General features: G+C 42.1%; 2 protein-coding genes across 4 annotated transcripts; one reads left to right on the top strand and one right to left on the bottom strand.

Moving 5' to 3' along the window:
- The first annotated feature begins 9946 nt into the window (after positions 1–9946).
- LOC311113677 (ERO1-like protein beta) lies at positions 9947–39795 on the top strand. Of its 3 annotated transcripts, none has more exons than XM_084156963.1 (16): positions 9947–10453; positions 12977–13096; positions 14850–14933; positions 15263–15304; positions 28413–28495; positions 28644–28717; positions 29453–29573; positions 32994–33040; positions 33612–33626; positions 33736–33762; positions 34633–34725; positions 35148–35394; positions 35705–35774; positions 36313–36399; positions 37233–37366; positions 37769–39795. In XM_084156963.1, exons 1-16 carry the CDS (start codon positions 10283–10285, stop codon positions 37827–37829), a joined length of 1476 nt encoding a protein of 491 aa, XP_084013089.1. In that variant the 5' UTR covers positions 9947–10282; the 3' UTR covers positions 37830–39795. The 3 variants fall into 3 exon arrangements, with proteins under 3 accessions (XP_084013089.1, XP_084013091.1, XP_084013090.1); XM_084156965.1 differs by having other exon boundaries at positions 35148–35222; positions 35707–35774; XM_084156964.1 differs by lacking the exon at positions 9947–10453 and adding an exon at positions 11390–11692.
- Positions 39796–40202: 407 nt separating this feature from the next.
- On the bottom strand, positions 40203–47385 carry LOC311113682 (G protein-coupled receptor 137Ba-like; the record flags this gene model as incomplete). The annotated part of the gene is made up of 7 exons (XM_084156980.1): positions 40203–41252; positions 42182–42303; positions 42833–42961; positions 43239–43388; positions 43765–43987; positions 44154–44203; positions 46924–47385. 7 exons carry the CDS (start codon positions 47383–47385, stop codon positions 41141–41143), a joined length of 1248 nt encoding a protein of 415 aa, XP_084013106.1. The 3' UTR covers positions 40203–41140.
- Between the last annotated feature and the right edge of the window lie 24704 nt (positions 47386–72089).

Below are 72089 nucleotides of genomic sequence, written 5' to 3' on the forward strand. Positions count from 1 at the left end.
TTGTGTTTTTGCTGTTAATGTGTTGTGCTGCTTGCATCGTCCCTTGTCTCAGGAGGTCAGTGGTAGGAGTGGTGCAGGCGTCAGGTATGATGCTGTTGTTACCGGCCCAGGATGATGCAGGTGACTCTGCTACTGACTCTGAGACCAAGCTGGATGATCCATGTTTTGCCTAGTAAAATACATACACGCATTTATTTTCAGTTCTTGCTCATTTATTACCTTATGTTTTTACTAACCACTGTGATTGTTTATTCTTCCTGATGTGAAGGTAAAGGATTCCTGGGTGGCTGGTAGCCAACTCAGTACATGTTAGGTGTAGGGGAGGAATAGAGGGTTAAAATTAAAATTATTATTTTTATTTTTTATTAACATTAAATGTTGTGATTTAATTTCCATATCCTGTTATTCTTAAGGGTCATTATACTCTGTTTAGAGTGACACCATAAAATTGTTGGGTTTTATTTTTTGGATCTGTATGTGATGAATAGCTTGGAAGGAATGCATTAATGAGGAGCACTGTACTGATATGGATTGTTTCACATAACAGGCTGATAAGAACACTCTCTCTTTGTTGTCTGTGAAACTGTCCTTGAACATGGGTACATGGAGTACAGTTTTTGGGGGCTCGTCCTTTTGGGTGCTGACTGTTGTACTATTAATAAAAACGTCGATAGAATTAACTACATACATGAATGTTCAAAAATTAGGCAATTGGACACAACAAGGTTTTGAGGCGGTGCATGGCCAGTTGGCTGCAACCTCTCTCATGGCTTTCCAAAATCGTATTGCTGTCGACATGCTCCTGGCTGAAAAAGGAGGAGTATGTGCTATGTTTGGTGAACAATGTTGTACTTTTATTCCTAATAATACTGCTGCAGATGGAAGTTTGACAATTGCTCTAGAAGGTTTGAGAATTCTTAATGGCAAAATGAAGAGCCACTCAGGGGTGGATACTTCAATGTGGGACTCTTGGATGGATGCGTTTGGTAAATATAAAACGCTTGTTTCTTCTATACTTGTATCCATCTCTGTTTTTGCTGCAATTCTAGTGCTTTGTGGATGCTGTTGCATTCCATGCATACGGACGCTGACAACCAGGATTATAACCACCGCTATTGATCCACATCCTGCAGATAACGGTCAGATGTTTCCTTTGCTTGCTATTGACGATGCTGACCAAGGATATCTGGATGATGAATAGCATTTAAGCTTTTTGTCACGTCTCTTGTGAGACGTGAAGAGGGGGAATGTAAAACTTTATCTTCTGATAAAGTTTTCCCTATTTTGCCAATTGCAGCATTTAAGCTTTTTGTCACGTCTCTTGTGAGACGTGAAGAGGGGGAATGTAAAACTTTATCTTCTGATAAAGTTTTCCCTATTTTGCCAATTGCACTATTAAGCTTGTGTCACGTCTCTTGTGAGACGTGAAGAGGGGGAATTAAAACTTTATCTTCTGATAAAGTTTTCCCTATTTTGCCAAATTGCAGCATTTAAGCTTTATGTCACGTCTCTTGTGAGACGTGAAGAGGGGGAATCAAAACTTTATCTTCTGATAAAGTTTTCCCTATTTTGCCAATTACACTGTTAGCTTGTGTCACGTCTTAAGTTTTCCTTCTTTACTGTTACTTGGTCACGTCTCTGGGGAGACGTGAAGAGAGGGATTTGTCGTAGTAAATATATAATGTTATAGCTTGGTCTGACTAAAATCTTGTGCATGACCCATCTTGTGTTGGGCCTTTGTATTTAATACAATGCACAAAGACTTCTATCTTGTCGGCCTTATCAGCAGGTGGCTATGGACAACACCCACGCCATAGGTCTCTCAGTTCTCCCAACTCACGACTTCTTGCTCTGAGGACATACACACACACACCCCCACACACACACACATATACACACACACACACACACACACACATCATCATTGTTAAACATACACACACATACACACACACACACACACACACACACACACACACACACACACACATCATCATTGTTAAAAATACACACACATACACACACACACACACACACACACATACACATACGCACACACACACACACACACATCATCATTGTTAAGCACACACACACACAAAAAACCCCTTCTCTTAGGCTGAACATCTGAAGACAGAGAACCCGACTCAGAGCCAATGCAATGGAGGTGACCTCGACCAACTCATCAGGACCAATCAGAAGATCAGAACTACTAGAATCAACCTACTTTATTTTATTGTATAAAATGTCAGCACACAATGTTTAGGGGCTCGCTCTCAGATATCTCCCTACGAGGTTGACGAACGGGTCCGTGCACGCTATTTACAGATATCTTTACCTCTGAATAAACTGCCTTATATTATACAATTATCCACCTTGTCCGAAAGTCTCTACTTGGTCTCCGTTCTCCAGTAAACTTGTGATTATCAACAATATCTATTACAGACATGTTTGCGCAGTGGCGAACCTATAGGCCTTCAATGTGTGACAGATTCGAGATTCTGAAAGGACAGCAACCGTAATACCAGCGCACTTATGTAGGAGAGTGCACTTTTTGTAAAACACTAAGGGCCAGTGGTGTAGTGTAGGGTATGAAGAGGTATAAACCGTGTACCCACTTTTTTTTCTGTGGGCATTGCTTATACTCACTTCTTAATCCCTACTGATGCGTATCGAAGTAGTGTAGTGGAGGTATACGATTTATCAATTATGTAGTACAATAGAGATATCATGCACAAAGTAGCCTGCTTTACAATCGTAAAGCACCTGAAATATATTCACACGCGCGCTGCACACAGCCTAGTTTCAACGGAATATCATCTGCAGGCAGCAAGCGTGTGCAGCTCTCAACTGGTTTTGACATCCGGAGCCGGTAGGGTAAGTGTGCATCCTAAAATGCTGGGTTCTTTTACTGATGACTCCGAAGCGTACTTAAAACAACCAGAACTTATTTATTTCATGTTCACCTTAACACATTCCAATCAACTACTCTCCTTTACATCATTGAATTTTTTCTGCCCTTGCATCTCGTAATCCAATCACTTCAATGCAAGAACGGAAACCCCATTGTCATTTGTTAATTAAAATAACTCAACTTCTGCATACAAATCCCATTGGCTATTTGCAACCATTTTAAATCTAAACTCATTAACACATAATACATTTCTCAATACACCACAGTAAGAAATACGTTTCAATTTATGATATCTACCAGCAAATGCTAACTAAGGCAACAATGGGTATGCAAACCAGGTATTGAAAAAATGTAATCCGAAGTGTTGGTTAGTAGGCTATTTGTGATGCGCAATTGTCATCATGCACAGTTTGTATCAGGGGCGTAGACATGGATGGGCCTGGGTAGACAGAGGCCCACCTGCTGGGGAGCCAGGCCCTGACAGGCCCACCCAATCAGATTGATGTGGTTTAAGCATTGGTGTAGACTTAGACCATCAATGTTTTTTCTATTTAAAAAAAGTTTGATTTTGGGAGTGAAAATCAAAAAAATCTATTGGAGAACTCATAAAAAAACAGGAAAACATAGGACTTTTCACACAGGGGGCCTTTCCTTCGCTTGGCAGGCTTTTGGGAACTTTTTGACAATATTAGAGTATACCCACTTCTCCAGGCACAACTACGCCACCACATAGGGCCGATGGAAAGACAGCAGTCACACACAGCATGATTTTAAAGGATTTAAAAAAATCCATATACTCGGACATAATAAGCCAGTAGGTCCCAATCATAAGATTACAAAAACACAACCATTAAGCATTTCGAAATCGAAATGTACAACTATTACTTCCCATTGCAAAAAACATTTCACGTTTAGCACACAAAGTAACCAGTGACCTAAAGTTTAATGTGGAACTGACAGCGTTTTAACTACTTTACAGATATGAAACAAACAGACAATCATAATATCAGTCAAAAATATAAAATTCCCAGTTTATGCTACAAAAACAACTTTATAAGAGGTTTTCAAAATAGGTTCTATTTGACTCAACGTTCCATGACATACACTAAGGCATTGTTGGCTGAATAGATGGATGCAGTTCAATGCATGATTAATATAATTCACCAATACATTTCTTAGTAGTCCAAAAAATATTGCTATCAGGATGTAAATCACAGCCGGCCTGGTACATTGTTTGCTGCCACCATACGGGATACACTGTTTCAGTTTCAATTACTCTATATTCTGGACAGAAATGGACGAATGTAACTGAAGCTGGGAATGTCAATAAAATCTAACTAGTAAGTTCAATGATCACAAGTCAGTCATAACGTGGCTAATAGGCTAGCGTACCTATTTATGTAGCAAGCTAAAAACACAGAGCCTAACGTTAGCTAGTGTGGTGGCCGAACACAAACCTTTGCTGATAATGCTGTGATGATAAGAAGTCCGCCGACACTGTACTTTGTTTATAAAGGTTTATTATAACAAAGAGTTTCAGCGTCAGATTTACAGATACCTGCAGATATCTGAAGAACAGCAAGAGCCAATTCTGTAATTCGCTATTCCCCCCTCTCTCTGTTCAAGACATGGTATTTATATCATATATGACATAGTATGGCGTGATTTTAATATCCAATCCCTGGCCTTTTTCACATATCTCCCCATATCCTTTTTTTCCAGGAACTTTAGTAATGCTTTCCAGATGTTTCAGCAAAGTAGAGTAAAGTTAATCTGTTACACCATTTGCAAACATCAGCAAAATCCTAGACTCTAAGACACTACACTAGCTAGCTAGTTAGCTGCTAGGAGAATGTCATGTCATGTCATTGGATGAGTTGGTGAGTGACTGACTTTTCCCCCACAAATCGCTTTTCGGTGGCTATACACAGCTAGAGATGCAGGTGTCATTTGGTTAGCTAGCAAGAACTTGAACGACTGTTACACAGTTAGCATATCTCTTGCGTTCGCAAATTCACTCTGGCTATCTACTCTGATTTAGCACAGAACAACTGATGAATTTACGAACGCGCAACACCTGCTGTATATGACCGGTGTCAGTAAACATAGGCAAAAAAAGTAATAGTTAGTCAATAAAATGTTAACAGCCTAACCAACTCTGCTACGGTGAATAAAATGGTCAGAGTGAGGTGTTCTCTCATTTGTGTCTGGAAGTAGGTAGGTAGCTAGCTAGCAAGCTAGCCAACTTTTGCCAGTTAGCTTGGGTGCTTTGTTGGGACAAGCATGCATTGGCAGGAAAGCTGCAGAAGGACGAGGAGGCTACAATTCTCCATTGTTTATCAGTGCAATTGTGACGGCCAACTAGCTGAAAAAGTTTAATATTCCTTCGTTAGATTTTAGCTCATCTTGCATTAGTTGTTGGTATTGTTGTTGATGTGCATAACTGAGGGAGAGCCTACCCTTTCATGTTTTCTTTTAACCTTTATTTAACTAGGCAAGTCAGTTAAGAACAAATTCTTATTTACAATGACGGCCTACACCGGCCAAACCCGGACGACGCTGGGCCAATTGTGCACCGCCCTATGGGACTGCCAATCACGGCCGGTTGTGATACAGCCTGGAATCGAACCAGGGGGTCTGTGGTGACGCCTCAAGCACTGAGATGCAGTGCCTTAGACCGCTGCGCCACTCGGGAGCCCCTTGATCAATAGGACTGTAAAGTTCCCAAATGTAAGAGGACTACCGTGGTGTTTACATATTTGCAGAAATCCATTCAGGTGTATTTTGTGGCTTTTGGAGAATGCGTTCTAATGATCTAAAGTCGCACTGTTGCAACTGCCTGTAAACACACAGTCCAGTTCAAAGTGAAAATGGCTTGTTTGTATAAAGGTCTACTGATTGGCTATAGCGCACCATCTGTGTAGACTCCAGTCCTGGACAAGACAGATGTTTTTATTTGGTTTTATTTACTGCAGTGTCTATTAATTGTCCAAATGCACGGCCACTTTCCCACTCTATATTGCTATAGGATTTTCACAAATGCCTTATTATACTGATAAAGAAATGTGTGAGTAAGATATGACTAAAATGTCACACCCTCAGTTAAATTAATAATGTATGACTATTAGTAGACTAGAGCTTAGAGAGTTAATCAAATGTGTTTATATAAGATGCATATTTGCCCAGCAACAGAGTATTTGTGTCTTGTAATTAGGCAAGCAGAAGTGCAAAACGATTTAAACCAATAACAGGAGACTGGTTCCAAAAACACACAGGGAAGGGGAGTGAAAGGCTTGCAGGATATTGTGAGATAACTATGTATGGGAATAGACAAAAAATGCAGCCTGCCCGAGCAAGGAGTAGACTATGATAAGAATGTGTGTGTGTGTGTGTGTGTGTGTGTGTGTGTGTATGTATGTGTGACCTGATGGTCAGGAGAGCAGAGGATAATCACATGAGCTAAACCCAGGTGTGAGCTTACAAGATGTGTACAGTGGAAAAATACAGCCCGCCTAAAGCGAGGAGGGATTTTTCCTCTGACGTGTGTGTATAAAAATATTGTACGTCCATTTTGTGGCAGAGCGCTCTCTCATGAATAAGGGCTGACCATTGCAAAAAAGGGGTCTTTGTTTAATTTATTTAAACTATAGATTTACACCTCTGGGAATTATTCAAATATTTAAGAAGTGTTTGACTTCAACCATTGAGATAACAACATTCTCGTGACATATACGTAATTCCCAAACATTCTAAGAATTTATAAAAACGTGAAAATGACCATATCTAAGTGGTCGCTTGTCAGATTTCTTTTTTTTAAAGTGTCATATTCTTCCTGGGGGTGTATATGAACAGATTTTAATAAGATTTCATATTGCTAAAATGCTGTCAGTTCCACTTTAAATGCAACAATGTTTCACATAAGTTATTTTCAAAGAGATGGCTAACAACAGCAAGCGCCCTGCAATAAAAAAACACAGTTCCACTCACCAGATGATTTGGAAGTTATTCTTGAAAAGGGAGAAGCTAACAAATTAGCAACAACATCCTCTTTGATAACACCTGCTACAGCCGCTGCAAACTAGCCGGCAACAAAAGCTAGCTAGCTAGGCCTTGAGAAAACTACTGCTGGCTTTTGCCCAGTGACCTGTTGACCTTCAAGAAGGCAGAAATGTCCATAGGTTTTTGGAAAAACAGTCCCACTCATTGAGTCAAAATGTGATTGGTTGATTCCACTGTCACTCCAAAATGTTGCCCTAATACAGTTGAATGGCAGATGCCTTTATCTAGCTTATAATGGCCTAGCCAATGGCTGACTTAGCTAGCTAGATTTATCTCCCCAGAGACAGCAAAGAAAAGTTCTGATTGGATCTTTTTTTTTCAGCGCCAACCCTTTCCTTTCCAACAAAAACTGAAGAGATTAAATCAGAGCATCATTGAAAATAATAATATAATTATCATTATTATAATATTATCATAATCATTATTTTATAAATCCTTAGCTCTTCTCTGAAGGCGTAGAAGGTCCATTGTTCCCCTCTGTGCTTGGGTTAGTAATAATTTGTAGTGGCTCTATTTTCCCTCAGCATGCATTTTTTCACTATTCTGAATGTCTAAAGAATCCATATGTTGTTCTGAAATATGAACACAGAAATACTGGACATTTTGAACTCTTATTATGGTGGTGATTTGACAAAATTACTTGAATTGGACTCATATTTTTCTGGTCTCGGTCTTGACTCGGTCTCGGACCCCTTGTCCCCCTCCCGGTCTTGGTCTTGACTCGGACTCGATTTGCTTCGGTCTTGGTCTTGAATTGATCTCGCTTTAGGTGGTCTCGAACACAACACTTCCTCTACCCAGAGCTTCTGTGGCACAGTCCGTTAGGTGCGTGCCTCTGCATCGTAGGAGCCGCTGTCCGAGTTCCTGTGGCAGTCTCACTTTATCCCGCTACACTGGTGGCAGCAGTGATCCCTCCAGTGGTCTCACGTGGTATTGGGCAAGCATGATCTGTAGGTGTTTTGGGCTTGGTGTGCGAGGACACTTGGTGGAGAAGCCTGGAGTCCGAGGGTAGTAGCAACAATGTGATCAACGGGGTTTCAAACCTGTGTTTTGTGAGCTCACACCTCTGACCTCATCCGGAGTCTAATTTCTCCCCTTAAAGGGATACTTCAGGATTTTGGCAATGATGCCCTGTATCTCTTTCCCAAGAGTCAGATGAACTTGTGGATATCATTTGTATGTCTCTGTGTCCAGTATGAAGGAAGCTATAGGTAGTTTCCCGAGCCAATGCTAACTAACTAGCGTCAACGCAATGACTGGAAGTATATGGGTGTCTGAAGCTAGTTAGCAATTGAGTATGGAATTTAATATTTTTTGAATCTCTGCCTCCTTGGTTTTTCTTTTGTATGTTTTTTTGTGTTGGTTTTTCCTTTTTATGGTTTGTGTGTGATAAATACCTGCTGAACTCTATAACGTACCTACTGTATCTAGCTATATGTCTTATCTTAACTAATGTCAAAGGAACACGAGGTAATTCCAATTTCTTTCCTTTTATTATTAATATTAACAATTAATATTAACAAGGCCTCCTGTAGCTCAGTTGGTAGAGCATGGCGCTTGCAACGCCAGGGTTGTGGGGAGGAGAAGGTGGCAGAGCTTCCCAGGGTTAGAGGCAGATGCTTGGAATTTAGAGTGGTAGAAAGTGGCTTTAGCAGCAGAAACAGAGGAAGAAAATGTAGAGAGGAGGGAGTGAAAAGATGCCAGGTCCGAATGGGAGTCTAGTTTTCCTCCATTTCCGCTCGGCTGCCCGGAGCCCTGTTCCGTGAGCTCGCAATGAGTCGTCAAGCCACGGAGCAGGAGGGGAGGACCGAGTCGGCCGGGAGGATAGGGGACATAGAGAGTCAAAGGATGCAGAAAGGGAGGAGAGGAGGGTTGAGGAGGCAGAATCAGGAGATTGGAGGTAGAAGGATTGAGCAGAGGGAAGAGATGATAGGATGGAAGAGGAGAGAGTAGCGGGAGAGAGAGAGCGAAGGTTGCGATGGCGCATTACCATCTGAGTAGGGGCAGAGTGAGTAGTGTTGGAGGAGAGCGAGAGAGAAAAGGATACAAAGTAGTGGTCGGAGACATGGAGGGGAGTTGCAGTGAGATTAGTAGAAGAACAGCATCTAGTAAAGATGAGGTCAAGCGTATTGCCTGCCTTGTGAGTAGGGGGGGACGGTGAGAGGGTGAGGTCAAAAGAGGAGAGGAGTGGAAAGAAGGAGGCAGAGAGAAATGCGTCAAAGGTAGACGTAGGGAGGTTAAAGTCACCCAGAACTGTGAGGGGTGAGCCATCCTCAGGAAAGGAACTTATCAAGGCGTCAAGCTCATTGATGAACTCTCCAAGGGAACCTGGAGGGCGATAAATGATAAGGATGTTAAGCTTGAATGGGCTAGTTACTGTGACAGCATGGAATTCAAATGAGGAGATAGACAGATGGGTCAGGGGAAAAAGAGAGAATGTCCACTTGGGAGAGATGAGGATTCCTGTGCCACCACCCCGCTGACCAGATGCTCTCGGGGTATGCGAGAACACATGGTCAGACGAGGAGAGAGCAGTAGGAGTAGCAGTGTTTTCAGTGGTAATCCATGTTTCCGTCAGCGCCAAGAAGTCGAGGGACTGGAGGGTAGCATAGGCAAGGTATCAGCATCTTCCTCCTTTCACCAAACAGCCTTGCAGCCAATCAGCTTTTCCCCAAGAGGGTCTGATGCAGAGATCTCGAGATTGTCTCTTTGTCCAGCCTCCTCAAACTCAGTGCAAATCATCACTGACAATGTTTTAAAGCTTAGGGCCAAAGGAAAACCTAACTAGAGCCTAAATATGAATACATGTAAAAATAAAAGCATATGTAAACAATACATCCGCTAGGGCTTCTGAAATGACACTGCCACAAATTACAGTGTATTTTCATTAGGCTATTATAACAAGTCACGAGCACGCAGTAAAATCATTTTCATTTTTACTGTACGTCCTTCACCTGTACCTCTTTGCTCTCCGTAGCCGAGTTTTTTTTTTTAACCAATTGTCTCGGGTTGACAACTCTGTTTTATTAGATGGCTAAACTTGGTATTTTCGGCGTTGTGAATATTATTTATGACGACTACTGGTGATACTAAATATATTTTCACAAGTTACTTCTGAGGATACATTCGTACAGCTTTGGTTGGAAACTTTCATTTATCATTACGACAAGCGAATAAGCTTTTCGCCGCTGTTGTTGCTAGTGCGCACTAGCTAGCTAGCTAGTAGCACATCATTAGCTAGCCTGCCATCTACATTTCAAACCGGTTCTTTGTTTTTGTGTTTCGTGGCGCGTTGCATTTGCATCAGTGATGATAAAAAACACGATACAATCCGCAGGACTTCTGGTTTTGTTGTGGTTGGTATTTGGGGACTTTGTTCTGGGTTGGTTTCACAACAGAGTCAAAACCAAAACGTACAACAACCAATATTCTTCCAAAGAAGATGCTCCTGACAGTCAAGACCAGAGCTGTTTTTGTCACGTAAGTACATTCAACTTACAAGTTACAATATATTGCAATATCAATGTCCGTTTAGGAAGGCTAAATGAAAATTATTCTAGCATTTTCTACTGTCACGTTAATTTGACGTCATCATACCCAGATAGCTTTCTGGCGCCCTACTGTTGCATTATCCAACTTTATGGACAGCAGGGCATAACATGTATACATTAATCAAATTGTTTATTTTGCCTTTCGCATCGATACACACGGACTTATTAAAATAATTATTAAAATGGGTGGCTAAAGACACTTAGCCAGCTATTTCCTGAATTCAACATCAGTGTTTATTGTTATTGTTGTACAGTGTAATTTGACACAGACAATATCTCGTGCTTGTGCGCATCTCAACTCAAGACCCCAAGTCAAACTTGCCCTTATCATGCGAATATCCGATCTTAATTCACAAAATCTGCCACTTCCAGTCTCACAAATCCGTTTGTAGGCGTGTGTCGTGCAATGTTATATTTCTGTGTATTTTTTCTTGATGTTTCTCATTCATGCCAACTTTTGAAAGAAGTTAGCTACTGAGATGAGTGGTTGTGTATGTGATCGACGCCTGACTTGACCCAATCCGAATCAATAAGTGTCTGTTTTTTGTTCTACTATGGCACGTGCCTTTATTATTTTATTCTAACAAATTGCACTCACATTAGTAATATGAAAAGACCGAGACGTGGTGTCGTCTGATTGGCCATACTAAAGCTTCCTTCCAATGAGTTTGTGGGACATGTAGTCTTCTCTTCCGTTAGGAATACTTGCTTTAAAAGACCTTGAACCGATGTGAAGACTACAAATGTCAGGTATAGAGGCGGAACTAAGTTTGACAGCTGCTGACGTATCTTTGTTTGGAGGCGAGGCCTGGGCGGGAGAATTATGCACGAGGAAAATCAGTGGTCTGAAATGACAGCTCATCCCCAGGTTAGGTCAGAGTCGTCGCATCAACTCTGGCGAACTCTCACCTGTTTGTTGAAGTAGGCTACAGCAGTCCTTTTAGGGACATAAAACACAGAGAGATTATCATAAGGCTGGTCTTCGTTTTGTAATTTACTGCTGTTAAAGATAGCAGCTCCTCAGAGAAATAGGCAAATTAAACTGTATTTGTAATAAACAAGGAAACCACTCAATGGTTTTGAATTCACCATCATGCTCAGAGGACTTTATTACTTATGGACGGCTTCACTGCTTCCAATCACATTCTCTGGACAGCTACACTCAGAGGTCAGATATATGGTTATGTTTCCAGCTGTGGGCTATATGATGATGCTTGTGTCAATGTACAACTGTTTGCTACATTTCTGACATATTGTCACAATGACACAGAATAAACTGAAAGAGAAATGTCTTTCTGCTGTTTGTAGCCAGTTGGTGAAACTAGTTGTCAGTAACAGCTGGTCAGATAGGCTACTCCGTTTTCTCCTCATCATGACACACAGCCACTGATGTGAAAGTGACTGAATAGTCTACACAGTGCTAAGAGAATTCTTGCAACACACATACCTTTCATACGACTGTAGTGACAATATACTCCTGAAACGAGTTTAACAACTAAAACATTTTCTATAACACCATTTGCATTGATTGGGTCTAGACCTGAATACTCCATGACGAGAGCGAGTGGGAAGGCTTGGGTGTCTGCTGGACCAGACCAACGCAGTCTTTCTTTCACAAAGCAGCTGTCTATTTCATTATGCATGGGAGAATAAAGCCGGTTGTCCGCAGGTATCAGATGTATGAAAAGGGAAAGGTGGAGGGAGAATGGCAAATGTTTTGGTAACCAAATTTTGGTCAACAACCTCAACCGGCAGCTGGAACGAACGTCATCGTGTTGCTTAAGTGTTTTGTGTTGTTCGAGCGTCAGGAAGTGGTCTTTTATCTGGCTTCCAGCTCTCATATCTGAAATTGTTTGTGATTTGAATTAGTATGTTGCAGTTTAGGTATCAGGCTAAATGTATGTAAGAGGAAGTTAAGATTTGCAGGCCAGCTTTTGCCCTTGTTTCTCTCTCTCTCTCTCTCTCTCTCACTCTCTCACTCACTCACTCACTCACTCACTCACTCACTCACTCACTCACTCACTCACTCACTCACTCACTCACTCACTCACTCACTCACTCACTCACTCACTCACTCACTCACTCACTCACTCACACACTCACACACTCATCGCTTGCTCCCCAGCTGATGTATGCTCCTTCCCACTGCTGAACAGAACCGCGCTGCGCATCTGTACTCTTAATATTGATTGTGCTTATCACTGAAAAGCTTTCAATCTCTCCAAAAACTCTTGTCCAGTCCACTTAGTAGTCTGATTTTAGCCACAGAGATAATTGAGTCTCGTTTTAGTCAACTGAAATTAACAATCTTTTTCGTTTAGTTATAGTTTTTTCTGGGTCTATTTAGTCAATTGCCACTAAAACATAGGTGTTTGACAAATATTTTTGTTGACAAAATTAATGCTGGTGTACAACCATAATTCTTAAGGCATTCTCCGGTTGTTTCCCTCAGTTGACAGGCGTCTTGGACGACTGCTTCTGTGACATCGAGAGCATCGATGTCTTCAACAACTTCAAGATCTACCCCCGCATTCAGAAGCTGACCGAGAGAGACTACTTCAGGTACTACAGGGTAAGTACTGAATAGTAGGCCCCAACAGTGGAGGACGAGGAGCTTTAGAAATGTCCTTAAAATCATCAGACCGTAAGGTTTTGCGTTTGTCTTTGCAGTATAGCTTAAATGTGTCCTAAAGGTAATCCCTCAATAAACAATCCTACTACTGTGGATTTACACTAATTGACTACCTGTATTTTCAAATGGGTTTGTATTTGTTTTTAACAATACCTTTGTTTGAGCTTCTATGGCTCCTAACCCGTAGTACTAATGCTTTTAAAGGGACCCTCCCCAATTCATTTCCTTGCTAATCTAAAACAAATAGGCCAAGCAAATGTTTTCCAGCCTACCCCATATAGAGTTTGTGGTCGCTGCTCTGTTGTGTATTCACTGCAGAGAATGTCTCTGCCCGGGACTACTGTTGTAGTTGGAATAGGTCTGCTTCAGGGATGACTGTAAATTGACAGCGAATAGACAACATTCTTAAATAAATAAAAAACTCCTTCTGTTTACATTATAATGTCCAGGGTTGTATTCACTAGGAACCAAACGGAATGGGACGGGACTAACCTGAACTCGTCCCATAGGGTTGGTTGTTTAGCAACAAAACTGACACATGCGCAACTATGGCGCAAAACAGACAGGGTTAGCTTATGCACTAATGTATACACCCTGACCAGGAAAAACTTGCTTGGGCCCTAATTACAGCAAAAACTCATTGACCTTACGTTATAATTATGGTATGTGATACTTATCAGGCACACTAAGTGTGAAAATTTGATGCTCCTCATACTGGAACCTAGGTATTAGAAAGAGTGCATTAGGATGACATCAACGTGTGGATGTAACTGAATCTTGTAGGGAAATACAGTAGATCCAGTGCTGACCTTTAGTCATCCCTCTTTCCCAATCATCCTCTTTTGCATCCCTAGACAGTCTTACGAGTTGCCCATTTGTAGAACCTGATGCAAATATTATAAAATTCTCTCTGATAACAGCACTCTGTCCCCTGTTACATTTGTGTAACTGCTCAAACACTCTCCCAACACCTAGCATCCATAAAAAACATTGAGGCCCATTGAGTCACTTTAATCTTTTCACAAAGGCAGTAAAAAAAACACTTGGCGTGTGAGTCCAGCTGTTGCGTTCATACACCATTCATACACATTAAGCCAACTCATTCTAAAGGCAGTGTATTGCCCTTTTCCCACTGTGAACTTCCAATCAGGAACTCTGAAAAGGAAGAATAGACTCATAGGAACATCATTTAATATTTTCAGAATACTCATCTGGCCCCTAGTCTGATAATCCGATGAAGTTTATGTCTACCACTGCCACTGGTCAGTTAGCTGCTGCTCTCCTAGTCAACATCCCATTGGCTGAGCGACACTTTTGACCCCACAGACAGTGTGTCACCTTTATGATTATGAAGCATTCTCCTCATACGGTCGCCTTTGTATGAGGTTGATGTATCCAATGACGAGCACGACTGGAAAGATGTCACCAGCAGCGACGATGCCCCGCATTTTCGACGGTGCTCGTCTCTGAAAAGCGTCAACGGAAAGAGAATCTGAATCATTTCATGACATCATTATTTGAGACTCCTTCTGAGACACTTATAATCATGCGTATAATTCTAAATCGGGAAAAAAGTGAATTTAGCTTAGCTGTTCTGTCTTGCCTGTCTCCAATACATCACATCTCTGTGTGACGCAGTCACTTTCATAGCATATACCATGCCATCCCAACTCTTCCCTTTTCTTCTCCACAGGTCAACCTGAATAGGCCCTGTCCCTTCTGGGCTGACGATGGCCACTGCTCCATCAAGGACTGCCAAGTGGAGCCCTGCCCAGAGGTCAGTTCAACCTACCCACAATTATCTACGTTGGTCTCCAAATTGACTCCTAGTATTCATTACCCATAGACACGTAGGCTACAACAGGGTGGAGCTATTATTACTATATTGCTAATCACTGTGATTATTTTAGATGTAGGCCTACAAGAAGAGGCCCCTAACCCCTAGTGGGTTCATTTACTATTGTTAATATAGTCTTTCCCGAGTCTTCATATTCTAATCTGTGTTTTCCATTAATTATAGCTTAGCCTCTGTGACCTGCTTTCTGCGTTGTTGACAGTGATGTTCACCTGTCCCATCTGTTTTCTTTGTGTGTGTTTGTTTTACAGAGCAAGATTCCAGTGGGAATTAAGTCTGGAAACTACAATAGGGTAAGACGGTCTCTCTCCAGACAGACAGACAGACATCGTTCACTCAACAGTCATTCAACTGTAATGATTACAAACACACTCTACAAACACGTTAGAATGAAAGGAAAGAGATGTACCGTATGCACTCTTGATTTTCATGCAATATGGAAAAGAAACAGCAGTGTATTTACTATGTTGTAAAATAATTAGGGCAAAGGAGGAAGTTAAACAGATAATACTGTGTAAATTGATGGTTGGAAGGATGAATTATAGTTGGATACGTTCTATTTTATATCTGATTTAACTGAGGGTCTCTGGAGTGTCATGTACATATAGGCCAGGCTACCTCTAGAGAGCAGACAGAAAGCGTTTGTTTGCCTCGTCACAGTGTAGCCAGGTAAATAGTGTTTGTGCTTGTTCCAGCACTTTCTGACACTTCCAGGAGGACAGAGATTGATGGCCGATTTCAGCGGCCACTAAGTGCTGAATCAGCTGCCAAGACAGACAGACTGCTTCCCAAATGGCTCTCTATTCCCTATATAGTACTCTACATTTGACCAGAACCCTTTGGGCCCTAGTCAAACGAAGTGCACTATATAGGGAATAGGGTGCCATTTGGGAAGCAGTCTGTCTGTCTTGGCAGCTGATTCAGCACTTGGTGGCCGCTGAAATCGGCCATCACTCTCTGTCCTCCTGGATATCTCCTGTGGTAGTTTCCATTGATCCTGGACTGGAGGGGGTGGAGGGGTATGCGAGTGATATGTTTGTTGGCGAACGCTTGGGTCGTGTTCAGTAGGCACGAAAAGGAGTGAAACAAGTAGGTACTATCTGATTTTTGTCTATTTACAAATGCTTGTTTTTGTTCTCTTCTGCAAAGTGTTTTGATACAGTGTGCCCTAATGAACACGACCCTGGCGTAGTGCCTTCTGTTTGTCTTGTAATGACCCAATAGTGTTTGTTGGACATCTGGACTGATTGCCAGGCAAGGTCAAATCCTGCTGTATCTTTAGTTGGTAGGAAAAGTTTATGTTTGGACACATTGGTTGAGCTTTTCAATGGGCTCCTAGTTTGGTGTAATTAGTCCCATGGTTTTTCACACTTTCCACTCCAGCAGGGGCTATATACATTATAGGGGTAGTTACATGGCTATATGTACAGGGCAAGGTTTATTGTTTTTCACCTTTTAATAACTGTAGTTTATTACCACATCTGGCTTGATCTCCCGGGGTCTCTGGTTCCTTGTTGTGTGATGATTTTTGCCACATCACCCCTAGTGTTAGGTGTTAGCGCTAAGCGTCCTACTTGATACGTGTGAGTCAAAAAGCTAATTGAATTTGCAGTTAGCGCTGTGGTGGTGCTCTCCCACAGCTGAAGGGACAGAGGGGGCATGCAGGCAGTGCTGGCTAGAGACGCAATGTGGCTGGCGACGTGGCCATGCCGCATGAAAAAGCACAGCATGTGCTTGTGTGTGAGGTCATGACGAAACTTTAGCTGACTGCAAATTAGAGCTGTTTATTTAGCTTTTTATGCTTCGTGGCTTGTGGCGTTAGCTTAACCAATTTGTTTAGCCCCTCAGGTATTTTTTCTTGACTGACTTTCTATTTTAAAAGTGTAGTCCTATTGCAGACAGTGTGTGAAGAGCTCGATTTCAAGTATGCAGAGTAGGGAGCCTTAATGATGGATTTAGCCTAGCCTAATTGATAACAAAGATGGGTCGTTTCATTTGATTTCAATCACCTTTGGACTGCACCCCTTTTGATTTTAACAAAACTTTTAATACATATTTGTCCATGGTAGAAGTGGTCAGAAAGTAGCTTTTTGGTAGAGATGACCCATTTTGCATACCCCACCCTACCATGAGACATCCATGTCTTCATCACTGGAAAATATAAAAGGTTGAGTTTTATATAATTTAAAAGCTTATAAACAGGGTTGTCAAACTATTGTATAATTTCTTGACAATTACTTACTTTTTTTAACCTATATGTTGTGTCTTAGACCCGATTTTACATAATCTGAGGGGTTTGTGTTGTGCCCGCCACAGCATGCTCTTGAATACAGGTTGGGTGTCATGTTTTGGGTGATCAATTATCTAAAATGGGAAAACAATTGAAATGTCAACTTTCAAATAAATTGTAGCACAAGGATGTATGGAGGTCCACACATCAGAGACTTAAATAAGAATATCAGTTGTTTTAAATTATACTGTCAATCTTCCATAGGAAACCTATTGAAATCAAAAAATTATAGATAATAGAGTAGACATTCCCATTTAAATTGACATTTGATGGTGGGTGGACTGGTGGCCATCTTTGTGGTATTAATTGGAAGTAAACATTTACATTCAATTAACATTTAATATTAACAATTTGTACCAGCTAAATTGCAGGGATATGTCCTAGGGTTGTGCGGTATCCAGATTTCCATACCTTAACACCGTGCTTGTGCCATCCCGGGATATACGGTATTACCGGTAGTGCACACAAGCGGCACTATTATTATTGTTTTCAAACAGGAAAAAAGCCCCAAAAACGTCACTTACCAGAATGTTAACAAAATGCTAACAAGTACTAAGGAATTCTCATAGCAGATGCTAGGTAAATGGTAACGAGCACATGCACACATTTACTACTAGGACCGACAACCCAGCTCATAAAGTTATGCAAGTATCTCAAAATGCAGTTTGCAGCATGCACAAAACAAATATTAGCAGCAGGAGGGGATTGTCTCTGCTGCTGTTATCAAGAAGCTTGATCTTGCAAGCTAACGTTAGCAACATTAGCAAGTTAGCAAAACCCAGCTGGAGAAAATGTATTTGGCACATCTTAGATAGTTAATGTAATAGTTAGAGGATATATAGCTGGCAAACATTAGTAGTACATTTCATACAAGTGTAACTTCATCACCTCACTTAAGTTGCGCTGCAGGAGTGACTCACCTTACGAAGCTCCCATTTTGCTCGTTGTGCTTCTTTGTAAACAAACACACGTAACCGGCTCAAACCACTGTTTTGGGAAACTAGTACCGGTAAGCTTCATAATGAAAAATTATCTAACGGCTGAAATGATGAACACGATCTGCTTTATCTATTACCTAATTGACAAGTTGACTGCAGGTATTTATTTAAAAAGTACTAATATTCAAAGCCCAAAAAACGTCGCTTACCAGAATGCTAACAAAATGCTAACAAGTACTAAGGGATCCTCATAGAGAATGCCAACTAAATGCTAACGAGCGCATTGCGAACGTTTTGTACAGTTTCTGACCTAAACTATACAAGTAACTCAAAAACTCTACTCACAGTTTGTTGCATGCAGAGGCACCACTTTAGTTTTAGAAGTGGTGGGGGACATAACCTGGCGAATTTGTTTGGGGCATCTAAAGCTCATTTCCTGCATTTTTACACAATTTAATATGCCGTCTCTATTTAGAATGAAAAGTAAGCAAAAATGCACACAGTCATCAAGCTAGGTAAGAGAACATTATTAAAAATATGTTTAAGTGATGAATAAGACTGAACTAATTACAAAGGTAATTCAATAATAAATATTGTGTTGCACCTAACAAATGAAAAAAACAGACTTTTGATTTGTCTTTATTAAGACATCCTCTCTATCAAATTTCAGCCAGACCGACCAGCCAGCCGAGCCGCCTGCACGCCCAACCCCCACCAGTCTAGTCAATAACTCAACTCTCTCCCAACATAATTTCCTTCCCAGTTCACACCTTTCATTTTTTTTAATTCCCAGGGGAAAGTTTTGGAAACAAAAAAAACAAACAAAAAAACATACATACATACAGTGAGGGAAATAAGTATTTGATCCCTCTGCAAAACATGACTTAGTACTTGGTGGCAATCACAGAGGTCAGACGTTTCTTGTAGTTGGCCACCAGGTTTGCACACATCTCAGGAGGGATTTTGTCCCACTCCTCTTTGCAGATCTTCTCCAAGTCATTAAGGTTTCGAGGCTGACGTTTGGCAACTCGAACCTTCAGCTCCCTCCACAGATTTTCTATGGGATTAAGGTCTGGAGACTGGCTAGGCCACTCCAGGACCTTAATGTGCTTCTTCTTGAGCCACTCCTTTGTTGCCTTGGCCGTGTGTTTTGGGTCATTGTCATGCTGGAATACACATCCACGACCCATTTTCAATGCCCTGGCTGAGGGAAGGAGGTTCTCACCCAAGATTTGACGGTACATGGCCCCGTCCATCGTCCCTTTGATGCGGTGAAGTTGTCCTGTCCCCTTAGCAGAAAAACACCCCCAAAGCATAATGTTTCCACCTCCATGTTTGACGGTGGGGATGGTGTTCTTGGGGTCATAGGCAGCATTCCTCCTCCTCCAAACACGGCGAGTTGAGTTGATGCCAAAGAGCTCCGTTTTGGTCTCATCTGACCCAACACTTTCACCCAGTTCTCCTCTGAATCATTCAGATGTTCATTGGCAAACTTCAGACGGCCCTGTATATGTGCTTTCTTGAGCAGGGGGACCTTGCGGGCGCTGCAGGATTTCAGTCCTTGAGGGCGTAGTGTGTTACCAATTGTTTTCTTGGTGACTATGGTCCCAGCTGCCTTGAGCTCATTGACAAGATCCTCCCGTGTAGTTCTGGGCTGATTCCTCACCGTTCACATGATCATTGCAACTCCACAAGGTGAGATCTTGCATGGAGCCCCAGGCTGAGGTAAATTGATAGTTATTCTGTGTTTCTTCCATTTGCGAATAATCGCACCAACTGTTGTCACCTTCTCACCAAGCTGCTTGGCGATGGTCTTGTAGCCCATTCCAGCCTTGTGTAGGTCTACAATCTTGTCCCTGACATCCTTGGAGAGCTCTTTGGTCTTGGCCATGGTGGAGAGTTTGGAATCTGATTGATTGATTGCTTCTGTGGACAGGTGTCTTTTAGACAGGTAACAAACTGAGATTAGGAGCACTCCCTTTAAGAGTGTGCTCCTAATCTCAGCTCGTTACCTGTATAAAAGACACCTGGGAGCCAGAAATCTTTCTGATTGAGAGGGGGGTCAAATATTTTTTTCCCTCATTAAAATGCAAATCAATTTATAACATTTTTGACATGCATTTTTCTGGATTGTTTTGTTGTTATTCTGTCTCTCACTGTTCAAATAAACCTACCATTAAAATTATAGACAGATCATTTCTTTGTCAGTGGGCAAACGTACAAAATCAGCAGGGGATCAAATACTTTTTTCCCTCACTGTACATATATGTGGTCCTCTATAGCTCAATTGGTAGAGCATGGCGCTTGTAACGCCAGGGTAGTGGGTTCGATCCCCGGACCACCCATACGTAAAAATGTATGCGCACATTACTGTAAGTCGCTTTGGATAAAAGCGTCTGCTAAATGGCTTATTATTATTATTATTATATTATTACATGTACAGTGGGGAGAACAAGTATTTGATACACTGCCGATTTTGCAGGTTTTCCTACTTACAAAGCATGTAGAGGTCTGTAATTTTTATCATAGGTACACTTCAACTGTGAGAGACGGAATCTAAAACAAAAATCCAGAAAATCACATTGTATGATTTTTAAGTAATTCATTTGCATTTTATTGCATGACATAAGTATTTGATCACCTACCAACCAGTAAGAATTCCGGCTCTCACAGACCTGTTAGTTTTTCTTTAAGAAGCCCTCCTGTTCTCCACTCATTACCTGTATTAACTGCACCTGTTTGAACTCGTTACCTGTATAAAAGACACCTGTCCACACACTCAATCAAACAGACTCCAACCTCTCCACAATGGCCAAGACCAGAGAGCTGTGTAAGGACATCAGGGATAAAAATGTAGACCTGCACAAGGCTGGGATGGGCTACAGGACAATAGGCAAGCAGCTTGGTGAGAAGGCAACAACTGTTGGCGCAATTATTAGAAAATTGAAGAAGTTCAAGATGACGGTCAATCACCCTCAGTCTGGGGCTCCATGCAAGATCTCACCTCGTGGGGCATCAATGATCATGAGGAAGGTGAGGGATTAGCCCAGAACTACACGGCAGGACCTGGTCAATGACCTGAAGAAAGCTGGGACCACAGTCTCAAAGAAAACCATTAGTAACACACTATGCCGTCATGGATTAAAATCCTGCAGCGCACACAAGGTCCCCCTGCTCAAGCCAGCGCATGTCCAGGCCCATCTGAAGTATGCCAATGACCATCTGGATGATCCAGAGGAGGAATGGGAGAAGGTCATGTGGTCTGATGAGACAAAAATATAGCTTTTTGGTCTAAACTCCACTCGCCGTGTTCGGAGGAAGAAGAAGGATGAGTACAACCCCAAGAACACCATCCCAACCATGAAGCATGGAGGTGGAACCATCATTCTTTGGGGATGCTTTTCTGCAAAGGGGACAGGACGACTGCCCCGTATTGAGGGGAGGATGGATGGGGCCATGTATCGCGAGATCTTGGCCAACAATCTCCTTCCCTCAGTAAGAGCATTGAAGATGGGTCGTGGCTGGGTCTTCCAGCATGACAACAACCCGAAACACACAGCCAGGGCAACTAAGGAGTGGCTCCGTAAGAAGCATCTCAAGGTCCTGGAGTGGCCTAGCCAGTATCCAGACCTGAACCCAATAGAACATCTTTGGAGGGAGCTGAAAGTCCGTATTGCCCAGCGACAGCCCCGAAACCTGAAGGATCTGGAGAAGGTCTGTATGGAGGAGTGGGCCAAAATCCCTGCTGCAGTGTGTGCAAACCTGGTCAAGACCTACAGGAAACGTATGATCTCTGTAATTGCAAACAAAGGTTTCTGTACCAAATATTAAGTTCTGCTTTTCTGATGTATCAAATGCTTATGTCATGCAATAAAATGCAAATTAATTACTTAAAAATCATACAATGTGATTTTCTGGATTTTTGTTTTAGATTCCGTCTCTCACAGTTGAAGTGTACCTATGATAAAAATTACAGACCTCTACATGTTTTGTAAATAGGAAAACCTGCAAAAACAGTAGTGTATCAAATACTTGTTCTCCCCACTGTACAGTAACACACAAACAGCAAATCTTCCATATAATTAATCTCATAGGACTAACAGTACTGTAGAGACCTTTTTACTTGCACGCAATATAGCTGTGTCGCCCCGTCTTGTCCCTAGGGGTCCAACACCCTGCCGCCCCCCCAACCCAACACACCCCAATCAGCTTTAGGATCTTAGTGAAATATTCATTATTGGTTTTGGGTGTGTTAGGCCATGGCCAGAGTGACAACCCACAGGAAGGCAGACCCCCAGGGCCAGGACTGAGCAGCCCAGCAGCTAGGGATATCTCCATTGATGTGGGCATGTTTTCAATACAGACTCCTTTAGTCGTACTGTATTCCATATAAGGCATCCAGACCTTATGAAAGTTGCCCAATATACCCTTAATCCTGTGAAAAATCTAATCTACATTTTTACATTTACAGTTTGTCATTTAGCAGACGCTCTTATCCAGAGCGACTTACAGTTAGTGAGTGCATACATTTTTATTTTTCATACTGGCCCCCCGTGGGAATCGAACCCCTAACCCTGGCGTTGCAAACGCCATGCTCTACCAACTGAGTTACATCCCTGCTGGCCATTCCCTCCCCTACCCTGGACGACGCTGGGCCAATTGTGCAGCGCCCCATGGGTCTCCCGGTCGCGGCCGGCTACAACAGAGCCTGGATTCGAACCAGGACCACTGCGCCACTCGGGAGATAATCTAGTGATAATACAGTGCATTCGTAAAGTATTCAGACCCCTTGACTTTTTTCACATTTTGTTACGTTACAGCCTTATTCTAAAATTGATGAAATTCTTGTTTTTCTTCATCAATCTACGCACAATACCCCATAATGACGAACCAAAAACAGGTTTTTAGAAATGTTTGCAAATGTACTAAAAATAAAAAACTGAAATATCACATTTACATAAGTATTCTGACCCTTTACTCAGTACTTTGTTGAAGCACCTTTGGCAGCGATTACAGCCTCATGTCTTCTTGGGTATGATGCTACAAGCTTAGCACACCTGTATTTGGGGAGTTTCTTCCATTCTTCTCTGCGTATCTTCTCAAGCTCTGTCAGGTTGGATGCACAGCTATTTTCAGAGATTTTTGATCGGGTTCAAGTCTGGGCTCTGGCTGGGCCACTCATGGACATTCATGCTTCACCATAGGCATGGTGCCTGGTTTCCTCAAGACGTGACGCTTGACATTCAAGCCAAAGAGTTCAATCATGGTTTCACAGACCAGAGAATCTTGTTTCCCATGGTCTGAGAGTCCTTTAGGTGAATTTTGGCAAACTCCAAGCGAGCTGTCATGTTCCTTTTACTGAGGAGTGGCTTCCATCTCGCCACTTTACGATAAAGGCCTGATTTGGTGGAGTGCTGCAGAGATGGTTGTCCTACTGGAAGGTTCTCCCATTTCCACAGAGGAACTCTGGAGCTCTGTCAAAGTGACCATCAGGTTCTTGGTTACCTCCCTGACCAAGGCCCTTCTCCCCCTATTGCTCAGTTTGGCCGGGCGGCCAGCTCTAGGAAGAGTCTTGGTGGTTCCAAACTTCTTCCATTTAAGAATGATGGAGGCCACTGTGTTCTTGGGGACCTTCAACGCTGCAGAAACATTTTGGTACCCTTCCCCAGATCTGTGCCTCGACACAATCCTTTCTCTGAGCTCTACGGACAATTCCTTCGACCTTATGGCTTGGTTTTTGCACAGTGGGACCTTATATAGACAGGTGTGTGCCTTTTCAAATCATTTCCAAGCAATTGAATTTACCACAGGTCAACTCGAATCAAGTTGTAGAAACATCTCAGGGATGATCAATGGAAACAGGATGCAACTGACCTCAATTCAAGTCTCATAGCAAAGGGTCTGAATACTTACACTACCGTTCAAAAGTTTGGGGTCACTTAGAATTTTCCTTGTTTTCGAAAGAAAAGCAAATTTTTTGTCCATTTAAAAGAACATCAAATTGATCAGAAATACAGCGTAGACATTGTTAATGTTGTAAATGGCTATTGTAGCTGGAAACTGCTGATTTAAAAAAAATGGAATATCTACATAGGCGTACAGAGGCCCATTATCAGCAACCATCAGTTCTGTGTTCCAATGGCACGTTGTGTTTGCTAATCCAAGTTTATATTTTTAAAAGGCTAATTGATCATTAGAAAACCCTTTTGCAATTATGTTAGCACAGCTGAAAACTGTTGTGCTGATTAAAGAAGCAATAAAACTGTCCTTCTTGAGACTAGTTGAGTATCTGGAGCGTCAGCAATTGTGGGCTCAAAATGGCCAGAAACAAATAACTTTCTTCTAAAACTCGTCAGTCTATTCTTGTTCTGAGAAATGAAGGCTATTCCATGCGAGAAATTGCCAAGAAACTGAAGATTTCGTACAACGCTGTGTAGTACTCCCTTCACAGAACAGTGCAAACTGGCTCTAACCAGAATAGAAAGAGGAGTGGGAGGCCCCGGTGCACAACTGAGCAAGAGGATAAATACATTAGTGTCTACTTTGAGAAACAGACGCCTCACAGGTCCTCAACTGGCAGCTTCATTAAATAGTACCCGCAAAACACCATTCTCAACTTCAACAGTGAAGAGGCGACTCCGGGATGCTGACCTTCTAGGCAGAGTTGCAAAGAAAAAGCCATATCTCTGACTGGCCAATAAAAATAAAAGATTAAGATGGGCAAAAGAACACAGACACTGGACAGAGGAAGATTGGAAAAAAGTGTTATGGACAGACAAATTTAAATTTGAGGTGTTCGGATCACAAAGAAGAACATTTGTGAGAAGCAAACCAAATGAAAAGATGCTGGAGGGGTGCTTGAAGCCATCTGTCAAGCATGGTGGAGGCAATGTGATGGTCAGGGGGTGCTTTGGTGGTGGTAAAGTGGGAGATTTGTACAGGGTAAAAGGGATCTTGAAGAAGGAAGGCTATCACTCCATTTTGCAACGCCATGCCATACCCTGTGGATGGCGCTTGATTGGAGCCAATTTCCTCCTACATTTACATTTTTACATTTTAGTCATTTAGCAGACGCTCTTATCCAAAGTGACTTAGTTAGTGAGTGCGTACATTTTTCATACTGGCCCCCCGTGGGAATCGAACCCACAACCCTGGCGTTGCAAGCGCCATGCTCTACCAACTGAGCTACAGGAGGCCTTGTCCTACAACAGGACAATGACCCAATAACTATTTAGGGAAGAAGCAGTCAGCTGGTATTCTGTCTATAATGGAGTGGCCAGCACAGTCACCGGATCTCAACCCTATTGAGCTGTTGTGGGAGCAGCTTGACTGTATGGTACGTAAGAAGTGCCCATCAAGCCAATCCAACTTGTGGGAGGTACTACAGGAAGCATGGGGTGAAATCTCTTCAGATTACCTCAACAAATTGACAACTAGAATGCCAAAGGTCTGCAAGGCTGTAATTGCTGCAAATGGAGGATTCTTTGACGAAAGCAAAGTTTGAAGGACACAATTATTATTTCTAACCTTGTCAATGACTACATTTCCTATTCATTTTGCTATATTTCCTTTTCAAACTCATTTAATGTATGTTTTCATGGAAAACATTGACATTTCTAAGTGACCCCAAACTTTTTAACGGTAATGTATGTAAGGAAGGTATTTCTGTTATTTATTTTTAATAAATTAGTAAAAATTGTTTTCGCTTTGTCGTTATGGGGTATTGTGTGTAGATTGATGAGGGGAAAAAATAGTTTAATCCGTTTTAGAATAAGGCTGTAACATAACAAAAAATATGGAAAAAGTCAAGGGGTCTGAATACTTTCCGAATGCACTGTAACTTGCCATTGTGGGAGGATAACCAACCTTCCAATTAATTTGCAATAAATTTTTTAGCCGCTATAAATGCTTGGTTACACATTTTGTTTAGATAACAGTCTCCAGAATCAACATGCCCAAGCAAATAAAAATAGCGAGAAGGGAGAATCTGTAGACATGCTGAGATGAGAACATACTGTTTGCCAGAATTCAGCCAGCCTTCACAAGACCATAACATATGCAAAGGTCAGGTAGTGCATCTCATCCAGGATGGCACATCAATGCGAGCTGTGGCAAGAAGGTTTGCTGTGTCTGTCAGCGTAGTGTCCAGAGCATGGAGGCGCTACCAGGAGACAGGCCAGTACATCAGGAGACGTGGAGGAGGCCGTAGGAGGGCAACAACCCAGCAGCAGGACTGCTACCTCCGCCTTTGTGCAAGGAGGAGCAGGAGGAGCACTGCCAGAGCCCTGCAAAATGACCTCCAGCAGGCCACAAATGTGCATGTGTCTGCTCAAACGGTCAGAAACAGACTCCATGAGGGTGGTATGAGGGCCCGACGTCCACAGGTGGGGGTTGTGCTTACAGCCCAACACCGTGCAGGACGTTTGGCATTTGCCAGAGAACACCAAGATTGGAAAATTCGCCACTGGCGCCCTGTGCTCTTCACAGATGAAAGCAGGTTCACCCTCAGGAGACCATCCGCCACCTCATCAGGAACATGCCCAGGCGTTGTAGGGAGGTCATACAGGCACGTGGAGGACACACACACTACTGAGCCTCATTTTGACTTGTTTTAAGGACATTACATCAAAGTTGGATCAGCCTGTAGTGTGGTTTTCTACTTTAATGTTGAGGGTGACACCAAATCCAGACCTCCATGGATTGATAAATTTGATTTCCATTGATAATTTTTGTGTGATTTTGTTGTCAGCACATTCAACTATGTAAAGAAAAAAGTATTTAATGAGATTATTTCATTCATTCAGATCTATGATGTGTTATTTTAGTGTTCCCTTTATTTTTTTGAGCAGTGTATTATCCAAGAATAGAATCAATGGTTCAATAATTGAAATGACCATTATTTCCAGATCCCAGACTGTAGCTTTAAGCTTAAGCTGCTGTCCTGTAGCTTAAGTTTAGCTACTGTAGGTCTACCCATCAATTCAAGATGGAACTTTGTATAATTCACTGACATTGTTAATATACTTTAAAATTCACCTGAGCTCCGTAGACTGTTCTTCACTGGCTGTCTGAACCCTGCTGGGACCCCTGATCCTGCTAAGACATAATGAGCATAGTGTTGTGTACTGACTGCACTAGAGGGCTGTGGGTCCCGACAGAGACCATTGCGGCTCAGTCTGCATTTTTGCGGGTCTTTGTGATGAAAATATTTTTGTTGTCCCACAGATTATTTGGAAACGGTCCACTTTCTTCTTTGTATGCGTTAACAAAGGCTACAAAACCTTTCCAAACAAACAACAGCTGTTAGATAGCGATATGAGGTGGCTATTATTACTATCTGACAGAAAACTAGAGGATAGAGCTGACCTGGCTGTGGTAGGTACTACTAGCTAGCATAGCTTATTCATTCACCTCAGTTGAGAGGGGATGAAACATTAGCTAACGTTACTGTATATGTCAGTTACAATACTAGCTCAGCACTGCGATAAACACTAGTTTCATTTTCTTCTGTTAAGTTAAACAGCAGTCAACAGCAGTCAGCTACATCAGTCAACTAAAGAGTAGCCAGTTTCTGCTCTGCTTGCTTTTGAAACTTGGTGAAAGAGTGCAACACATACACACTGAACTATGCTCAACTCTCACGTGCCTTCCAGAAGCTTTGCCTTCACACAGCCTGTCAGCCCGCTCTGTGGTGTCCGCGGGGTCCTAAATCCATCCGGCTGAACACTCCAAATAGCCTACCTGACTGCTCGGATGCTGGATTTTGGAAGAAGCAAACCAAATGCAGAACTGCAGAGCATTTAGCACATTTTAGACGGTTAACTTAATAGTTATAAGATATCTAGCTGGCAAACATTTAGTTGTGAATTCCATACTGTAATTAGATCACCTGGCGCATGCTGCATGACCGTGAATGACTCACAAGGGTCTCTCGTCGTGTGCTTGTAAACAAACACCACATGAGATGTGTCTGGGGACTACTGTAAACTACATAATAATGTGACAGGTGAAATGAAGAATGCAATGTTCTTTATCTCCTAACGTATTGCACAAGTTGACTGCAGGTATTTAGTTAAAAAGTAGCTACAAATATTCAAATGTATAAATAAAAAAACTTCAAATAAATAGTTTCAGTGGTATTGAAAAACCATCTCCTTCTTTCCTTGTGGCCAGTACTCCCAGGTGGCCAACGCCAACACAGACATAGTAGATTGTGAACAAGCCCAAGACCTGGGGGCCATTAACAGCACCCTGAGGTAAGAGCACACGCACGCTACTTCCCTAAAAGGCCTCATACATACATGGGCAAACCAACACTGCAAAACATGGTGGTTATTTCAGATGAATGAAAGCGTTGTCCGAGAGTGGTTGCAGTATTACTTTTTCTCCTCCTCTCCCCTATAGTAACTATAGTAAAGAGGCCTTTGAGGACTGGGCCCGTCACGATGATGCACAGGACCACTTCTGTGAGCTGGATGGTAAGGCCCACTCTTCTTCCACTGCAATGCTCCACCTAAGAGACTTATAGACTTTATAGACGGTGCCTACCTTTTCCATTCATATGGGATCGAGGCTGGTGTATTTCTTCTAACATAGGAGCTACACTGGTGTTGGTAAAGCAGTAGGTTTTTTACCTGCTACACTGGACGCAGAACCTTTGGCCAGTGTGCGAGAACCACTTTTATCAATTGTTCTCGGGCGTGAGCTACACAACGAATGTTGAAAATAGAACCAGAGCTTAATTATCCGCTCAGGAATCTCTGATGGACAAACACATGTAACTGTCTGAGAGTATCTGTTTAGAAAGATGGAGACTTCACTAGTCTCATTAGAATATTTTTTTACACGTCTCCCCCCAGAATATAATCGAGCATCTGACGCAATTGCGAAATATTTTAGTTTTGGGTGTCTTGAGATTATACGCTCAGCCACGCGAGCCTCTCGTGAAGCGACGCTTCTTACATCCAGGTTTCAGTGAAATTAATAGGAGCGTCTCATGCTCTGCAAATAATGTGCATTTAGTGTAGCAGGCGAGTAATGCATTTTAATCTTTTGAGGTGTGAAAATATCTGACACATTTTGGTATTGCGGTGAAATACCCCTTTAACATTGATAAGAGAGATTTTATAAGGTGTATCTCAATAGTGAAATTGATTAATCTATCCATCCATCCCAATGTTCTCTCATTCTTTCTCACACCTTTCTTCTGTCAGATGAGACGTCACCAGATGCAGACTATGTGGACCTGCTCCTCAACCCGGAGCGCTACACTGGCTACAAGGGCCCCTCAGCCTGGAGAGTGTGGAACAGCATCTACGAGGAGAACTGCTTCAAGTGAGACACACACACACACACAAAATAAACTTGTGCACATGCCCCTGAATGCAGTCTTACACACAGATTAACTCAATCTCTCACATGCCTACTCGCGCACAGTCCACTCATACACATCACATAAGTGACATGTCCCTAATCTGTAGCTAGCTGAAATATTTCAGCTTCTTCCCTCTCTTCGATGTTCTGATGGACAGTCAGGTCCATAATTATTGGCATGTGTGCATCAAAGATCCACCACCATATTTTACTGTAGGAACGTGGTACTTTTCTGCATATGCTTCTGTTTTTCAACACCAAAACCACAACTGGTGTGCGCGTCTAAAGAGCTCTATTTTCATGTCATCTGACCATAACACCGGTTCCAATCCAAATGCCAATACCGTTTATCAAATCAAATTGTATTGGTCATATACACGTGTTTAGCAGATGTTATTGCGGGTGTAGCGAAATGCTTGTGTTTCTAGCTCTGACAGTGTCCCGTGTAGCTCAGTTGGTAGAGCATGGCGCTTGCAACGCCAGGGTTGTGGGTTCGATTCCCACGGGGGGCCAGAATGGAGAGGAAAAAAAGAGCGTCTGCTAAATGACTAAATTTTTTTTTAAAAATAAGGTAATATCTAACAAGTAGTATCTAACAATTTCAGAACATTTACCCAATACACACAAATCTAAGTAAAGCAATGGAATTAAGAATATATCAATAAATGATATGGACGAGCAATGTCAGAGCGGCATAGACTAAGATACAGTAGAATAGTATAGAATACAGTATATACATATGAGATGAGTAATGCAAGATATGTAAACATTATTAAAGTGACTAGTGTTCCGTTTATTAAAGTGGCCAGTCATTTCTAATCTATGAAGACAAGGCGGTGCTATGGTCAGATGACATGAAAATAGAGCTCTTTGGCCACGCACAACAGTGGTGGGTTTGGCATAAAAAAAGGGACGTATATGCAATAAAGTACATCATACCTATGGTAAAATATGGTGGTGGATTGTTGATGTTATGGGGCTGTTTTGCTTCCACTGGTCCTGAGGCCCTTGTTAAGGTCAACGGCCTCATGAACTTTACCAAGTACCAGGACATTTTTGCAAAAAATCTGGTTGCCTCTGCCTGGCCTCAAGTGGATTTTCCAGCAAGACAATAAACCCAAGCACTAACAACATTTGAAAACCTGAGGTTTGAATTGAAGAGGGCAGTCCATAAGAGCAGGAGAATGATATGGCAAGATTCTGTATGGAGGAATTGTCTAAGATTCCTCCCAAAGTGTTGTCCAATCTCATAAAGCATTTTAGAAAAAGGTTCAGTGTCGTTATCCTCGCAAGGGGAGGGTGCTGGAGTGTTGAAAAGGGGTACCAATCATTTTGACTCCTATATTTTTAAATATTTTTTGTATTACTTTTAAAAATATATACAGTGGGGTACAATAAAATGCAAATTAATTACTTAAAAATCATACAATGTGATTTTCTGGATTTTTCCATCTCTCACAGTTGAAGTGTACCTATGATAAAAATTACAGACCTCTACATGCTTTGTAAGTCGGAAAACCTGCAAAATCGGCAGTGTATCAAATACTTGTTCTCCCCACTGTATATATTTCTCTGAGCAATTGTATTAGTATAAAATAATATAATTTCCCAATTTCTTGTTTGGAACATACAATATACAGTGGGGGAAAAAAGTATTTAGTCAGCCACCAATTGTGCAAGTTCTCCCACTTAAAAAGATGAGAGACGCCTGTAATTTTCATCATAGGTACACATCAACTATGACAGACAAATTGAGAAAATAAAATCCAGAAAATCACATTGTAGGATTTTTAATGAATTTATTTGCAAATTATGGTGGAAAATAAGTATTTGGTCACCTACAAACAAGCAAGATTTCTGGCTCTCACAGACCTGTAACTTCTTCTTTAAGAGGCTCCTTTGTCCTCCACTCGTTACCTGTATTAATGGCACCTGTTTGAACTTGTTATCAGTATAAAATACACCTGTCCACAACCTCAAACAGTCACACTCCAAACTCCACTATGGTCAAGACCAAAGAGCTGTCAAAGGACACCAGAAACAAAATTGTAGACCTGCACCAGGCTGGGAAGACTGAATCTGCAATAGGTAAGCAGCTTGGTTTGAAGAAATCAACTGTGGGAGCAATTATTAGGAAATGGAAGACATACAAGACCCCTGATAATCTCCCTCGATCTGGGGCTCCACGCAAGATCTCACCCCGTGGGGTCAAAATGATCACAAGAACGGTGAGCAAAAATCCCAGAACTACACGGGGGGACCTAGTGAATGACCTGCAGAGAGCTGGGACCAAAGTAACATAGCCTACCATCAGTAACACACTACGCCGCCAGGGACTCAAATCCTGCAGTTCCAGACGTGTCCCCCTGCTTAAGCCAGTACATGTCCAGGCCCGTCTAAAGTTTGCTAGAGTGCATTTGGATGATCCAGAAGAGGATTGGGAGAATGTCATATGGTCAGATGAAACCAAAATAGAACTTTTTGGCAAAAACTCAACTCGTCGTGTTTGGAGGACAAAGAATGCTGAGTTGCATCCAAAGAACACCATACCTACTGTGAAGCATGGGGGTGGAAACATCATGCTTTGGGGCTGTTTTTCTGCACAGGGACCAGGACGACTGATCCGTGTAAAGGAAAGAATGAATGGGGCCATGTATCGTGAGATTTTGAGTGAAAACCTCCTTCCATCAGCAAGGGCATTGAAGATGAAACATGGCTGGGTCTTTCAGCATGACAATGATCCCAAACACACCGCCCGGGCAACGAAGGAGTGGCTTTGTAAGAAGCATTTCAAGGTCCTGGAGTGGCCTAGCCAGTCTCCAGATCTCGACCCCATAGAAAATCTTTGGAGGGAGTTGAAAGTCTGTGTTGCCCAGCGACAGTCCCAAAACATCACGGCTCTAGAGGAGATCTGCATGGAGGAATGGGCCAAAATACCAGCAACAGTGTGTGAAAACCTTGTGAAGACTTACAGAAAACGTTTGACCTGTGTCATTGCCAACAAAGGGTATATAACAAAGTATTGAGAAACTTTTGTTATTGACCAAATACTTATTTTCCACCATAATTTGCAAATAAATTCATAAAAATCCTACAATGTGATTTTCTGGATTTTTTTTTCTCATTTTGTCTGTCATAGTTGACGTGTACCTATGATGAAAATTACAGGCCTCTCTCATCTTTTTAAGTGGGAGAACTTGCACAATTGGTGGCTGACTAAATACATTTTTCCCCCCACTGTAGCTCAGTATTTGTATTATTTATTTTAGTATTTTTTGCTTGTCTTTATCAAGGCTGCCAATAATTATGGACCTGACTGTATGTCATATTAATAAATCCATACAGTATAGTGTCTGATTGCGCATTGTTTGTGGTTTGCAGGCCCAGATCAGTGTACCGGCCCCTTAACCCACTGGTTCCGCCCAGAGGTAAGGGATGCTCTTCTAGCTTACAGCCTGTATTCACCATCATGGATTGTCTTCATTGTCCTTCTCAGAGTGGCCTAGATTATTATTATACACACTTAAGCCAACAGCTAGTTTTGTTTTTTTACGATTTCCCTGTGTATTCGCATGCTTTCACTTTGCTATTAGGTTATAGTAATAGTTGTTATATTGTTAATAACCAATATATTAATTATAAACGATATAAATTGCTATTTATTGCTTGTTTTCCAGAATTATTTCCAGAAATGTTGGTGTGCATATTCAGCTTTTTTGTAATAAATAATGTCCTCTCGATCAGTTTACCTGCTGGTAATAGATCTTTGATGGTAATAATGATAGCAGGGCTTTTGTTCACGTTTGCCTTGTAGTGTTACTTGAGTTATTTATAAGTAAATACTGTACAGTTTTCCCCTCCAGAAGAGAGAGAGTGTGTGTGTGTGTGTGTGTGTGTGTGTGTGTGTGTGTGTGTGTGTGTGTGTGTGTAATATTAATAGCCTACAGTGTGTAACCGGCTTTGTTCTCCTCTCTCTTCTGTATTTTTTCATTCCCATAGGAGGAGATGATGACGGTAAGTTGGAATCTATGCATGTTAATCTATGTATATTGAATTGTTCTATTTATAATATGCTTTAATGAATGCAAACTTACACAAGGCCTATTGTCTTGTATCCGTGCAGGCGAAGGCTTCTACAACTGGCTGGAAGGTAACTTTTCAAATGTATTTTTATCTCCTCAAATTATTTCTTTTTTTCTCTTCAAATCAGCATTATTTTCACTTCAAACACACTATATATTTTGGAATGAAGCAGGTTCATGACAAAATGGCACATCTTGCATCTGCGCTGTTACTCCCTATAGTCATTTCCCTGTATGGGACGCCACAGGACAAGTATAAACTTGGGATTATGATGACAGACTATTTTGACGCTCTAACCACTTTTGTTATTTAGTCAGTTTCAGAACCACACCACTCAGAACAACCACTTGCATTCAAACCAATTCAGCCGAGACACTCTCTCTCTCTCCAACTTTCTCTCTTGACAATGGGTTTTCAACATCTCTCAGATTGCGTCCCAAATGGCACCCTATTCCCTATGTAGTGCTGGACTACTTTGGGGGGCTCTGGCCAAACCTAGTGCACTATATAGGGAAAAGGGTGCCCAAAAAAAACGCCCTCTTATCTTTGTATGCCTTCATTAAGGTTTTTTGTTCAGGCAGACAGTAGTGGTGGAAACCTCTTGGGGTGGGCTACAAAGAAACCATACACAGTTCCATTCCTTGGCTCTAGTATAAAGAAGACTATGAAATAAGCCTTTGTTGTGAATGTCCCGTGACGTGCAGACACACTTACTGGACCAAGAGAGGGGACTCTAGTCACTCAAATGCGATGAGTCTACGACACACACGTACACAGTGATGGCAGACTATTTCTGAACTAGGGGTGTGTGTGTGCCTATCTCAAGCTTTCTTTTTTTTCTCCCCTCTTTCTCTCACCCTCTCCCACCCTCCCCCTCTCTCTCTCCTCCCATCACCCCTCTATCTCTCACTCTCTTTCGCCCCTTCCTCCACTCTAGGTCTGTGTTTGGAGAAGAGGGTGTTCTACCGGCTCATCTCTGGTCTCCACAGCAGCATCAACATCCACCTGTGTGCAGAGTACCTATTGGGCGGTATGAAACACAGACCACTTCCTGTTCACTTCCTCTCCTTAAATGTCAAAAGATTCACCAGCGTTATATGGTCATAGAATTATAATTCTTAGAATAGAAGAAGCCCCTCGAGTCCATGTCAATTTGGGTGACGGATTCTATCTCTGGTTATAGTAATGTGTGTGGTGTATTGGTGTTTGTGTAAAACCAATTTAGCATTTTCTGTATATTTACTCTACTTTTGTAAGTATGCTTGTATTGGAATACTTTAATATGGGTCTGTTTTATCATTGTATAACTGATTCACTCTGCGTTTACACCTTCATTACATCAATGCGTCAAGGTTTCTAAATCAGTGGTCCCAATTTTTCACCCCAACGTCATCATAACATTGTGCCAACGTCGATGTAACCCTCACTCTTCACTCCCTCTGCTCTCATCAGAGGGCTGGGGCAAGTCCCTGTGGGGCCCCAATGTGCAGGAGTTCCGCCAGCGCTTCGACCCGGCCGAGACCAAAGGCGAGGGCACACGGCGCCTCAAGAACCTCTACTTTCTCTACCTTATCGAGCTGCGCGCCCTCTCCAAGGTGGCGCCCTACTTCGATCGAGCCTTCGTCAACCTGTACACGGGAGACCTTCAAGAGGACCGAGCCACCAAAGAGTTATTGCTGCAGTTCTTCAACGAGACCAAGTGTGTTTTTTTATTTTTTATTTATAAAAGAGATACTGAGAGATGAGGGTGACAGTGAGGAAAGCTAGAGAGAGTGTGTCAAAGGGCAGTAGGCTGGATTCAAACCTATGTCGACACTGTAGACATGTGCCAAAGGCTGCAGCATTACAGCTAGGCCAACTAGGCCACAAGACCAAGTGAGTCTTAGGGATCTTTTGCGCTACTGAACTGTAGGGCTTCAATGAGACCATGTGAATTTCAGGTCAAGTGGTTGGTTTTGACTGCGGATATTGTCTTGGCTTCGAAATAACTGTCTTTTCTCGTCACCCAGAGCTTTCCCAATGCACTTTGACGAGAAGTCCATGTTTGCTGGTCAGAAGATTGAAGCAAAAACGTTGAAGGTGAGTCCACGCATTTCACTTTCATTTCTCTATATTGGTACCTCATAGCAATGCTAACTAACATGCTTATATTTGCCATAAGCCCAGTCCTAGAATAGGTTTGACCCATATGTCAATGGTTTGGTCCCTATCATAGCTTTGTACAGTGGGACTTAATTTGGACTGTGGAGAGCAGATGTGTGTATGCTGATTTTTGTGCTAGCTCACTGCACAAGCGGCTAACCAAATGAGCCAGTATTCGGTCAACAGACTGAATTTGATCCGTCCATTGACACTTCCATGATATGGCCTACATGCTGTACATTTAGGCTGACAGGAAGTCATAATAGCTAAGCTAATGACAACTGACTTGGTGCAACTGTGTGTGTGTGTGTGTATGATTCCTCAGCCTCCCTGATTATGACTAAATCTCTTTAAATTATACTGAATGAATGCAGGTGTTTGCAGGCTATTTATTCACATTGAGCCTAGCTCATACCCACACAGGAAGCAAAAGCCTGAAACATTCCCTTCTCTCTCTCCCCCTCTGTTTTCCCAGGAGGAATTCCGGCTACATTTTAAAAACATCTCCCGGATCATGGACTGTGTGGGCTGCAGTAAATGTCGACTGTGGGGGAAGCTACAGGTACGCCATTTTGTGCCTCTTGTCCTGTGTCTTCTGTGGACCCGTGGTTACTTTTAGCGGTAGTTACTCGTTATGCTTTGCAGTAGTTAGCTGTTACGCAATGAGTGGAAAGGCAGTGCTATTTGTAGATGTGATCAGACAATTTTTCATTTATTTCTCTTCATATCAGAGTTATTTAGTTACTTTGCAAATTACAGTGCAACTTGCTACAGTTTAATACATACTGTAGAAATTAGATATTACATTTTTGATGTATGAAGACTTAACTAAAAGGATACTTCTCTGATTTCAAACTGATCCCGGCACATAACACAGAGGCACCATTATAAGCAGTAACAATACCCTTAGGACAATAAACAATACCATTGAATTTTGAGTACAGTCAAGAGGAAGAAGCAATATGGAATTGTATCGTGGGACAGTGTTAGATCTGATGATGTATAGGAAAATATTACATACCAGTATCCACATCCAATGTTTCTGAGCATTTGCTGGATATCAAATATGTTCATAAGGTAAAAAGAGACTCTGAACATTGAAATCTACGCTCCCATGTGGTTTATGGGCGACAATGTTTCAACCCTTTTGTCAGTGTTTCTCAATCCTGGTCCTGGGGAGCCAGGGCACATTTTAGTTTTTGCCTTAATAATAAGACACCTGATTCTAATAATCAAAGGCTTGATGATTAGTTGAATCAAAAGTGTGCAGGACCAGGATTGAGAAACATTTAAATAACTATAAGCTCATGGAACCTTGTCACCAATAAACCACATGGGATCATGGATTGGCGTGTGTGAGATCTCAGGCTTTCTCACATGATAAACCCATTGCAGACCCAAGGGCTGGGCACAGCGTTGAAGATCCTCTTCTCTGAGAAGGAGATCAAGAACCTTCCGGAACACAGCCCCTCTAAGGGCTTCCAGCTGACACGCCAGGATATAGTGGCCTTGCTCAACGGCTTTGGGAGGTTGGTACCACTTTTTATAGATATTTTGTCTTTATGGTTGGTACTACTGCCTTGGAAACTGGGTGGTGTTCATTAGGGCACACAATGGAAAATGTTTTAAAACGGAAAACAAAAATGACCATTTAATGCCGGACAAATCCAGGTAGTCCTTCCGTTTTAGTCCGTTTTGTTCCCTTTGGTGCGTAATGAACACAGTTGGCCTCATGACGGGGGATTCAAGTAGTGTTAAAATCTCTCTCTCTCTCGCTCTTTCTCGCGCTTTCTCTGTTTTGCTATTTCAAATTACTATTAGCATGACATACATTTAGTAAATATTGCCAAATATTGCATACATTGTCGTATATAGTTTCTCAATCTTTTTCTCTCCCCATCTCCTCCCCCCTTCTCTGTTTTTCCCCCTAGGCTCTCCACAAGCATCCACCAGCTCCATCGTTTCCGCGCCTTACTGAAGGAGAAGAGGTAACAAACACCACCCCCCACCAGCACTACCACCTCCCGGCCACCAGGTGGAGCCGCCCAGAGGGAACTGCAATAGTCTTATTCCTCCCCAGAATAAGACCAAGTTCAGGGACTTCAGGATCGACACTGAACCCCCATCCCCTCCTCCTTCCTTCTTCCTCTCAAAGTTTGTTTTGACTGTTGTGGATGAAAGTGTTCACCATTTCAGGCATAGTAGTGAGCTAGACCCATCCTTGAGTGTGTGTGTGTGTGTGTGCGAGTGTGTTATTGAAGGTGTGTGTTTGTGAGAGAGTACTTGTTTGTCTTTGATCACCAGTTGCAGCTAAATGATAACGAGAACTAGGATTAATTCCGTACTTTTACGACCATAAACTTGATAAGCATAGCTGCTTTTTGCTATCCTAGAGGTGTAACCTTTTTTCTGTGTCAATGTGAGCGAGTGCATGTATTGAAATAACGTCTGTGTGCGACTGTCTGCTTTTGCTTTTGTGTGTCTGTGCATTTAACTGCGCTGTTTAGGGGTGTTTTAACATCATCTCTATTTGGCAATCCAGTCTTATTGCTCATCACAAATGTATTATATAAAGCCACATTTAAATGTGAAAAAGGAACAATTTGCGGAGTGTGTATCTGTTGACAACGATAAGCTTGCATTACTTCTCTCATACCTATTCTATATCGTGGCAGAACGGTTCATGGTGTTTTATTCGTATCCTATTATTTTATTGGTTTTATGAAAGACTAGCCAGGGTGTTTTCATGGCAATGAAAAGCCACACCAGTATTTGTTTCATAGTTCACTTAAATAAGCTGTCATGCTGTGAAACTGCCATGTTGGAGAAGAGTACTGTTAATGGAGAATGGAGCCAATGGTGTGAAAAGAAGCAACTCGAAACAAGAAGTGGGGTTTGTTCCCCCATGATGGTCAAGTTCGCTGGGGTGTCTTGGTGAGCTTGCCATGTAAATCAATTCAAAATGGATACATGTAATGGCATTTAATGTCACACAACCTTTTTATACCGTCATACCCTTCAGGGCTGGGACGATACCAGTATCGCGATACTCTTTAGTATCATGGCATGGAAACAAAACACGAAGCGGATTTAATTATTTAGGAAAACAGCCCTAACGTTCCACCCACTATACATTATTTATTTCTGTCTGAAGTAGGTATTTTACGATGTGGACCAAAGATTTTACGTTGCCTTTTTTATTTTCTATCATGTCAAAGCACATTTTAGTTTTTCCACCATATACGTTTTTAGTTTGTGCATCATCACCCCCTTGGGTAACATTGGTTAGAAAATGTTGCAAGTGAGGATCGCCTTATGTGCAAAGATCACTAACTATCGGTAGCCAGAAAATACCTGGGTAATACTTAGTAACACATTTTTGTAAAAGAAAGATATCAATCCAATCAAAGGTAGACATGGGGTCCAGTAAGTAGGACTTGAGTCAATAGTGGTAGCTAGCTGATACTTATGCTAACATAAAGAGCAATGCTAATGTCGCCGTGAATGTGAACGCTATGGAGATTTGAACGAGCTGTTCCTTCTTTGCTTAAACTGAAGAAAATAGACAAGAGAAAATATTATCTTCGAGGAAAAGCGTGTGTCTGAGTCTCGCATGCTTTCAAAACACCAGAACGTCCTGTGCAATCCACTTGTCTGCCTTAAAAGTTCCAAAAAATTGTTTTGAAAATAATATTTAAAAAAGCTTGAGTCTGCGTTCTTGGATGAAATCCACCATTTTGTCTCCAATGATCTCCACGCTCTTCTGCTTTCTGCTATCTCTGCCTTTGTAACATATTCAGATTACCCAGGAAGTTGTACTATTTGTAAAAGGAAAATTACATAACTTTTTTCAAATCTATATGAATATATATAGTTGCACCTGTATTGATGTGTATTCTTGTTTGATTATATTTATTTGAACATAGGAATAAACATTTCTGGTTGTCATTCAAAACTTTTTGTGCCTCTTTTTCAGATTTGTACCCCAATCTATTATGTACAAGCACTTTGGGAACAAGACTATTTGACCTCACCGTAACCGAAAGGTATACTTTATACCCCTCAAACTCAACTCTGGACCTCAAAGCCAGTTCCACTGCGTTTTTTTTCTTCATTGTTCCCATTTAATCAGGGGTGCAGTTAATTATCAGATAGAACAGAAAACCAGTAGGGTATAAGTTAAATACCCCTGCTCTATACGCTTAATTTAATATTTTAATGTAATTTTTTAGCAATAAACCCTGAAAAGGGTCGCGTTGTGTTATTGAGACTTGTTCTAACCTTTCCTATCATAAAATAAATTGTAGACGATGTTGGGGTCAATTCCGTTTTAACTAGTGACTAAATCAAGAACAGTAGGCTATCTTCACGTTGAGTATGTCACACCCCAAATGTCCTTTTATTCATGGTTATGTGTCAATACCGACCACGATACATCCACAGACAGAAAAGCGGACACAAAATAGAGCATCTGATTAGTGACATTTTCTCCATTACAAATTACATTTAAAAAAACCTTCCTGTTAGAAATATAGAATCCTTCTTTTTCACCATTACGTCACCAATAAATTAATATATGTTCATAGTCATATTTACTGCGATTTTGTTTCTGTATTTGTATCATTGTTATATACAGGCTTTAGGATATTGATATTGTCTAAGGTCAACTACCTTGATGTATATGTTTGTGCATGACTTAGTGCTAGCTTATAGTATGGTTTTATTTCACAGGTTTTCTAGTCGTCTTTCTAAAATGTCTATATCAGTGGTTCCCAAACTGTGGGGCGGTCTGTAGGGGGGGACGCAGAGTTTTTTTTAAGGAACTCAGTCAGGCTTTCAACTTACTCTTGAAAGTTGTAATAGTAGAATGCACAAGGCACAATTTCGAAATTGGGTAGTGCATCAGCAGTTTTCCTCTTGTCATGTCAGTCATTGCAGACGTTAGGGCTATTTATAACTTGTCAGAAATGTCCAGATCAACTAGCCCATGTCAGCTAACGGGATGTTCCCCAATGATGGAAGGGGGGCCTGAGTGAAATAGTTTTGGAACCACTGGTCTACATTATCACTAAGTTGCTAATGCAATACGGTGGCTGATGATGGACAAAGTACGGATGCTGTCGGGAAGTGTCAAAGTTGACAAAAGTGCATTGCGGTGCTGTACAGTGCAGTGTGGACTGGTTTAGAGTTGGGGTCAATTCCATTGAATTGCTTTTCGATTTGGAAAATTGGAATTGGAATTTTTGCTTCCTGATTTGAATGAATTGAAATGGAATTGACCCCGACCCTGGACTTGTTATGTCTCAGTATGGATGGAGCTCTCCCGTCACTGGTGCCAACCGTTGTTCGTCCGTCCCCGTTTGTACAGTGAAACTGCTGTTGCGGCTGCCCCAGTCGTAGCAGTCTGTAACTAGGCTTTAGAAACAAAAGATAAACAAATCCTTTAGTTACTATTATTATACTGAACAAAAATAAACGCAACATGCAACAATTTCATTGATTTTACTGAGTTACAGTTCATATAAGGAAATCAGTCAATTGAAATAAATGTATTAGGCCCTAATTTAAGGATTTCACATGACTGGGAATACAGATATGCATCGGTTGGTCACTGATACCTTTTTAAAAATGGGCCTCACAATGGGCCTCAGGATGTCATCATGGTATTTTTGTGCATTCAAATTGACATTGATAAAATTGTGTTCGTTATCCGTATTTTATGCCAGCCCATACCATAATCCCACCGCCATCATGGGGCACTCTGTTCACAACGGTGACATCAGCAAACCACTCACCCACACAACACCATACACGTGGTCTGCAGTTGTGAGGCCTGTTGGACGTACTGCCAAATGATCTACAACGACGTTGGAAGCGGCTTATGGTCGAGAAATTAACATTCAATTCTCTGGCAACAGCTCTGGTGGACATTCCTGCAGTCAGCATGCCAATTGCACGCTCCCTCAAAACATGAGACATTTGTGGCATTGTGTTGTTTGACAAAACTGCACATTTTAGAGTGGCCTTTTATTGTCCCCAGCCTGTGTAATGATAATGGTGTTTAATCAACTTCTTGATATGCCACACCTGTCAGGTGGATGGATTATTTGGCAAAGGAGAAATGTTCACTAACAGGAATGTAAACAAATGTTTGCACAACATTTGAGAGAAATAAGCATTTTGTGCATATGGAACATTTCTGGGATCTTTTATTTCAGCACATGGGACCAACACTTTACATGTTGTGTTTATATTTTTGTTCAGTGTAGTTATCTTTCAGTATATATTTTAAATCTAAAACATACTCAGAAGTAACCTATCCCCGTCTTGACACTGTACTGTACCTCGCGGAGTTGTTCTGAGGAGGGATGCTCCACGCCAGGTCATCGTCACTATCGTACCGACGGGGGTTGTCAAAGAAGTAACCTCTGGAAGAGAGCACGTGGTTCGGGATCCCTGTTCCACTCTGCAAAGACAGAGCATACCGAATAAGCTGAAAAAATCGGTAATGCTTTCTTTAAGAGCCCAGTTTAAGCTGGTACTTACCTGGTGTTTTCACTAAGAAACGACATGGTAACAATGGACACTTTCTAGTACTTACATTTACATTTTAGTCATTTAGCAGACGCTCTTATCCAGAGCGACTTACAGTTACTGAGTGCATACATTTTCATACTGGCCCCCCGTGGGAATCGAACCCACAACCCTGGCGTTGCAAGCGCCATGCTCTACCAACTGATCTACACGGGGCTACTTACCTTAGAATTAAACACAATTGGTAACTACCTGGCACCAAATGGTATTGGCTTACATAGTGACGCTAGCGTCAATGAATCTCAATGAAACCGAAGTGTAAGAGCAATGCAATTATTAGGTATTTACCGTTTAAACCACTAACTAGCTGGTAAACAGCAGACTAGTTAAATTAAAGCATTTTACAAATCAATCAAACATTTCCAAGCTTCTCTTCCCTTGTCATCTGAACACACACTCACCCTGTCCTGTGGCAGCCTGCGGACCCTGAAGAAGAAGACCACCAGGGAGGTTGGCAGCAGTTCCCAGACAAAGAGGATCACCCCGAATACGATGTAGCCAGCGTCCCCCAGAGTGGACCTCAAGTCAGCCTGCACAGAGAGAGAGTGTGCATTAGTGTGTTCATCCCTCCAGAAGGTGGATCGTTGGTGTTAGACTGTGTTTTCGAGTGTGTTTGTCTGGCGAAATGTATTTGACTTGTCCCACATATAGTGTGTTTGTGTCTGTCTGTCTCGGTGTGTGCCTGTGTTTCTCTCTCTCTCTCTCTCTCTGTAGCTCTTTTCTCTCTCTCTGTAGCTCTTTTCTCTCTCTCTCTCTCTCTCTCTCTCTCCCTCTCATTCTGTGCCTGGGATAGCGTGTCATCCTTACCTGGTCGGACACGTTGTACCAGTCGTAGTCAAAAGAGTTGACGGTCTCGATGTCGGTCAGAGCCAGCACCACCAGGTTGTAGCAGGCCCGTGATGCGTACAGTAGAACAACCAGGACGCCAATCAAAGTCACCTGACACACTGACGTTCCCTGCAACCAATGGTGAGGGAGGTCATGGTCATGCACTACCAATCAGCATTAGTATTTACGAGGGGTCACAGTTTAGTGCTACCGAGTTCACACATTTTCCCACCTCCAAAATAAATACAAGGACATTAAATAAAATAGAAAACTTTTTTTAAGTTGACCTTAACTGTTTTTATACTTTGTGTCCTACGTTCAGGAAAGCATGGAGCAGACCTAGTCAATCTTAATGGAAGTTTGGGGCTGTATGTATCAAGTGTCTCAGAGAAGGAGTGCTGATTTAGGATCGCATGGACAGACGAGACCTGATCCTGGATCAGCAATCCTACTCTGAGATGCTTGATACATACAGCCCCTGATCTACAAGTTCTGAAGGTCCTACCTTGGACTCGAGGTATATGCTGGCCAGGGACATTTTAGCCACCTTGTAAAGGCAGACGGACAGCGAGATGGCACAGAGCACGAAGAGCGTATCGTTGATGGTGACTCTGACCAGGACAATGGTCTTGACTTCGGTGGCGGTCATCTTAACCAGCAGGGCACAGGCCAGGTTGACCACCAGGAAGAGAAGACTGACTGCCAAGAAGACCAGGTAGAGAGGGAGCCTGCAGAAGGAAAGATAGGGAAAGGTGGGGTGGTCTAAAACACTGCAGTACATACGGTCTGGAGACCACATGAAATGAATAAAATCTCTGGGTCCTAGTTACAGCCTTTGAGATATGTGAGGGTCCTGTATATGGAGAGGAAGAGAGGGGGAAACAGTCTACTTACTTGTATTTAAGGAGCTCTGGGGTATACTTGGACTTTGCCTTGAAGTAAACCTGTTTTGGGTGACATCAGAAAGCAAGTTAACACTTTGAACATTTTCCCAATGGTCTTTAAGAATTTGCCCCCAAGAAAAGAACAACAAACAATCAAAAACGTGGCTGCTCAGCTGAAGAACCAGTTAATTAATTGATTCTGTCTCCAGATCAGATACATTTGAAGGGATCCTGAAGAAATTCAAACAAATTGGACCCCTTTTTCACTATGTAGACTGACCTCTTATCAGTTACTGTAATTGCACCAAAAGAAACCAGTGACGTGATGTCAACAGCAGACAAGCGAGGCCCTACTGTATTATCTTTAATAGTAATGTGTGAAGGGAGACAAATGCTGCGAATAGATGTAGCATTGCGTCTCTAACTGGCTATACAGAGCAGTGGGCATAAGAATGTCAAGCAAATGTGTGATTGCTGGCGTCTGCAGACGAGGGCTGTTCAAGTCTGTATTGTGGGCCACCCCTTTGAGCCGGGTTCCTCTTTTTAGGTTTGCTTCCTCCTAGGGAGTTTTTCCTGCCCTGTTCTTTCGCTTCTGCTTTGCTCGCTAATTGAGGTTTAAGCCGGGTAACCTTAAAGCACTTTGTGACAACTGCTGGTGTGAAAAATCTATATAAAATCAAGTATAAAACTCTAGATCCTCTATTTAAGTCTATTACAATTTAATTACGTGCCTCTGATAATGATTCTTCATCTATACTGAACAAAAATATAAACGCAACATGTAAAGTCTTGGTCACATGTTTCATGAGCTGAAATAAAATATCCCAGAAATGTTTAGCACAAAAAGCATATTTCTCTCGAATTTTGTGCATAAATTTGTTTACTTCCATGTTAGTGAGCATTTCTCCTTTGCCAAGATAATCCAGCCACCTGACAGGTGTGGCATATCAAGAAGCTAATTAAACAGCATGATCATTACACAGGTGCAACTTGTGCTGGGGACAATGAAAGGTCACTCTAAAATGTGCAGTTTTGTCACACAACACAATGCCACAGATGTCTCAAGTTTTGAGGGAGCGCGCAATTGGCATGCTGACTGCAGGAATGTCCAACAGAACTGTTGCCAGAGAATTGAATGATAATCTCTCTACCATAAGCCGCCTACAATGTCGTTTTAGAGAATTTAGCCGTACGTCCAACCGGCCTCACAACCGCAGACCATGTGTAAGCACACCAGCCCAGGACATCCACATCCAGCTTCTTCAGCTGTGGGATGGTCTCAAAAGAGCCACCCGGACAGCTGATGAAACTGTGGGTTTGCATAACCGAAGAATTTCTGCACAAACTGTCAGAAACCGTCTCAGGGAAGCTCATCTGCATGCTTGTCATCCTCACCGGGGTCTTGACCTGACTGCAGTTGTAACCGACTCCAGTGGGCAAATGCTCACCTTCGATGGACACTGGCACGTTGGAGAAGTGTGCTCTTCACAGATGAATCCCGGTTTCAACTGTACCGGGCAGATGGCAGGCATCATGTATGGCGTCTTGTGGGCGAGCGGTTTGCTGATGTCAACGTTGTGGAAAGAGTGCCCCATGGTGGCAGTGGGGTTATGGTATGGGCAGGCATAAGCTACGGACAATGAACACAATTGCATTTTATCAATGGCAATTTGAATGCACAGAGATACCGGGACGAGATCCAGGGGCCCATTGTCGTGCCATTCATCCGTCTCCATCACCTCCTGTTTCAGCATGATAATGTACAGACGGACCCATGTCGCAAGGATCTGTACACAATTCCTGGAAGCTGAAAATGTCCCAGTTCTTCCATGGCCTGCATACTCACCAGACATGTCACCCATTGAGCATGTTTGGGATGCTCTGGATCAACGTGTACGACAGCGTTTCCAGTTCCCGCCAATATCCAGCAACTTCACACAGCCATTGGAGAGGAGTGGGACAACATTCCACAATCAACAGCCTGGTCAACTCTATGCAAAGGAGATGTGTCGCGCTGCATGAGGCAAATGGTGGTCACACCAGATACTGACTGGTTTTCTGATCCACGCCCCTACCTTTTAAAAAAAAGTGTTTGTGACCAACAGATGCATATCTATACTCCCAGTCATGTGAAATCCATAGATTAGGGCCTAATGAATGTATTTCAATTGACTGATTTCCGATGAACTGTAACGCAGAAAAATCTTTGAAATTGTTGCATGTTGCGTTTATATTTTTGTTCAGTGTATCTAAAAGCAGCATGTCTTCTTGTCTGACCCGTATTGCACACACCTCACCACGACGCCTGCTATGATATATTGTAAATAACTAGCTGTATGAATATATAATTGCCAAATGCTGTGTGCACAATGAGGTGGCTGTGCTAAATTACTAAATTAGGAAAACGTTGCTAATCTTCCTTTCATACCTTTACCCTTCTGTATTTTTCTTAAACCGCCCCCTCCTCCCCACTGCCTTCACGCCCCTTCCACCACTTACTTCTTCTAGGGGAGCTTTCCCCATATGATTGTATATCCCCCCCTATTGGGGATGCCACCATTTCAACAATATCGGAAATACCAGTCCACAGCTATTCTTGTATACACAACACTCACACATCAATGTATCATCATATTAATACTCTGAACTACTACCTAGACACTGAGGCTGAAAAAAAGGACAGATTGGGTATAAAAAACAACAACATGTAGCATCCAACCGTAATCCACATTTTGGACCCCAATGGACCCTCAATGTGGCCCCTAGGAGCCCATCCTTACCTGGGCGCAGTAGAGGTTCATGAGGCTCAGCGTGAAGAACTGCAGGCAGACGGGGAAGCAGTAGAGCAGCCAGAAGGCGAAGGGCCCCAGCGCGTTGGCCGTGACGCAGTCGCGGAAGTAGAAGGAGAAGAGGAGTGCGCGCAGCGCGGCCCACAGCAGACACAGGAAGAGGAAGGCCGTCTGGTAGCTGAAGCGCTTGTGGCGGTAGCGCAGCACCAGCCACAGCTGGGCATAGATGAAGGCAAAGAGGAGAGAGTAGAAGACGGTGTAGGCCACGGTGAGGCCAAGCTTGACGTAGGGCGGGATGGCCGGAGCCATGGTGGGCGGGGGAGGCAGGGAGCCGTTACCGGCTGCTGCCGCCGTGGATGCCGGCTCTGGTGCCGCTGACGCCCCCCTGACGGTGCCTTGCTCCACCACCGGGGATGATGACTCCAGGGACATGTCCATCGCTTCTCCATTCATCCTCTGTTCCTCAACGAGGGAGAGAAAGAAGGGAATCTGTTTTTTTCCCCTCTATCTCTCTCAGGCAATGCTATATTGCGGCTGGTGGAGACGATATCTCCCCTCCATGGAGCCTTTGCTTCAGACACACAACCCTGCTGTCTGACTCAGCGAGAGAGAGAGAGAGAGAGAGAGAGGGAGACAGAGGAGGGAGGAGAGGGGGGAAAGAGACACTCCCCTCTTGAAGAGTGGTTGGAGGCTGATGTCACATGACCGTGGCTCTGAGCGTTTCATGGGCTGAGGGCTCGGCAGGAGGCTGTGATGCATTTGAAGAGGATGGAGGGAGGGTACAGATGGATCGAGAAAAAGAGAGAATGAGAGAGAGGGAGGGAGGAAGGGAGAGGTGCACTGACTGTACCTTAGACCACGTGCTGGAGGGACCTGTCATCTGCTCCCATCCCCCTCTTCCATCATAGACAGCATCATCATGCAGTCTGTGCCAATTGTCTTTATGTCGCCCCTCCCCCATTTTGTCCTCCTAATTTCTTCTTTCCGCCATCAATACTGAAGGTTGAGTAATGGATGTATCACAGTGATGGTGAGTGCTTTAAAACATGTCAGTTAACCACTTGGTTGAGTAAGAATTGTGTCCACAAATGTACCCACATTTATATTGTACACTGAGTGAACAAAACATGACATAGACTGACTAGGTGAATCCAGGTGAAAGCTATGATCCCTTATTGATGTCACTTGTTAAATCCACTTCAATCAGTGTAGATGAAGGGGATGAGACAGGTTAAAGAAGGATTGTTAAGTCTTGAGACAATTGAGACATGGATTGTGTGTGTGCCATTCAGAGGGTGAATGGGCAAGACAAAATATTTAAGTGCCTTTGAACGGGGTATGGTAGTAGGTGCCAGGTGCACTGGTTCGAGTGAGTCAAGAACTGCAATGCTGCTGGGTTTTTCACACTCAACAGTTTCCCTTGTGTATCAAGAATTGTCCACCACCCAAAGGACATCCAGCCAACTTGACACAATTGTAGGAAGCATTGGGATCAACATGGGCCAGCATCCCTGTGGAATGCTTTTGACACCTTGTAGAGTCCATGCCCCTACAAATTGAGGCTGTTCTGAGGGTAAAAGGGGGTGCAACTGAATATTTTGTAAATCCTGCCTAGTGGCGTTCACTGTTGAGTTCACGCCGCATTATGATTCTTTTTTTGACTATTCAGCTTCAGATAAGAAATGACTGAGGATGTGTTTTTGGTATAACATATTATAAGCCTACTACGCTACAGTATTTTTTGGGTCTCTGTGTCTCCAGATTCACAGACACACAAATATCACCTATGTATATTTTGACATGGCCTATTGATTAACAAGACGCCCTCTACAACCACTGTGATTATTATTTGACCCTGCTGGTCATCTATGAACGTTTGAACATCTTGAAGAACGATCTGACCTTAATGGCCATGTACTCTTATAATTTCCACCCAACACAGCCAGAAGAGGACTGGCCACCCCTCAGAGCCTGGTCTCTCTCTAGGTTTCTTCCTAGGTTCCTGCCTTTCTAGGGAGTTTTTCCTAGCCACTGTGCTTCTACATCTGCATTGCTTGCTGTTTGGGTTTTTAGGCTGGGTTTCTGTATAAGCACTTTGTGACATCTGCTGATGTAAAAAGGGCTTTATAAATACATTTGATTGATTGATTATTTATCTTTTTATTTTGTGCTATAATTTGCCATTTAACTTTAAACATATTATCATTATAATTTGTTTACATTGTTGTGTCTCAACGAGCCACTAGGCTATAAATAGGATTTACACGCAATAGTCAGGTCACTGAGGAAGACGTCAGCTTGACGTCGAAACGTCAGTCACCTGTCCACATCCTGTACAATGGATTAAAGTGAGAAATAAGAAATCAATCTCTGCTTTTTTTTTGAGTGCTCCAACTCCTTTTTACCTCGAATTAGTCCTTTTGGATGTTTTTCTTGGTAAGCCATTCTCGTGATTTTTGTCATTGTTGTTGAGCACCCCTCCTTTTCTTTGTTTAGTGAAGCGCGAAGGTCCATCTGCACTCTATGCTACAGTTTACTGTATGCTATTATATTCTGTTATGTAAAATACGAATGAATCATTATATGATTTTGCCAAACATTGATTCAGCTTCATTCGTACTTTACTAAACCAGCACCATTGTGAGAACAGACAATCTTCTGTTTGTAATAATAATAATAAGTGATGAATAGGACTATTAGGCGATTTAAGTGCCCTCAGAATCATGGTGCTGAAAGGACAGCACCGTAACCAAGTGGTCACATATTGTTCTGAGTTCCACTGTGCAAGAGGGGGTCCGTGGAGTTTTATGAACATCAAGTGGTCTTGGCCATAGTGGAGTTTGGAGTGTGACTGTTTGAGGTTGTGGACAGGTGTCTTTTATACTGATAACAAGTTCAAACAGGTGCCATTAATATAGGTAACGAGTGGAGGACAGAGGAGCCTCTTAAAGAAGAAGTTACAGGTCTGTGAGAGCCAGAAATCTTGCTTGTTTGTAGATGACCAAATACTTATTTTCCACCATAATTTGCAAATAAATTCATTAAAAATCCTACAATGTGATTTTCTGGATTTTTTTTTCTCAATTTGTCTGTCATAGTTGACGTGTACCTATGATGAAAATTACAGGCCTCTCTCATCTTTATAAGTGGGAGAACTTGCACAATTGGTGGCTGACTAAATACTTTTCCCCCCCACTATAGTAAGCATATAAACAGCAACATTCACACTTGACAGATACAAACGCTTACGTGGAATATACAAGATAAATGTAAGTCACAACAACAACAAAAATTAAAGCGCCTTGCTATACAAGATGAACAAAAGTCACACAAATACATTTTCATTAAAAAGCCTACTGATGCCGGTACAAAACTGTTAGTAGCTTTCTTCGTTTTAAGAGGTAAAGACCTGAGTCTGCGCCAAATAATCTGAATTAAAGAATAGGACTAAATTAAATAAATCTTTATTTAAAGTTTGATTTGATTTAGTCCTATTCTTTAACTTGGATTTTTGGTTGAGATGGAGACGTGAATCCAACATATCAATTATTAATTTGTAGACAAACTGTAATTAAAGCCGGACTAAGTCAGTGGCACCGATGGAATTATCCAAGCAGAAGAAACATCTCCTTCAAATGTTGATATTTGGTTGCGTTAACAACCAAACACAATCTGTTAATTGTTAATAGGACAGCGCACAATTGGCCCAGCGCTGTCCGGGTTTGGCCAGGGTATGCCATCATTGTAAATAAGAATTTGTTCTTAACTGACTTGCCTAGTTAAATAAAAAATTAAAATGTTGGATTTTAGACTTATATTCCAAGTACACAATACTTAAAACAATGTTGATTCAACCAGTGGGAAGTGAAGGCCTAATATAAAATCATAATAACTGCCATTATGAAAGTCACATCTTCCCCGCTCTGTCTTTTTTAATGTGACACTTACATTTCAATATCACAAACTAAAAAATATGTTATTAGTAATAATAATGGAACATTGAGTGGCGACTGTCTGATGGTTATGGATGGGTGAGAAAGGGATTAGCAATAGCCTCGTTTACACCTTGCGCTAACATGTGTTTTTCATTATCCAATCAAGATGATCCAATGACTATCTGATCAAGGTCTGTCATGTTTACGCATGCTATTAAAATGTGTCTTATCAGTCCACTGTGTCTGCATTGTGACCAGATTCCCTGGTCCCTCCAAGTATTACAATTATTTGAGAGATATGGCTTCAAAATCATGATTTATATTTGAAGAGTTTATTTCCAAAACGCTATATCCACAAATTTTTCACATTTGTGTTTTTTCATCAGAAATGACTGCTTACTGGTACCTTCATGTATGTGTTCTCAGATGTTTCATTTGTAGATTTTAGATGTGTATGAAAAATATTTTTTTGCAAAACGCTATATATCCATTGTTTAGCTGGAATGGAATATTCGTATCCTGTGTATTTGACTGTGATATGTGTTTGTCTCACCTAGCTATCTTAAGATGAATGCACTTACTTACTGTAAGTTTCTCTGGATAAGAGCTTCTGCTAAATGACTAAAATGTAAAATGTAAATGTTTTACGTACAGATCTCATATCACTGTATTGCCTACAGCATTTTGCAACAACAACACGATTATCTGTCTCTCTGAAATGAAACCGTCAAGTTATATATTTTAAACAAATACTGTCATTGAACAACCCCATGCCATGATTAGACAAAACACACCAATCTCTTTCATAATTTATTTAAACATTAAAAGCTAATTTACCAACATTTCTGAAAATGGATAAATAGCATTTTGGAATGAAACTCTTCATTGCATACTAAGTCAATTGTCAATCATTTTACATTACACTTATCCAGATACAATGCGTGCAGGACTACCCCCAGGAGGTGATCATAAAGATCGGATTAAAATCAGTTCACAATGTGTCTTTTGATTGTCTACACTTAAAAATGTGGGCACAATCAGAATGCAGACAAGATCACGACTCAGGACGCATGTTAGCACCAGGTATAAACGGGACTTCTATGAACAATCCATTTATAAATATCAATAGTTAACGTGAGTGAAGACGTGGGTTTGGCAATCTATTGTGGGGGCAGTATAATTATAATCTGTTAACTAAGTGGGTCTGGGAATGGTAGCCTATATAAAGTCCACTCTGGTGGGAACGAATACAGACGAGCCTGCATTACTGGAGAAGAGACGTGACCTGTAAACGGATGCCTGCATAATTTACAATGGCAAAACGGCAAAAGCGAATGGACGTTCTAAAAGCATTGGCTGTGCTTGAGATGGATGACATGGATTCAGACGCAAGGGAGAAGCTTAATGAGATGTATCAAGAGATCTACGATGCTGTGATCTATGAAAAATGGGAGAATTCTTCCGATTCTGATTCTGACTATGAGTCAACATCTGGGCGCAAGAAAACAGGGTCATACCAGCAATGCTATATTAGAATGTCAATTTGCATAGCATTTTTACTCATCTCAATAATACTGCATACATTACTTTAGATATGCTTCGATGGCTATTATAATTTAGGTAGACAAGCATACTCACAGGGCAAAAACTGGTTGAATCAACATTGATTCCCACGTAATAAAATATAAAAAAAAGAATGCGATGATGGATTAACAAAAAGTCATGAAACTACCTTTTGTGATAATAAAGGACAAAGTGATTTAAAAAAAAATACTGTTATAGTCATTCTTTTATATGCGACATTTAGTCATTAATATTCATTAATTGACCCCAAGGGGCATGAAATGTGATTTAACCAAGTTACACTATGTTGCATAATTTAGTGTGTTTTCAATCATATTTCCACCAAAATATGTATTTTAATAAAACATAATTGTACCATATTCTTGGTTAATACCAGGCTACTTTTTATTGACATATGAACTGCCTGGTTGAGCAAATTTTAACAAAAAATACCAACAGGAATGGTGCAATAGGCCATTCAACCCTCAATCATGCACCCATCTGCCTCTTGCTGGATAAATTAAATATGAATTTGTTTCTTAAAGTGCTTTTGCCTTTACTCACACCAACACCAAACGTAATCCAGCTCTTTCAATTGATAACCATTCACATTAAATTCATTCAAGCCATGTAGGAGCAGTCTCTAATGGTTATTTAGTCAGTGGACTATAGTGGGATTGAATGGATGAATGAGAATCAGCATAGTGAGCCATTGGAGTCGTTTCAACTTTCAACTGCCCTATCAACAACACTCCCCCCTTCTATCTGTCCTCTTCCTCCTCTCTTCTTCCTCTCTTCCCTAACCCTCAGCCTTACCTCCACCACAGGAACCAGAACATAAACACAAATTGTGTACAATTTTGCACTGATTTTCTTCATTTAGCCTCAAAATAAGCATTCCGTTGTCCTCTTAAAGGGGAATTTCACTCTTGGGGAATCTGGGCCTGTTTTCATCATGTCCGATGCATGACACATAATTGCCCAGGAGGAAGGCGGGTCTGGGCCTATCGCACTGAATGATATACCCTATGACGGCCGCGTCACGGTTAGCCCTTGTGGCTGGGACCGTGGATTGTCCCGGGCTTGTGACTGTCTAGATCCCTGCTGTTTTTTGTCATTTCCATCTTACCTGCAACCTGCCCTGTCTGGAACTGCGAGGAGTAACAGCGTAGCCAACGTTGCTACGTGTCACGATCGTCGTAGGGAATAGACCAAGGCGCAGCATGATGAACGAACATGTTTAATCTTTATTATCTTTAGTGATAATAGACAACAAATACAAAACAAGAAACGACTCGTGAAGTCCACGGTAACAATGACCAACACGGAACAAGAACCCACAAACACAAAGGGAAAACAGACAGTTTAAATATGGCTCCCAATCAGAGACAACCAACGACAGCTGACACTCGTTGCCTCTGATTGGGAGTCACTCTGGCCAACATAGAAATAAACACAACAGAAAGAACACACCCTGGCTCAACATATAGAGTCCCAGAGCCAGGGTGTGACAGTACCCCCCCCTAAAGGCGCGGACTGCGACCGCGCCTCAACTTGAACAAAACAGGGGAGGGCTGGGTGGGCATTCCTCCTCGGCGGCGGTTCTGGCTCCGGCCTTGCCCACCACCCTCCAATAAACCCCCCATAGCGCCCCTGGTCCAGTCTGGCCCCGCTGGCTGGAGCGGAACTGGACGCAGCAGGAACAGTTAGCTTCAGCTCCATCGTGGAGCAGTTGACCGGTACCTTACCAGGCACCGGTGACCCAGGCACGGGTTGTGCTGGACTGATGACGCGCACCCCTGGCTTGGTGCGTGGAGGAGGAACGGGCCTTACCAGGCTGACGACGCGCACCCCTGGCTTGGTGCGTGGAGGAGGGACGGGCCTTACCAGGCTGACGACTCGCACCCCTGGCTTGGTGCGTGGAGGAGGGACGGGCCTTACCAGGCTGACGACTCGCACCCCTGGCTTGGTGCGAGTGGCAGGAACAGGCCGGGCCGGGCTAGCGACGCGCACCGTAGACTTGGTGCGAGTGGCAGGAACAGGCCGGGCCGGGCTGGCGACGCGCACCGTATACTTGGTGCGAGTGGCAGGAACAGGCCGGGCCGGGCTGGCGACGCGCACCGTATACTTGGTGCGAGTGGCAGGAACAGGCCGGGCCGGGCTGGCGACGCGCACCGTATACTTGGTGCGAGTGGCAGGAACAGGCCGGGCCGGGCTGGCGACGCGCACCGTATACTTGGTGCGTGGAGCAGGGACAGGCCGGGCTGGGCTGTCGATGCACACCGTAGGCTTGGTGCGTGGAGCAGGGACAGGCCGGGCTGGCGACGCACACCGTAGGCTTGGTGCGTGGAGCAGGGACTGGCCGGACTGGGCTGGCGACGCACACCGTAGGCTTGGTGCGTGGTGCAGGGACAGGCCGGACAGGGCTGGCGACGCACACCGTAGGCTTGGTGCGTGGAGCAGGGACTGGCCGGACTGGGCTGGCGACGCACACCGTAGGCTTGGTGCGTGGAGCAGGGACAGGCCGAACCGGGCTGTGGAGACGGATAGGAGCCCTGGAGTGAAGAGCGGCCACAACCCGTCCTGGCTGAATGCCTACCCTCACACACTCTGTGTGAGGTATCCGCACAGGACGTACAGGGCGGTGTATCCGTAACCTGGTGGCCTCCAGAATCCACCCCTTTTTTGCCTCCGTCAGCCCCGTCGTCCATGCCGTGTGCCCCCCCCTAAACATTTTCTGGGGTTGCCTCTCGACCGCCTGACGACGACCCTGATCACGCCGTTGCTCCTCTCTACGGCGCGCCTCCACCGTCTCTTCTCCCGGCGCTTCCTCCCATGTCCAGCCCAAGAGCTGCCCCTGGACACGCTGCTTGGTCGTTGCATGGTGGGTTTTTCTGTCACGATCGTCATAGGGAACAGACCAAGGCGCAGCGTGATGAACGAACATACTTTAATTAGTTAAAGTGTAAGCACAATACAAAAACAAGAAACGACTCGTGAAGTCCACGGTATCAATGACCGAACACGGAACAAAAACCCACAAACACAAAGGGAAAACATACAGTTTAAATATGGCTCCCAATCAGAGACAACCAGCCAACAGCTGACACTCGTTGCCTCTGATTGGGAGTCACTCAGGCAAACATAGAAATGAACACAACAGAATTACCAACATAGAAATACACACATAAAATGAACACACCCTGGCTCAACATAATGAGTCCCAGAGCCAGGGTGTGACACTACGATGACCAAGACCAAAGCCGGTGGGAGAAAATAGAAAATAGCTTCAAGTTTTGTGTCCAAATACTGGTGGAGTAAACTAATAAAATAATAGATGATTTGACCAGAGAGGTCCAGGACATGAAGAACAGTTTGGTCTTAGAGAAACTGAAAATGGACCACAGGAAGATTGAGATGGAAGATTGGAAAAATCACCACCGGCCCAGGTGACAGTGGTCAAGTTCGTGAGGTTCAAGGACAAGGTAGCTGTTCTGGAAAGAGCCAAGAACTTGAGAGGAACGTACATCTTCCTAAACTAGGACTATCCTGAAGCTGTGCGCCAGAAGATAAAATAACTTATCCCATCCATGAAAGCTGCCAGAGCACGTCGGGACATTGCTTACATCCGCTATGACAGGCTCATTGTTCCTCCCTCCCAAAAGCCTGGAAGGGATGAGAGAGCCAAGCCTATGGGTTAGTAGCTTCAACCCCGCAGCACACACACACACCCACCAACTGATTAATGGACTGCTGAATGTTTTAGTTTATTTTTCCTCTTGCTTGGTTTGTTATTTTCCATATTATGCCTATCTCTGAGAAGCTACCCAGGAATGGGCTGGAAATAGCCCATATTAATATGTAGTGTATTCGGAAAGTATTCAGACCTCGTCACTTTTTCCAAATGTTGTTACGTTACAGCCTTTTTCTAAAATTTATTAAATTGTTTTTTTCCCTCATCAATCTACACACAACACCCTGAAATATCACATATCATATCACATTTACATAAGTATTCAGACACTTTACTCAGTACTTTGTTGAAGCACCTTTGGGAGTGATTACAGCCTTGCGTCTTCTTGGTTATGACGCTACAAGCATGGCCCACCTGTATTTGGGGAATTTCTCCCATTCTTCTCTGCAGATCCTCTCAAGCTCTGTCAGGTTGAATGGGGAGCGTCGCTGCACAGCCATTTTCAGGTCTCTCCAGTGATGTTAGATCGGGTTCAAGTCTGGGCTCTGGCAGGGCCACTCAAGGACCTTCAGAGACTTGTCCCGAAGCCACTCCTGCGTTGTTTTAGCTGTATGCTTAGGGTAGTGGTCCTGTTGAAAGGTGAACCTTTGCCCCAGTCTGAGCTCTTGAGCGCTCTGGAGCAGGTTTTCATCAAGGGTCTCTCTATACTTTGCTCTGTTCATCTTTCCCTCGATCCTGACTAGTTTCCCAGTCCCTGCCACTGAAAAACATCCCCACAGCATGATGCTGCCACCACCATGCTTCACCGTAGGGATGGTGCCTGGTTTCCTCCAGACATGACGCTTGGCATTCAGGCCAAAGAGTTCAATCTTGGTTTCATCAGACCAGAGAATCTTGTTTCTCATGGTCTGAGAGTCCTTTAGGTGACTTTTGGCAAACTCCAAGCGGGCTGTCATGTGCCTTTTATTGAGGAGTGGCTTTCATCTGGCCACTCTACCATAAAGGCCTGATTGGTGCAGTGCTGCAGAGATGGTTGTCCTTCTGGAAGGTTCTCCTATCTCCACAGAGGAACTCTGGAGCTCTGTTAGAGTGACCATCAGGTTCTTGGTCACCTCCCTGACCAAGGCCCATCTCCCCCGATTGCTCAGTTTGGCCGGGCAGGCCAGGTCTAGGAAGAGTCTTGGTGGATCCAAACTTCTTCCATTTAAGAATGATGGAGACCATCTTGTTCTTGGGTACCTTCAATGCTGCAGAATTTTTTTTGGTACCCTTCCCTAGATCTGTGCCTCGACACAATCCTGTCTCTGGGCTAAACAGACAATTCCTTCGACCTCATGGCTTGGTTTTTGCGCTGACATGCACTGTCAACTGTGGGACCTTATATAGACAGGTGTGTGCCTTTCCAAATCATGTCTAATCAATTGAATTGACCACAGGTGGACTCCAATCAAGTTGTAGAAACATCTCAAGGATAATTAATGGAAACAGGATGCACCTGAGCTCAATTGCAAAGGATCTGTATACTTATGTAAATAAGGTATTTCCATTTTTTATTTGTAATAATTTAGCAATTGTTTCTTAAAACCTGTTTTCACTTTGTCTTTATGGGGTATTGTGTGTAGATTGATGAGGGGAATAAAAAAAATATAAATGAATATTTTCAGAATGCACTGTATATATGTATATGTTTGACCATCAAAAGGTTTTGGGCTGAATAGCCCCAGTAACCCAGGCCTAATGACGCCACTGCCATCAATGCAGTCTCACACTCAATTCATGTAATAACATGCAAGAAGTTTGCAGCATATTTTTTGCCTTTTTGTTCATTTGAGGACACCTGACTGGCTTTGAAATCTGCTGCTATACTTTTTGCATGTTATTGTGCGAATTGAGTGTGAGACCATTGAAATCACAGACCCAGTTAATAGTGCAAATAGATATTTTACAGCTCTGCTGTTTATCAATGGTCCTTTTCAGGATATGTCATTGTTATAACCTAAATGCTCTGTATGAAAGAGCTGTGAACTTAACTCTGATGTCTCATGTCTACCACAACTGTTCCTTTTGTGTTTAAGCAGCACAGCACTTAATGCAGCCATTGTTGTTTGAAATGTGCGCACGTGTACAGTACATTGGGAGAGGGCGTGGCATGCAAATGGTCGGACCAAGAGGTTGAACTCAGACTGCAGTCAAACAATGGAGCTGAATGTCATTAAAGATGAAGAGGAGTAGAAGATTGGGGATTTAGTTAATCAAGCTAAGTACAGGTGTCATCCAGAGGGTTCACTATTCTCTTTTCTGATTAAAGCATAGACTACCACCTGCTGACTTTTAATATATTCAGAGTTAATACTGTACCACCCCCCCCAAAAAAAAATACATGAATAAAAACACATGACTGACTGATTGTATGCTAATTGAAGTATTTATTTCCCAAAAATATATATGATGCTGCAAACTTCAAGAGGTATGAGTGTTTGTGTGTGTGGGTGCCTGAGTGGGGGTCAATTCTAATTCCAATTCTCCTCAATGCCTCCAAATGAGAAGAAATGGACCCCAACCCATGCCCACGAGGGGAAAAGAGGCATGTGCTCACACAGATATGTCCTGTTTTAAATATATATATTTTTATTGCTGTTGTTTCTCTGTAATACTACTAGCCATCTAGACATTTTATGAAGTTAGCTTTAGCTTGCCCAGATAGGTTCCCAATAATAACTAGCTACCAAGATTCCATTTCAGACTATCAATTAAGTTAGAGTAGCTAGCTTGTCTAACACCTTGTCTAACAACATCCGATAACATTGAGGAGTTTACCACATCAGTCACTGGCTTCATTAAGTTATTTGACAATGTCGTCCCCACAGTAACCGTACATACATATTCCAACCAGAAGCCATGAATTACAGGCACTGAGCTAAAGGCTAGAGCTGCCACTTTCAAGGAGTAGGACACTAATCCGGACTCTTATAAGAAATCCCGCTACAACCTCCGACAGTCAAAACAAGGCTAGAGCTGCCACTTTCAAGGAGAAGGACACTAATCCGGACTCTTATAAGAAATCCTGCTACAACCTCCGACAGTCAAAGCGTCAATATAGGACTAAGATCGAATCCTACTACGCCGGCTCTGACGCTCGTCAGATGTGCCAGGTCTTGCAAATTATCACGGATTACAAAGGGAAACCCAGTTGTGAGCTCCACAGTGACGCGGGCTTACCAGACGAGTTAAATGCCTTCTATGCTTGCTTCGAGGCAAGCAACACTGAATCTTGCATGAGATCACCAGCTGTTCCAGACGACTGTATGATCTCGCTCTCCATAGCAGATGTGAGTAAGACCTTTAAACAGATTAACATTCACAAGGATGTGGGGCCAGCTGGATTACCAGGTGCGTACTCAAAGCATGCGGTGACCAGCTGGCAAGTGTCTTCACTGACATTTTCAACCTATCCCTGACCCAGTCTGTAATACCTACAGTGCCTTCAGAAAGTATTCCCACCCCTTGACTTTTCCACATTTTGTTGTGTTACAGCCTAAATCTAAACTGGATAAAAAATTTATTTTGTGTAACTCGACTACGCACAATACCCCATAATGTCAAAGTGGAATTATGTTTTTATAAATGTTTACAAATTAATACAAATGAAAACCTGAAATGTCTTGAGTCAGTAAGTAAGTATTCAACGTATTGTTATGGCAAGTCTAAATAAGTTCAGGAGTAAAAATTTGCTCAATAAGTCATAATAAGTTGCATGGATTTACCGTTTGTGCAATAATAGTTTAACATGATTTTGTTTTTTTCTCATCTATGTACCCCACACATACAATTATCTGTAAGGTCCCTCATTCGAGCAGTGAATTTCAAACACAGATTCAACCGCAAAGACCAGGGAGGTTTTCCAATGCCTCGCAAAGAAGGGCACCTATTAAACCTTTTTTGATATACTAAGCGGACCGTTATTAGCATGTTTTAACCACTCCTATGTAAATGGTAGATTATCTGACACTCAAGAAGAAGGTCTGATCTCATTATTATTGAAACAGGATACAAGTGGAAAATATAAAGATCCAGTCCATTTACAAAATTGGAGGCCCCTTACACTTCAGTGTTGTGATGCAAAAATCCTAGCAAAATGTATAGCGCATAGAATTAAAAAGGTATTGTCGGATATTAATCATTCTAATCAGACAGGTTTTTTACATGGAAGATACATTGGAGATAATATAAGGCAAGTATTGGAAACAATAGAACACTATGGAAAATATGGGAAACCAGGCCTGCTATTCATAGCAGACTTCGAAAAGGCATTTGATAAAGTTCGACTGGGGTTTATATATAAATGCCTGGAGCATTTCAATTTTGGAGAATCTCTTATAAAATGGGTCAAAATCATGTATAGTAACCCTAGGTGTAAAATAGTAAATAATGGCTATTTCTCAGAAAGTTTTACTGTCAAGAGGAGTGAAACAAGGATGTCCACTATCGGCATATCTATTTATTGTGGCCATCGAGATGTTAGCTATTAAAATCAGATCTAATAATAATATCAGAGGATTAGAAATACAGGGCTTAAAAAAATGGTGTCATTGTACGCTGATGATTCATGTTTTCTTTTAAATCCACAACTAGAATCCCTCCACAGCCTCATAGAGGATCTAGATACATTTTCTAACCTCTCTGGATTACAACCAAATTATGACAAATGTACTATATTACGTATTGGATCACTAAAAAATACAATTTTTACATTACCATGTAGTTTACCAATAAAATGGTCTGATGGTGATGTGGATATACTCGGAATACATATCCCAAAGGAAATAAATTATCTCACTTCAATACATTTTAATAGAAAGTTAGCAAAAATAGATAAGATCTTACTACCATGGAAAGGAAAATACCTGTCAATTTGTGGAAAAATCACCCTGATTAACTCTTTAGTATTATCCCAGTTTACCTATTTGCTTATGGTCTTGCCTACGCCTAGCGAACAGTTTTTGAAATTATATGAGAAAAAAATATTCAATTTTATTTGGAACGGCAAGCCAGACAAAATTAAAAGAGCATATTTATATAATGAATATGAATTCGGAGGACAGAAATTATTAAATATTAAAGCATTAGACCTATCACTAAAAGCTTCAGTCATACAAAAGTTATACTTAAATCCGAACTGGTTCTCAAGCAAATTAGTAAGATTGTCTCACCCAATGTTCAAGAAAGGCCTTTTTCCCTTTATTCAGATTACAACCTCTCACTTTCAGTTATTTGAAAAGGAAATAATCTCCCAAATGTCACTATTTCTAAAACAAGCCATAGAAAGTTGGTTGCAATTTCAATTTAATCCTCCAGAAACGACAGAACAAATAATGCAACAAATATTGTGGTTAAATTCAAATATACTAATTGACAAAAAACCTTAATTTTTTGACAGAATGTTTAAAAAAGGTATAATCTTCGTAAATGATATCATCGGTAGGACTGGTGGAGTTATGTCGCACATGCAGCTAACAAAAACATATGGAAATGTCTGCTCTACCCAAAATTACAACCAAATAATTGCAGCCTTACCGCAAAAGTGGAAGAGGAAAGTGGAAGGGGGAGAAAGTAAGGAACTTGTCTGTCGGCCTTGCATTAAAGAACATAATTGGTTAAGGAAAACTGTGATAAATAAAAAAGTATATCAGTTTCACTTAAGGACCAAAGGATTGACAGCCGTCCCATATAGATTGCAAAATAGTTGGGAAGAGATCTTTGACATACCGATCCCATGGCATAGTGTTTATGAACTGACACGCAAAACGACACCGGATTCAAAAATTAGAATCTTTCAATTTAAATTATTATATAAAATTCTTGCTACCAATAGAATGTTATTTATATGGGGGATACAATCTTCCCAGCTCTGCAGGTTTTGCTGTGAAGAGACAGAATCATTAGATCATTTGTTTTGGTTCTGTCCATTTGTAGCTTGTTTTTGGACACAGGTCCAGGAATGGCTAAAGGATTGCAATATTTACCTGGAACTAACCTTGCAGATAGCATTACTGGGTGATCTGAAAAGTCATAGTCAATCAATCAATAATATAATAATACTTTTAGCAAAAATGTTTATTTTTAATTCACAATCTGTAGAAGCAATGAGAATAGAAAGGTTCAGAATTTTTGTAAAACATCACAGTACGGTCGAAATATATATGGCAAATAGAAATCCTATATGGATGGTGTTAAGAGATAGATGGGAGGTATTGAATAGAGTTGAAGGATGGGACTAATAACAAATAACAACAAATAATAACAAAGATAGCTAATAATGTAAGCATACTGTGTCCATAATAAGTATATAGGTTGTATGTTGGGAGCTTTTGGGAAGGAGCACAGTTAGAAAGATATGGCATATAGAAGCAAACCGGATGGACACCATGAAAATGATCGGAGAGGTTGAGAGTAGAAGAAGTTCAGGAGCAAACAAAACAAAAAAAACAAAATATATATATATATATATATATATATAATAGAATTATTGTAAAATTAACTCTGTCCATAAGGTGTAGATAGTAAGTATAGACCGGAAGTAGAGGCCTGGGCATTGTTGTTCACTAATTTACTCCAAGTAGGGAAAGGATGTTGGGGTTGAAAAGTAATAAAGGGGAGTATATATGTAAAAAATAAAAAAACATGGGGGATTGGAAGTGATGCAGACAATTACATTGATAGAAGATACAATCTATCTGCAATATTAAGCTGATCCATTCCCCCCCCCCCCCAAAAATTAAATAAAAATAAAAATAAAAAAAGGTTAAAATAAAGATTTAAAAAAATAAAAAATAAAAAAGAGAGACCTAAGACAACCACATAAATAATAATTGGTCATTTAGCAGACGCTCTTATCCAGAGCGACTTACAGGAGCAATTAGGGTTAAGTGCCTTGCTCAAGGGCACATCGACAGATTTTTCACCTAGTGGGCTCGGGGATTAGAACCAGCGACCTTTCGGTTACTGGCACAACGCTCTTAACCACTAAGCTACCTGCCGCCCACATAACATGGCAGCAACACATGACAACACAGCATGGTAGCAACACAACATGGCAGCAGCACAACATGGTAGCAGCACAAAACATGGTAAAAAAAAACATTATTGGGCACAGACAACAGCATAAAGGGCAAGAAGTAGATGGGTTAAAAAAAAGCAGACATTGAACATCCCTATGAGCATGGTGAAGTTATTAATTACACATTGGATGGTGTCTCAATACACCCAGTCACGACAGAGACACAGGGTATCCTTCCTAACTCTGTTGCCGGAGAGGAAGGAAACCGCTCAGGGATTTCACCATGAGGCCAATGGTTACAGAGTTCAATGGCTATAATAGGAGAAAACAAAGTTAATCCACAATACTAACCTAAATGACACAGTGAAAAGAAGGAAGCCTGTGCGGAATAATAATATTCAAAAACATGCATCCTGTTTGCAATAAGGCACTAAAGTAAAACTGCAAAAAATTGGAATCCAGTTCAGCACATCACTTAGTACCATTGTTAATATTTTCAAGCATGGTGATGGCTGCATCATGTTATGGGTATGCTTGTCATCAATAAGACTATGGAGTTTTTAGGATAAAAATAAACGTAATAGAGCTAAGCACAGGCAAAATCCTAGAGGAAAACCTGGTTCAGTCGTCTTTCCAACAGACACTGGGAGACAAATTCACCTTTCAGCAGGACAATAACCTAAAACACAAGGACAAATTTACACTGGAGTTGCTTACCAAGAAGACACTGAATGTTGCTTAGTGGCCTAGTTACAGTTTTGACTTAAATTGGCTTGAAAATCTAGGGCAATAATTGAAAATGGCTGTCTAGCAATGATCAACAACCAACGTGACAGAGCTTGAAGCATTTTTTATAAGAATAATCTGCAAATATTGTACAATCCAGGTGTGCAAAGCTCTTAGAGACTAATCCAGAAAGACGCACAGCTGTAATCACTGCCAAAGGTGTGATATTGACTCAGGAGTGTGAATACTTATGTAAATGAGATATTTCTGTATTTCGTTTTCAATAAATTAGAAACATTTTCTAAAAAACATGTTTTCACTTTGTCATTATGGGGTATTGTGTGTAGATGGGTGAGAAACAAGTATTTAATCCATTTTGAATTCAGGCTAACACAACAAAATGTGGAATAAGTCAAGGGGTATGAATACATTCTGAAGGCACTGTACATGTTTCAAGCAGACCACCATAGTCCCTGTGCCCAAGAATGCCAAGGTAACCTGTCTAAATGACTATCGCCCCGTAGCACTCAAATCTGTAGCCATGAAATGAAATGCTTTGAAAGGCTGGTCATGGCATCAACACCATTATCCCAGACACCCTGGACCCACTTCAATTCGCATACCGCCCCAACAGATCCACTAATGACGCAATCTCTATTGCATTCCACACTGCCTTCTCTCACCTGGGCAAGAGGAACACCTATGTGAGAATGCTGTTCATTGACTATAGCTCAGTGTTCAACACCATAGTGCCAGCCAAGCTCATCACTAAACTAAGGACCCTGGGACTGAACACCTCCCTCTGCAACTGGATCCTGCACTTCCTGACGGGCCGCCCCCAGATGGTGAGGGTAGGCAACAACACATCCCCAACGCTGACCCTCAACACGGGAGCGTGCTTAGTCCCCTCCTGTACTCCCTGTTCACTCACGACTGCGTGGCCGCGCATAACTGCAACACCATCATAAAGTTTGCTGCCGACAAGACGGTGGTTGGCCTGATCCCTGACGACAATGAGACAGCCTACAGGGAGGAAGTCAGTGACCTGGCAGTGTGGTGCCAGGACAACAACCTCTCTCCCTTAATGTCAGCAAGACAAAGGAGCTGATCGTGGACTACAGGAAATGGAGGGCCGAGCACTCCTCCATCCACATCGACAGGGCTGTAGCGGAGCGGGTTGAGAGCTTCAAGTTCCTCATGTACACATCACTAAGGAATTATCATGGTCCACACACACCAACACAGTTGTGAAGAAGGCACGGCAACGCCTCTTACCCCTCAGGAGGCTGAAAAGATTTGGCATGGGCCCACAGATCCTCAAAATGTTCTACAGCTGCACCATTGAGAGCATCTTGACTGGCTGCATCACCACTTGGTATGGCAACTGCTTGGCATCCGACAGCAAGGTGCTACAGAGGGTAGTGCGTACGGCCAAGTTCCCTGCCGTTCAGGATCTCTAGACAAGGCGGGTCAGAGAAAGGCCCTAAAAATTGTCAAAGACTCTAGCCACTCAAGTCATAGACTGTTCTCTCTGTTACCGCACGGCAAGCTGTACCGATGCACCAAGTCTGGAACCAACAAGACCCTGAACAGCTTTTACCCCCAAGCCAAAAGACTGCTAAATAGTTAGTTAAATAGTTAACCAACTAGCTACCCGGACTATCTGCTTTGAACCTTTTTGCAACTCTTTTGACTCATTACATACGCTGCTGCTACTGTTTATTATCTATCCTGTTGCCTAAACACTTTATCCCTTCCTTTATGTACATATCTACCTCAATTACCTCATACACCTGCATATCGACTCGGTACTGGTACCCTGTGTATTTAGCCACGTTATTGTTGTGTATTTATTCCTTGTGTTATTATTTTCTATAATGTCTCTATCCTTCTCTCTGCATTGTTGGGAAGGGCCTGTAAGTAACCACCTGTTAGTCTACACCTGTTGTTTAGGAAGCATGTGACAAATAAAATGTGATTTTGATTTGATTTGATTAATTATCTTAGCTGGCATGCCTGCTGGCAAGGTTGGTAGACTTTAGAAAAGCAAGCAATAACAAAATGTATGAATAAGACTCACATTCCTTTCAATCTTTTACCCAGATTAATAATGATTATGGCTTTAGGTTGCAGGAAAAGCTGTTTCAGGTGTTTACGTTTCTGTGTGGAGGTCAATGAGAGAGTGTCGAGTTTGGTCAACAAAAAATGTAATTGCTAATTTGCTATGTGAGGCTTATTTAATCGTTTCGTAATGTTTAGGTTGTTACAAATGTGGTTATGCACGTGGTATTTCATCAATTTTGAAAAAACAACTTTATATCGGCGTTCACATGCATATCTGCCCTCTCATTGGCTAGAATGGTCCCATCTGATCTCGCCTCCTCTCGCCTGCCTTCCATCCTTGAAGACATGTATTTCCATTATTAGAGTGATCACTCAACCGTCTTATCAATATAATAGATCATCTTTTATATCTGTGACTACGCTCCATCCTCGTTCTGGCTGTGTGGGCTACTGGCTGCTCTCCTCTGCCCCCTGCTGCCAGACACGTTATTTGACGTACCAGTGGGCCTCTTCCTCTGTTGCTGCTGCTTCAGTTTGGGCCTCTTGGACTGGCTCAATCCCTGATCGAGACTATCCCTCAGCAGCTTCCAGGAAAGGAACGAGGACACAACACTGGCCTCCACCTGCTGCACAGCACTATGGGACAGGTCTGGACATTGTAAGCCTTCTCAGATGAGCCTGGACAAGCAACTGTCCTCAGGATCATCCTGATTGCAAAGGGGATTTTGGGGTAGGCACACAGGATGGACTCCCAGAGGACTCATGGCCTTGCTCCTGTTAGAAAACGATTGTCTAGCAATGATCAACAACCAATTTGACGGAGCTTGAATAATTTTGAAAATAATAATGGGCAAATGTTGCACAATCCAGGTGTGGAAAGCTCTTAGAGACTTATCCAGAAAGACTCACAGCTGTAATCGCTGCCAAAGGCGCTTCTACAAAATATTGAATCAGGGGTGTGAATACTTATGTAAATGAGATATTTCTGTATTTCTTTAATACATTTGCTAAAATGTCTAAAAACATGTTTTCACATGTTTTCACTTTGTCATTATGGGGTATTGTGTGTAGATGGTTGAGAAAAAAATATATTTAATACCTTTTGAATTCAGGCTGTAACACAACAACATGTAGAATAAGTCAAGGGGTATAAATACTTTCTGAAAGCACTGTAAATGCTTAGAAATAGCAAAATACTCATGTTTTATCAGCCTATGTACATTGTTTAGCCTATATACAGTTTAATATTGCTTATGCATAAAGGTAGCCTATTCTAAAGTGTTAAATCATTTATAAAAACACCACCCAACAAAACAGCTCTTCTAGTGGTAGGATACTGTAACCTTAGCCTATGTGGAGTACGGCTGACATGCAGGCATGTATTGGTAAATGGATAAGTAAAGAGAGGAAGAAGAGTGGAAGAAGAGGGCGGGGAGGGGAGGAGGGGGTGTTGATAGGACAGTTGAAAGGTGAAAACGACCCCACTTGCTCGCTATGCTGATTACCATTCATTCATTCATCCATTCAATCCCACTAAATGCTACTATAGAATCATTGGGGACGATTTAATCTGTAACTACGTGGCTTGAATGAATTTAATGTGAATGCTTATCGACTAATAAGAGAGCTAGATTCTGTTTGGTGTTCATATATGAGTGAAGCCTCCCGAGTGGCGCAGTGGTCTAAGGCACTGCATCACAGTGCTAGCTGTGCCACTAGAGATCCTGGTTCGAATCCAGGCTCTGTCGTAGCCGGCCGTGACCGGGAGACCCATGGGACGGCGCACAATTGGCCAAGCGTCGTCCAGGGTAGGGGAGGGAATGGCCGGCAGGGATGTAGCTCAGTTGGTAGAGCATGGCGTTTGCAACGTCAGGGTTGTGTGTTCGATTCCCACGAACCCACAAAAAAAAAACTGTAAGTTGCTCTGGATAAGAGCGTCTGCTAAATGACAACAAAAAAAAAGGCCATGCTCAATTGGTAGAGCATGGCGCTTGTAACGCCACCCATATGTAAAAATATATGCACACATGACTGTAAATCGCTTTGGATAAAAGCGTCTGCTAAATATTATATTAAACGATTTCATTTATCATTTATCCAGCAAATCTAGAAGAGACATGGGTGCATGACTAGACTTCATTGACTAACCCCGCGCAAGTTAGTGTCCAGTGAGTATTTTCTCCACCTTCCCCAACTCCTTTATCAAATATTTATTATAGTGGAATTGTCAATAATTTGGCATAGGCCTAGGGTACATAAACTCAACAGTTAAAACAAATGATTCACGTCTGTAGAAAACAACATGGATTGTGTGCAAAAACACCTATTATGAGACTATTTATTTTGGTTTGATTTTAATAAAATATCACAAAGGCCTAAACCCATGGAATTATAATTATTAGTATGCATATTTCAAATTCTATGCAAACCTCAAGTGAAAGCTGGATAAGAGGAGGCTATCTTTGGAAATGTACTCAAAAATACGCAAATACCATTCAAACCACGGACTACACTTAAAACTGGAGCTTTTATCGGAAAACGTCCACTCAAATGCAAAATATAAGATTTTTCCAAACTTCTCAACAAGGATTAGTTGGGCAGCGTGAGTAGTTCTCTTTATTTAGCTTAATTAACAGGTTTACTGTCGTGGGGTGATCCTATAAATCAATACCATCTCTTCTCAGCTCTCAATACCATCTAAATACCATCTGATGTTTCAACTTTATCCTTCCGCTCCCATCCTGACTGACTCACTTACTGATTGTTTTATTGTTTGTTTTTGTTCAAATTACTTGTATGTGCTGTGTGCTGCAATTCATCTTTTATCTGCCAAGTACGGTCTACATGTAATAACATTAATAGGCCGATAAAACATAATAATAAATGTGAATAAAAAAGTGCACTGATAGGCCATGGCCTGTATAGGAAAGCCATTTAAGTATTCTCAGAGTCTTTCAACATGTCTGTGTAGTTAGAAATATTGTAAGTTCAACTAGCTGTGAACTCTTTTCAGGTATCCATATAGGATTCTTCTGAGAGACAACACCTTTTGGGGGATCGGGTGCCTAGGTTACCATAGGACACAACTCAGAGGAGAACCCCAGTCTACAACAGTGGCCTGTCTTTGGTAGCAACGGCCCAGCCAAGGCTCCATCTCTTGGCGCCAAAGTCAAAGCCACTGACATGCGCAAGGCCATGAGTCCTCTGAGAGTCCATCCTGTGTGCCAACACCAAAACCCCCTTTGCAATAAGGATGATCCTGAGGACGGTTGTCTGGCGGTAGTGGTTTATTATTATTATTAGTTTCAAGTGTAGCCCGTGGTTTGAATGGCATTTGCTCTGATTTTTTATTTCATTCTTGTTGAGTACATTTCCAAAGATAGCACACCCCTTATCCAGCTGTCACTTGAGGTTTGCATAGAATTTGAAATATGTATACTAATCATTATAATTCCATGGGTTTAGAAAATACGCACGGGAGACCCACTTGCACCGGGTTAGTCGATCAAGTCTAATCATGCACCCATGTCTCTTCTAGATATGCTGGATAAATATGAAATGAAATCATTTCTTAAAGTGCTTTTGCCGTTACTCATATACCAACAGAAAATGGTATCTAGCGATCTTATCAGTTGATAAGCATTCACATTAAATTCATTCAAGCCACGTAGTTAGAGATTCAATTGTCTCCAATGATTCTATAATGGCCTTTAGTGGGATTGAATGAATGAGGCGGCAGGTAGCTTAGTGGTTAAGAGCGTTGTGCCAGTAACCGAAAGGTCGCTGGTTCTAATCCCCAAGCCGACTAAGTTAAAAATCTGTCGATGTGCCCTTGAGCAAGGCACTTAACCCTAATTGCTCCTGTAAGTCGCTCTGGATAAGAGCGTCTGCTAAATGACTAAAATGTAAAAAAAAAAAAAATGTAATGAATGGGAATCAGCATAGTGAGCAATTGGAGTCGTTTTCACCTTTCAACTGTCCTATCAACACCCCCTCCCTCTCCTCCCTCTCCTCCCCGCCCTCTCCTCTCCCTCCCTCCCCGCCCTCCCTCCCTCCCTCCCTCCCTCGACTCCAATTCTTCCCACAGTTATGTCAAGTTGGCTGGATGTCCTTTGGATGATGGAGCATTCTTGATACACACATGAAACTGTTGAGCGTGAAAAACCAAGCACTGTTGCAGTTCTTTACACAAACCAGTGTGCCTGGCACCTACTACCATACCCTGTTCAAAGGCACTTAAATATCTTGTCTTGCCCATTCACCCTCTGAATGGCACACATACACAATACATGTTTCAATTATCTCAAGACTTAAAAATCCTCCTTTAACCTGTCTCCTCCCTTCATCTACACAAGTGGTCACCAAACTTTTCTGAGTAAAGATCACTTTTGCAGTCAAAAAGCAAGCCAAGATCTACCACTCAGATAAAAATGTAAACTAACCTAATAAAAAGTTCTATAGGAATGAGGTTTGTGCAGTAGGCAGGCCGAATAGGCCTACATTATCACAGCATATTGGCTATATGCCTGGCCTGCCAATATTGAGGCTATTGGTGATTTCAAAACAGCTACAGAGTAAAAAGGCTGTGATGGGAGAACACTGAGGACAGATCAACAACATTGTATTTCGCTACACCAGCAATAACTTCTGCTAAATATGTGTATGTGACCAATACAATTTGGTTTGATTTTTAGTGACTCCACAATAATGACCTAAATGACAGAGTGAAAAGAAGAATACAAATATACAGAATAACATGTATACAGTACCTTGCAAAAGTATTCATCCCCCTTGGCGTTTTTCCTATATTGTTGTATTTCATGTAATGGACATACACAAAATATTTCAAATTGGTGAAGTGAAATGAAAAAAATAATAATAAGAAATTCTATAAAATAAATAACGGAAAAGTGGTGCATGCATATGTACAGTGGGGGGAAAAAGTATTTAGTCAGCCACCAATTGTGCAAGTTCTCCCACTTAAAAAGATGAGAGAGGCCTGTAATTTTCATCATAGGTACACGTCAACTATGACAGACAAATTGAGGGAAAAAAATCCAGAAAATCACATTCAGCTGTCTAAGGACACCAGAAACAAAATTGTAGACCTGCACCAGGCTGGGAAGACTGAATCTGCAATAGGTAAGCAGCTTGGTTTGAAGAAATCAACTGTGGGAGCAATTATTAGGAAATGGAAGACATACAAGACCACTGATAATCTCCCTCGATCTGGGGCTCCACGCAAGATCTCACCCTGTGGGGTCAAAATGAACACAAGAACGGTGAGCAAAAATCCCAGAACCACACGGGGGGACCTAGTGAATGACCTGCAGAGAGCTGGGACCAAAGTAACAAAGCCTACCATCAGTAACACACTACGCCGCCAGGGACTCAAATCCTGCAGTGCCAGACGTGTCCTCCTGCTTAAGCCAGTACATGTCCAGGCCCGTCTGAAGTTTGCTAGAGTGCATTTGGATGATCCAGAAGAGGATTGGGAGAATGTCATATGGTCAGATGAAACCAAAATAGAACTTTTTGGTAAAAACTCAACTCGTCGTGTTTGGAGGACAAAGAATGCTGAGTTGCATCGAAAGAACACCATACCTACTGTGAAGCATGGGGGTGGAAACATCATGCTTTGGGGCTGTTTTTCTGCAAAGGGACCAGGACGACTGATCCGTGTAAAGGAAAGAATGAATGGGGCCATGTATTGTGAAATTTTGAGTGAAAACCTCCTTCCATCAGCAAGGGCATTGAAGATGAAACGTGGCTGGGTCTTTCAGCATGACAATGATCCCAAACACACCGCCCGGGCAATGAAGGAGTGGCCTAGCCAGTCTCCAGATCTCAACCCCATAGAAAATCTTTGGAGGGAGTTGAAAGTCCGTGTTGCCCAGCGACAGCCCCAAAACGTCACTGCTCTAGAGGAGATCTGCATGGAGGAATGGGCCAAAATACCAGCAACAGTGTGTGAAAACCTTGTGAAGACTTACAGAAAACGTTTGACCTGTGTCATTGCCAACAAAGGGTATATAACAAAGTATTGAGAAACTTTTGTTATTGACCAAATACTTATTTTCCACCATAATTTGCAAATAAATTCATTAAAAATCCTACA

This window comes from Coregonus lavaretus, assembly GCF_964263955.1.
Source record: "Coregonus lavaretus genome assembly, chromosome: 40".
NCBI classification, from domain to species: Eukaryota; Metazoa; Chordata; class Actinopteri; order Salmoniformes; family Salmonidae; genus Coregonus; species Coregonus lavaretus.

Coding starts and splice junctions, on each gene's coding strand:
- LOC311113677 (XM_084156963.1), top strand. CDS start 10,283: ATGATAAAAAACACGATACAATCCGCAGGACTTCTGGTTTTGTTGTGG. Junction 29,574..32,993: donor TACGAGGAGAACTGCTTCAA/GTGAGACACACA, acceptor TGTGGTTTGCAG/GCCCAGATCAGTGTACCGGC. Junction 37,367..37,768: donor TTGCTCAACGGCTTTGGGAG/GTTGGTACCACT, acceptor TTTTCCCCCTAG/GCTCTCCACAAGCATCCACC.